Source organism: Pieris napi, chromosome 7 (assembly GCF_905475465.1).
Source record: "Pieris napi chromosome 7, ilPieNapi1.2, whole genome shotgun sequence".
Classification (NCBI taxonomy): domain Eukaryota; kingdom Metazoa; phylum Arthropoda; class Insecta; order Lepidoptera; family Pieridae; genus Pieris; species Pieris napi.
In genome coordinates, this window is record NC_062240.1 from 4,308,068 (window position 1) to 4,380,156 (window position 72,089).

At 31.3% G+C, this 72,089-nt stretch overlaps 5 protein-coding genes and 2 non-coding genes across 7 annotated transcripts; all 7 read right to left on the minus strand.

The window, feature by feature from the left end:
- Positions 1-15,620: 15,620 nt before the first annotated feature.
- LOC125051413 (cytochrome P450 6j1-like) lies at positions 15,621-19,008 on the minus strand. Its single transcript, XM_047651703.1, has 2 exons — positions 17,659-19,008; positions 15,621-16,317 (listed from the first exon to the last, which is right to left on the minus strand). The coding sequence occupies exons 1-2, from the start codon at positions 18,959-18,961 to the stop codon at positions 16,151-16,153; spliced, it is 1,470 nt and encodes a 489-aa protein (XP_047507659.1). The 5' UTR covers positions 18,962-19,008; the 3' UTR covers positions 15,621-16,150.
- A 1,954-nt stretch (positions 19,009-20,962) lies between these two features.
- Positions 20,963-21,119, minus strand: LOC125051439. The gene has a single exon (XR_007117282.1). It is a non-coding gene; the product is annotated as a U4 spliceosomal RNA (small nuclear RNA).
- Positions 21,120-23,889: 2,770 nt separating this feature from the next.
- On the minus strand, positions 23,890-26,250 carry LOC125051412 (cytochrome P450 6j1-like). The gene is made up of 2 exons (XM_047651702.1): positions 24,798-26,250; positions 23,890-24,145 (listed from the first exon to the last, which is right to left on the minus strand). Exons 1-2 carry the CDS (start codon positions 26,098-26,100, stop codon positions 23,979-23,981), a joined length of 1,470 nt encoding a protein of 489 aa, XP_047507658.1. The 5' UTR covers positions 26,101-26,250; the 3' UTR covers positions 23,890-23,978.
- A 1,612-nt stretch (positions 26,251-27,862) lies between these two features.
- On the minus strand, positions 27,863-28,019 carry LOC125051440. The gene has a single exon (XR_007117283.1). It is a non-coding gene; the product is annotated as a U4 spliceosomal RNA (small nuclear RNA).
- A 2,198-nt stretch (positions 28,020-30,217) lies between these two features.
- LOC125051424 (cytochrome P450 6j1-like) lies at positions 30,218-31,751 on the minus strand. Its single transcript, XM_047651723.1, has 2 exons — positions 31,129-31,751; positions 30,218-30,473 (listed from the first exon to the last, which is right to left on the minus strand). Exons 1-2 carry the CDS (start codon positions 31,649-31,651, stop codon positions 30,307-30,309), a joined length of 690 nt encoding a protein of 229 aa, XP_047507679.1. The 5' UTR covers positions 31,652-31,751; the 3' UTR covers positions 30,218-30,306.
- Positions 31,752-36,463: 4,712 nt separating this feature from the next.
- LOC125051418 (cytochrome P450 6j1-like) lies at positions 36,464-38,647 on the minus strand. Its single transcript, XM_047651714.1, has 2 exons — positions 37,372-38,647; positions 36,464-36,719 (listed from the first exon to the last, which is right to left on the minus strand). The coding sequence occupies exons 1-2, from the start codon at positions 38,474-38,476 to the stop codon at positions 36,553-36,555; spliced, it is 1,272 nt and encodes a 423-aa protein (XP_047507670.1). The 5' UTR covers positions 38,477-38,647; the 3' UTR covers positions 36,464-36,552.
- A 3,360-nt stretch (positions 38,648-42,007) lies between these two features.
- On the minus strand, positions 42,008-45,070 carry LOC125051411 (cytochrome P450 6j1-like). Its single transcript, XM_047651701.1, has 2 exons — positions 43,724-45,070; positions 42,008-43,094 (listed from the first exon to the last, which is right to left on the minus strand). Exons 1-2 carry the CDS (start codon positions 45,024-45,026, stop codon positions 42,928-42,930), a joined length of 1,470 nt encoding a protein of 489 aa, XP_047507657.1. The 5' UTR covers positions 45,027-45,070; the 3' UTR covers positions 42,008-42,927.
- Between the last annotated feature and the right edge of the window lie 27,019 nt (positions 45,071-72,089).

Sequence of the window (72,089 nt, forward strand, 5' to 3'; positions counted from 1 at the left end):
AGTGTGAATAAAACGATAGATGTAATTTAAAATTTGAAAAAATTGTTATCTTCATTAATTCCTTACTTCCCAAAAACTTATATCACCAATAAGACGTTATCACGTAAACATCTCGATCGTAAACCTACTTTACAAACAACCAATATTTTGTTTTTTTATTTAAAATTTCTTTCTTGAGAACTTGTACATTATAGATATATGATTGAGGTCTAGAAAAAAGTCGCAGAGCCTGAATGCCTACAAAAATGTCAGCGACAGGATATGTCTTGAACTGTGTATATATCTGTCTTTTCTCGATAAACTCAAAACCTGCATCTAATTTATTGCAAACTGCACCGATATATACAATGATTCATAAGGAAAGTTTAGTTATTTTCAAGGCTACGGGTCACGGTTCCAGTTCGAAGCCGGGATGGGTAAACAGCTAGTTGCATTTTTTTTTTTTAAAGACAATTCACACCAATTGACCTAGTCCCATGCTAAGCTGGTGAAGCTTGTGTTATGGGTACTAGGCAACGGATATACATACATATTATAGATAGATATACATATAAATACATATTTAAACACCCAAGACCTAAGAACAACACCAAATGCTCATCACATCGATGTTCGCCTCAGCCGGGGATCGAACCCAGGACCCATGGATTCGCAGTCAGGGGTACTAACCACTAGACCAATGAGTCGTCATTTATCTTGATCGTAGCTTCCAATAGATTCACGAGATATTCCCTAAACCAGCTAATCCTATCTATATTACAGTGATAACTCATAAAACCAAATTTAATACGTACATTATCGAGACACGCTACAAAATATGCAAATAGTACACGAACGAGATAAATAAGGTATCGTCTTGAGAAAAAGGGCAGAGTTTAAATATTTAACGGCCATTATCTTAAGAGTCCGCCTGCGTCCCCACTTTGTATGATAATTCGCGTTTATAGGAAACATTGTGTTTTGTCAAAAATATAAAGTTGGAATGCCATGGGGATATTTTGACAAGGTAATATTATGTCCGATACACATTTACACCGATATGGACCTCAGTTCTGTGTCTTTTTCGTGATTATTTGTTAATAGGCAAGTAGGTGATCAGCCTTCTGTACATGACACACCGCCTTCCAGCCTTGTCGGCTTTTTACCATGTTTCCCTTCACCTATAGCAGTTTCAGTCTGATAGTACCTACCAACTCAGGGAGGGTCGTACGCTGAATACACTAGACCAAAACTTATCTTAAGAATTCCCTATAACCGTTATTTATATTTAATAGAAGTGTCATAGTGATTACGGGACGTTTCCAGAATTTTAAAAAAATGTATGATTTTTGTTTTTTACCGGAATTTTATTATCTGTTATCAAAACTAAGTGTGCGATTCTCAACCCAGAGACCGTGCGTTCGAATCACAGCTGTGCGAATGTTTTTTTTAATCATATGTGCTTAAATAACACTTGAAGGCCTACATCGTTAGGAAATCGATATATCTGAAACCCAAAAATATTCGTCACGGAGGACACAGAACTTTGATCACTCACTTGTCTTTAAAAATAAAAATGATCAAAGAAACTTATGTAATCTGTGGCAAAGACACATCAAGTGTAGCCCCTATGGATGGACTTTTAAAAAGTGTGTGTGTCTTTAACATTCGCTCGAACGGTGAAGGAAAACATCGGCTTGCCTTAGACCCAAAACGTCGACGGCGTGTGTCAGGCACAGGAGGCTGATCAGCTACCTGCCTATTAGAATGATAAATGATCATGAAACAGATCCAGAAATCTGAGGCCCAGACCTAAAAGAAAAGGTTGTAGTGCCATTATTTATTCATTTATAATATGAGTCTTTATATGAAGACATCTTAAAAGTATTATCAGAATATTTTAAATTATGGGTGTTAATACTCTTAGAAATAGGCTTTATTGTATCAACAGCCTTAAAAAGTTTGTAGACCGCTCTGTAGTAAATCGATTTGGGCCCACTTTGCTTAGTTTTTGGTCTCCGATACATAATCTCTGTTAGCAAACTCGTTTTGTCCAAGACCGGAGAATTTCCTTTATAAAATATTCAATATTAGCTTAGACAAACATTAGCCGAGGGAGATTAAAATTAGTTATGCATTTGCTTTGATGTTTAAGATATTAATTACGAATTGATTAAGTTTTAATAAATGAGGTGATTTGTTAGTCTAAGGGTCGATTCGACCAAACTTCAATTTATACACGAGTAACTATACCAAGAATAATCTATTCCATGATTTTAATCTCGAGTAAATCCATAGTCGTTTGTCCACGTAATCGATAGTATAATTGTGCTAGGAATAACAATACGCGAATAGCAAGAGAATGGTGAACGAAAATAATACTCGGCAAATAAATGTTGTTCTACAACGGGACAGTGTAAGAGCATACATCATGTCAACTCGATTTTGCCGTATTATAGTGTGAAAAAGTAGCTTTTAACAGGTGTCAAACGACAACAAAAAGTTATTATTTCTTGTTTGTTTGAGGCTTTCGTCTAAAAAGGAACTTCTAAAATAAATAATAAATTGTTTAAACGGTTCATTATACAATGCTAGACTATTAATTTAGTGCGTTGCGTTGACTTGAAATTAAAACACAGAATACATATTTGTGAAATGACAGAAATCAGCTGATTGGACTGACTGACGCCATTACATTTTCTAGGAATAGCTGTTATTCCGTGCGAAACGGCGGTATAGTAGCAATTCCCGAGTAAGCCCACTATTCTTAGAATTTGTAGTTGGTAAAACGTAAAATTGATTTACTCTCGATTAACTGACGATTTATTGTAAGATTAAGATTTACTCTTGTTTGGTCGAATCGACCCTAATTAATTTATTAGTCTAATTAATCTATTTTAACTACACACTAAAGTTTTCCTTCATTTCTTGGTATCAAATTGTGCCTCCACTTTTTCCGATTGCGTGTGATTTCCAATCGAGCACTTGGAGTTCAAAGCCTTAATAGTGTATTGAAAAAAATGCGTGTCTCAGTAATTCGACTCGTCTGCAGGCCCAGATTTCGCTGGAATGGCAACAGCAAGGTCTAAATTGTGGTTATGGTGTGTTAAAAAGAGACAGACTGATTAAATGTATGCACCTAGATTTTTTTATAAATAAAGTAAATTATTAGGGTTGCCTGGAAGAAATCGCTTGTTAGCGATAAGACCGCCCGTTGCCTAATAACTTATGTAACCTACTTACTTTTTGTTTTTTTTTCTATATGTATAATTATGTGTATTATAGAAATGAAGTGTAAATAAATATAATAAATATACGTATAGTAAAATTGCTGTTAGAATGAACCGAATAAAATATTATGCGTATTTTATAAATTAATACCAATGTGATCGAAAATCTCTTTAATAAACCTTTTTTCCACATTTACTTGTATTTGTATGGTTTTGAAACCATAATAAATAGATACTTTATCAGATTTTTATATAAATATGCATTTAACGATTTCAATGTCTCTTTATACAATATGAAGATAATATTTTTACTTACTGGGTTAATTGAAGTGTCACTAATTATGTTATTAACATAAAGATTAGGTTTGATTTATAAAGCTTATAGCCCAGTTCGAATTCTAACAATTTTTTTTTATTAAGATGTTACCTCATTAGAACCCTGTACTATAACCACGATATTATTTCGATTAAAACTTATTTTAATCGGATAAAGTTTATTATCGTACAACTAAAGTTCAGTAATTTATTTGGAGTAAGTTACCTAAATGAAGCCTTATTGTATGATAATGTTTTAACATGTATCACAAGAGTATTAGGAAGTTCCTGTGGTCGGTTCGTTAGTGACTTTGGTCAAGTAACACGAATATATATATACGAATTCCAGACTTTCATATAAACTATTTAGACGCTTTTGTTCATATAACAAGAGAAGCCTTGCGATTCTGTAACTCACTTTTCGAACTCACACAGCGGTTTTCGCATCGGCCGTCGCTCTCAAATCAGTCGTAAATCAGTCATTTTATGATTTGTCATTCTGATAAACAATAAACTACAAGCTCCCATCTTATGACTGCTTCACGACTGATTTGAAAGCGACCGCCGATGCGAAAACCGCTGTGTGAGTTCTAAAAGTGAGTTACAGAATCGCAAGGAAGTAATAGTAAGCTATGTTATTAAAAAGACGCAGCAGTTTAAGTTTATAATTCATTTAAGAACACATTCGTACAGTATAATTTGATGTCCATGTAGCGTGTCCGACTCTCATCCCTGAGGACGTAGATCCGAACCCCGGCCGTGCACCAATAGAATTTTCTTCCGATATACATTTAATACTCACCGACGACGGAAAACGTGAGAAATCAGCATGCCTTACACCCAAAAAAATTGACGGCGTACCAAGCACATAAATGTGATAATCTACTTGCCTTTAAAAAATGTTTAGGACGATAGAAATCTGACAAGACCAAGGTTGTCGCTGCCACCCATTGAATTGTCGCCGGAATCACAGCAAAGTGTGAATTTTAGTATTCCCTTATTAGTTGGTTGTTGGCGTCCTCTGTTTAACCACCTACAATACATTTCTGTTTCACAGATCAAGCCCACAAAAATCAACATAGTTAATTTCCCATTAATATGCAAATTCACTCAAGAGTAAATCTGTGTACCTACTTGAATTATTCGCGTCTCAGTCAAAGGTATCAATTTTAAGTAAACCGCAGTGAGTCAAGGGTAGTCCTGAATAAGAAATGAGCGATTGATCCCATACTCCCCGGGGTAATCTAATGTGGTATTTTTGGGTATGTTGGCCTATTTCGCGCCTAGATACCTGGGTGTTTGCATGTTTAAGGCGTCGTATATTTACGAATAAAACTTTATGGAATAAGGACATGACGTCAGGTTCGGTATAAAATTCCACACAGGCTTTTATGGTGTCTTTCCGTATTTTGTTACTAGATTACACTAAACGCAATTTATATACTTTACTAGCAGACCGGCCAAGCGTTGCTGTGGCTAAGGTTTTTGTTATGTTACATAGTAGTAAACTACACAAGGGAAACGATAGGAGAACACCAGTCATGGGGACCACCATGCTTTATTGGTGGTTATGCCATTAAATTGTAGCTTATGTGAAACGTTGGTACTTTCAACACAGCGCCATCTGTTAGAATTGTGACTATCAAATAGTAAACAAATATATTGCAATAAAATAATATTACGGATATAAATTGAGATGTTAGCTATCCTATCTTTTAAGTTAGATCAAACTGCACACGGTGTGCAAATTTGATTGATATCGGTTCGGTAGTTTAGGAGTCCATAGCGGACAAACAACGTGACACGTAATTTATATATATTAAGATTATATAAGCAACTAAAATGTACATGAGGATGATTGCTAAAAGAAACATTAAATTGATTGCATAATCCTCTGTTATTGGCGCCTAACTTTTTCTATTGAATAATTAAGCGAGAACTTCTCAGTGTAATTCGGGTTACCTTTATTACAATTGCATAAAGATCAAATTGCACTGGCGAAGGACACAGAAGTTCCCTTTGTATTTCAATTCAATTTAACTTTTTGCTCTATGGTTGTATAAGCCGGAGACACATCAATAGTAATTTGCGTTAAACTCAATGTTGCAATAACAAGTTTTGTTTTCTGTGAATCGTCGTGTTTTCGGATTTAGGTCAATATTTTTTTTATTGATGCATGATGTCGGAAACCCTTTTGCGTTAAATACTCTGAACCAAAAAGCTATTTCATTTGAGAAAATTTATCATTTACATTTACGATTTTAAACAGAGCATTTATAACTTACTTCGTTTTAGAACATTTATATTTTTAGATTTTATTGAATACCGAAATAGTAGGAGTATTTGAAAGACGGAATAGTTTGTCTAGTAGTACTGACCTCAAATCTTATGGCGGCATGGGTACTATGACAGTCATAGAAATTTCTTTGAATGTGAGTAAATTATAAATTACACCGTTTAAAGTTATAAGACTACTTCATTTTGCCAATACTTTTCTGTTACAGTAAATGCTGTTCATTTATAGAGTGTAAAATATTTATTTTTTATAATACACTAGCTGACCCGGCAAACGTTTGTATTGCCATGTATGTATATTATTTCTTGGAAACATTTTTTAGTTCAATAAAAATAACTACAATAATAAAAAATAGGGGTTAATCGTAGAGGGGTGAAAATAAAAAAAAACAAAAAATTTTGTCGAAAAAATAAAAAAAATTGTTAAGGGTGGACACCTCTTATCACTTAAGGGTTTGAAAGATAGATTAGTAGCCGATTCTCAGACTTTCTGAATATGCATAAAAAATTTGATAAGAATCGGTCGAGCCGTTTCGGAGGAGTATGGGAACGAATATTGTGACACGAGAATTAACCATTATCAATTCATTTTTTTAAGATCAATAATCCTTATTTGAATTGTATTCCCGATAGACAACACAAAAAGGCATACGTTCAATTATTCTTAAAGGACGGCAAAACTCATTAAATAATTCAATGTTACCCTAATCAGATACGGAAGTTAATAATTATTAGGACATTTTAACATTTAAATCCTCATGATTTAATTTATAATTTGCAACATTCCTTTGGCTTCAAAATTACTTCCGGTATCTGCCCAAACACGAAACCAATTCAACTTCTATGCCCGAGAGGCTGTATCGGACAAATTGAAATACTCATAAAGTTTTAACCAAATTCGTAATAGCCAAGTCAATATTTAATGAATGAATGAAGCCTTTATTTTAAACAACCAACTTCTTACACCTAACTAAGCTTATGAATTTTGATATTTAATATTATAATTAATCTACTCAATCTTCCTCGGTGTCTGCCTGTTTTCCGACATAGCTTCCTCCAGATTTTTGAAGTGAAAACTTCTTTAGCGGCGTTGTACACTTTTTTTGGAGTGGGTAAAAATGTTAAACTCGCGTCAGGATAAATTCGTAAGACGGATGTTTTTTTAAAGGATAATGAACCTTCGTGCGATATAGTTACGGTTTTAATTCATTTGTCTCTTTCCTCAGATGCATTGTTGCATGTGAAATTGGACCTTAAGTCAATAAATCAAGGTTTAATTTTGCGAAACGTCTAAAGCTTTATGATTAACGATTTGGTCAGACCGACGCGAATAAAAAATGGCAACTTATAAAAATAGAGAATTTTCCTAATTGAATTATATTTTAATACTAATTTTAATTATTTTGTGTAGGTTTCGTAAGACGGATGGAGAGTAGATAGCTGGCGCGGCGTATTTAATGTAATATAAATTGTCATGTTTGTGTACGATAGCGCAATAAATAAATATTGTATTCTACCACATAAATGATAGTACTTTTATACTGATGATTAAAGCAATTCGTGCAGACTTATTCCCTAACCATTCCAAAATATCAAAAATGCACAACGTTAATATTCAAGTTTCCACTTCTGCCGGCACTCCCGGAGTGCAACCCTTCGTTTATTCCTTCGAGTCTGACTTGGGCTGCCCTTCTCCATATTCTGTGGGCCTACTACATCGGATCAATGGTCTTCCTCGGTTTTGCCTTGTGTTGGATACCATTCTACAATATCTTTAGTCCATTTACCTGTATTATCTCTTATCGTATGGCATGCCATCGCCATTATAATTGTTTAACACTGTATTATATATTTTCTAGTTATGTTCTATTTCTTATTTTTGTTAGTCTTACTCTGTCCCGTCTTTTGGAAAAAGTAATTTAAGATTTTATTTTGTAATATGTAGTTTTACTTGGTAACAATTCGGTCTTAGTTGCTATGTTTGTTAGTCTTAGTAATCTGTTTGATTTGTTTACTACAAATAAAAAAGAAACAAAACACTTCTAAACGACGACTATAAAAGGAGACAAATGAGACTGATTTATTGCCTATGAATGGAAAGAGAGGTGTACTGGAAACTCGAAAACCAACTCTCTGAAATTTTCTTTAGAAACATTACACAAGTAAAACAAAAAGTTTTGTAGAAATATCCGAGAGCTTATTTGTAACTTTAACGTATATGATCAACCCTTGGTTATAACTCAAAGGGGAACCTCAAATTCAGACTGCCATATTTAATGCCGATTTCAGGTGACCTAGAAATAACTTCATATTTCTGTACGTACCTTTATTTCAAAGGTTGGGCCGTAATTAAAACTAAATGGGGGAAGGTGTTTTTATTATAAGCGTTTGCGCCGTCGCGGTTTTTAGGTTAATGTAAATAAACGATCGCTTTAAGTTGTTTTATCTTGCAGAGAAATATTTTTCTTCATTTTAAGTTATAGCAATAAAGAGCTGGTAAGCTTTACGAATTTTTCTGTAGTATGTACATTATTATTAGGCTGGTATCGCCAAATGTTAGATAATATCAACGGCGGTGACTCAAATGCTGTATATGACATCGTCACAGGTGATGAACCCGAAACCAAAAGACAATCAGCTCAGTGGGTGTTTCCTTTCGAGGATCGGCCAACTAAGGCAAAGAAAGAAAGAAGTCAAGGTAAAAAGATCATTGCCCTCATTCTTTGATCGGAAAGGTCATTTCGCGACAGTTGTGCTAGAAGATGGAAGGACAGTTACTGCAGACTGGTATGTCAATCGCTGTTTGCCTGTTGTCTTGGAACAGCAGTGCCCTCGAAGCAGGATCCTCCTTCACCAAGACAATGCTTCAGCGCACTCCGCAAATCGGACTGTTGAATATTTGACTATGGCAGGTGTCGAGATAATAAGTCATCCGCCATGCAGTCTTGACCAGGCGCCTTGCGACTTTTAATTATTCCCATATTCATATTACGAGCCCTGAAGATGCGGTGAAAGCGTACGAAAGTGCCATAGAAGAGACCCCTAAGGAAGAATGAGCCTAAAGCTTATCTCAGTGAATGCGAAGATGTGTAGAGAGGAACGGAGATTACTTAGGAAAACAATAAAATATTGGCTTAATGTAGATAATAAATAATAATGTTCTGCGTTTTTCATTTTCGAAAATATTTTCAGTGCTACCTAGGTATGATAGGAATAATTTATAAATTCCTTAGTGAAACGATGTGGACAAAGTAATGGGTGTGTGATTTAAAGGAATTTAGAGAATAATATTATGTTAAATTAAATTAATTAACTTAGTCTATTTTAATACGAGGTTTCGGGAAAATAGTACATAGATAAGCTAAATTAAATTTTTCGCTTAAAAAGGTTAGTACCTATTTCTATAACTCGCTCGCATTTATACTTAAACATTTAGGCATGGCACTTCCAAGAAAACATTTTCTTAAAGATTAGGCAAATGCTTGAATAAATTATTTAATTTTAACTCCAGTGATATTATTTTTTCAACAGACATTCAGTCACACCACACAGACGTCAATATCTTCTGAATACCGTTTGTTGCGTTAGTGTACTTATACTTGATTTGATAGTTTTGTACTGAAAATTTCAAATACTAAAACTAAAAGCTATTTTATAACCTACTAGCTGGCCTGGCGAACATCGTACCGCCTAACAGTCGATTCTTTATTTTTTTTAAATACTTATTCTGCTATTCGGGACACCGGTCTAGCTAAGATAAAAAAAAAGAAAGTTGATAAGACAAATACATTATGTCAAAAAATAAAAATTTACCTTCCCGGAACCCCTCCACTAACACTTGAACTTTATGATATGGTATTAAAGTTCAAATTGACTTTTAAGTATTATTACGAATATTATGTATGGGAATATAGAAAAGTGTTGTTTTTAGACTTTTTCACTCAATTTTTTTAATTTTTCTCTCCGCAAGAACCATCCTCGTACTTCAAAGAATATTATAAAAAAAGAATTGGCCAAATCGGTCAAGCCGTTTTCATGTTATGTCGTGACAACGGAAAACGGGTTTCATTTTCATATATATAGATAAGGTTTTTAGATAAAATCAACGCTCGATAATAGTCCGCCTTATAGTATACAGTAAATATATGTAAATACAACCCCAATTTGTTCCCGAAGGCCCTTTGTTGTGGCATAATGTCGTGAGGCAAGGGATCAACCCGCCTCACCTGTCCTTTCGCTTAAGATTTTGCAATTATATATGCTTTCTAACTTCCTAGTTAATACAGCAACTTAACTTTACTAAGGAATTACGTTTTGTAAATAAGTAATTATCCAAAAGTACATTTAAAGGTAGGTACTATTAAAGATATTAAAATGAGACTTAATGCTATTTCGAATAAGCATCGCAATACAGCAAGGAAATGCTGCCAGCATTAAAGGTCACACAAAGACCAAATTTTTAAATTTATTTTATTTTGTATTTATACATTATGAATTATTATTTTTACTGTGTTCTTTCACAATATTCGTAATACTGTATATTTGTGTTGGAAATAAAACAAATCCTATCTCACAAAAACAAAAATAAAATTATTTTTCTTAAATTTACTTTACTAGACAAGGGAAAGAATCATGATCACCACAAATTTTCGCTAAGATTTAAAAATACTGTTAAACATACCGCGGTACCAGGATATTTTTGATGTCATATTAGGATACTGTTATTTAAATTTTGATTTAATAACACATCTAGGTAAGTTTATAAGTTAATAAAATATCACCCTTCATCCTAGATTAAATGAGGAAGAATAAAGAGGGTATGAAAATAGACACACACTCGCAAGCTTTCTGGCGGCTATCTCCTAATGTTCCATGTTTTAAATACAAAATATTATATTTAGAGCGACTTACATAAAAATAATTTTCTAATTCAGCTCTCAAAATATCCTGGTTATAAATATAGATAATGAGCCTATCATATCAAAGACATCGTAAAACCATTGGCGGCAAAATGTTCGCGGCCTTGGAGACGCATTTCCATTTCATAAAACCAACGTATCAAAGCAAATCCTTTCTTTTCAAAGAAAAATACGATTTCGATTATGCAAAAAGTTGTATTAGAAGTTTCGTGGAATCATACGAAGAAAACTAATAAAGACTGAATCCCTCTGTATGAGTATTTCATATTGCAAATTCAAATGTTATATAAATGTGAATAAAAAACATATATTCATGTTTAAGTCTGTATGTATTAAGTCCTATTTAGTGCGGTTTTATCCGCGTTGATTCAGATTAAAAATGATGTAGTATATTCCAAAACCATGACCTATTTTGTCAATATATAAAGGTGCTGATTGAGCAGTCACTTGTAAGAGGACTCCGCCGTTTTTGAATCTGTTGAACTGAACAACAAAGCGTAGCGCCAACCATCGCTATGAACATTTTCTTTTTTTTTTATCAGAAAATATTCTTAGTTTTTTTTAATTCCAATTCTGATTTATTTATTTTTAATGACTTTCCCTAGAATGCTCCCCTAGAAAGCTCGATAGAATGCTCGCTGAAACGCGATTTATTTTTAGGTTTAGGTTTAAAGACTTTATTCCTCAAAAAAGACAAAAAATGTCACTTACATGAGAATAATACTCTAGATTTACATAAAATTGTAGTCGTTCTAAAAATAATCACAATAAAATATAGCCGTACATGCAATAAATTTAAAAATAAAAGTAAACAAAGAAATATGAATTAAAAGTAATTATAAGAAATGAATTTAAAAGTAATTTTGTTTAACATATTCACTTAGCTTCGATTTGAATGAATTGATAGAAGTAATATTTTTTATATCTGTGGGTAGTTTATTATATATTATTATATATTTTTCTATAATGTAACATTCGCAGAATGCTCATTATAAGTGAATGTTCACGTTTACCCCGCACCTCTAAAGATCTCTCAGGCTTCTGTCTCATTTACTCACTCAGTGTACATACAATTTAAAATTTCGATCTTATACAAACCTTACCCTGATTATAAAGAACACAAAATATATTATGCAATTTGATGAAGTCGTTTGGAAGTTATGCGCCGAGAATGTTCTTATAATACAAAATTATTTTCTTTAAAATTTGAGTGAGATTATAAAAATACCAGCTTTTTAACTTTTAATAGTGGTTACTCCCTAATATACATAATAATACGTGTCACATTTACAGTAAAAATTTAAACAAGGTAACACGTTTAAGTATCTTTTATAAAATTCTGTTGATACGATACGATTTCATGAAAGAAAATCGTTATTAGACCTTTTATAGTAAGGTACCTTTAAATAAAAGAAGATATAATATGAAAATAATAATAATCTGAATTAAGTAGGTTTATAAAAAAATTGTTTACTACTACTATTTTATAGTTAACATACATTTAAAATATTTAAATGATTTTAAGTAGAAATTACAGACTCCCAATGGGGTATTTACATATCAACGTTTATATTTTGTACCTTAGTAACTGTTACTTACTATTTCAACACCTGAGACCTTCAATACATCGTATTTGTTTATAGAAGAAGGAGCACATGAATAGGAGGCTCATCTGATGGTAAGTAATACCGCCACACATGGACTCTCTCGATAACAGGCAGACGAGTGCGTGGCCGGCCTTTTAAAAATTGGTACGTTCTTTTATTAAAGGACCCTCGATTTTGTATAAGAATAAGAATTTTGTATCCTTTCGTATTCTTGATTCCACCAAACTGAAATAACCGCGGATATATAATAGACACAATACAATAAACTATTGTTATTAAAGATTTGAAAGTAAAATCTATGCTAATCTTAAAGTTTAAAAGGTATGTAAGTGTAGTTAAATTTCCTTACATATGTAAAACATACGTACGACATCGTATGAAAAATCCTCCACAAGTTAATATACAGCGAACTTTAAAGCAAAAGCACGTATGTCCTCTTCACGAAACGAGTCGAGCGCTTATGCAAAACTGGAGCTGAAAAATAAAGGCAGCTTAGAATTAAGCAAGCTATACATGAGAGCAGTGAAAGAGTTGAATTATCCTACTTCCGTTAACGTTGTTTTATACATGTGGGCATTGAGCCGCGACTCTTTTGTTTTTTCTTTACTAACAAATTGTCGTAGTATAAACTTACGAAATATTATATTCTTTATTTAATCTTATGTATCGAATCTTCTTATAGTGCCATCTCCTTTCGAAGTTTGGCGATCATCATAGCTAGTTTAATTTTGGATATGGTGATTTGACAAAACACATATATTGAATATACTTTATCGGTTATTTTCTTTTATTTAATAATTATTGAGGTGTCAAACGATTAGTCCCATCCTTACAAAAGTACCCGTATTTGTCAACTAATCGACAATTAATGTTTGATATAGTAGCGCGAAACAACGTCGGCGATTGATATACAATTTTGTATGTTAATCTTAGCACATTTTAAAGTCAGTCAACTTACATTAAACTGTAATAGTTACTATGCAGTTTGTAAGTATCATGATCACTTGAAAAAATAACACACTGGTTCTACAGTATTATTACAAAGTTTGTAAGGGCTAAATTCTCATCAACACACTACCGTCTATGCTATGGGCTTTTTACACAACAAAGAACAGTTCGGTGGCCGTTGATAAACAATTATTAACAATAAATAGTAAACTATAAGTACATTCAGTGGTACAGTGGTTTATTAAATAACATAGGGACCATGAAAAAATTTACATTGACTATAACAAATACTCTGCCTTAAAGTTGTTCACAAATAGTTTACCATACTAAATAATAAATATGATTGAGGCCGTAATAGCAAGCTTTATTTTAAACCCAGAGTGTTTCGCTCTGGTTTTCATATAAAACTGAAAATAAATGGGGCAATTAGCCATGTCAAATAATTATGGGTGACACAAAATTTTATAAAATAAAGATGTCTATTAGGAATAATTTTATAAAATCAAAATGCCTATTATAAACAATTTTATAAAATAAAAATGCCTATTAGGAACAATTTTATAAAATAAAAATGCCTATTAGGAACAATTTTATAAAATAAAAATGCCTATTGGAACGCAAAAAATCGCTTCCCTAATCCGCGATAGCTCAACCCACGCGCAGCATCTAGTTTCAGTAAATGCAAACGGCGTAATTTGCACTCACGCTAAACACACTAAATACCATTCCTCCTCACAATTGCTGAGCAAACAATCCGAGTGAGCCTTAATTAATTGTTAACCAAACACATATATCAGACTTGTTGTAAATTACGAAGACGAGGCTAGTATGTATGTCAAGATGCGGTTTTACCTGTAGATGCTGATCAGATATTTCGTAATAATTAAATCTGAATTAATTCACGCGCAAAGCACAAATATAGGTTAGCAAGCGAGCATTCTTGCTATGTGCGCAATCATTACTTGCCTATACGATGAACGATATACCGGCATGTCATGACGAAACAGATACCTATTTCTCTATTAAAATATGTGCAAAAGATGCAATCTAAGGCTCCATAATGTAACGAAGTAGCGTACTAGACATTTTAATTAATGTATTAAATGTGCTCTGTCAAACCGACAGCATTGACTAATTTATTTGACCTAGTCCCATGCTAAGCTGGTGCAGCTTGTGTTATGGGTACTAGGCAACGGATATACATACATATTATAGATAGATAGACATATAAATACATTTTTAAACATCCAAGACCTAAGCACAACACCAAATGCTCATCACATCGATGTTCGTCTCAGCCGGAGATCGAACCCGGGACCCATGGATTCGTAGTCAGGGGTACTAACCACTAGACCAATGAGTAGTCAATTATTGATTCGATAGTTGCTAAGTGCCAATTAATTATGACTTCATATAACAATTATATCTAATAATGTAGTAACATCAGTAGGGCTGATATGACAAACTTAAAACGCGTGGTAAACTCAATATTGAAGTCAAAATCGGGATCACAATTGCTCTTGGAGTTACGGGATAAGCTAAGTATTATATACGTAATATGTAAATGTAAAATATAAATGTGATATATATAATATTAAAAGATGTTTCTCAGTTTCCGAATTAAAATAAGTTTATTTCGTAAAATTACATGTCAACGTAACGATCACGCAAAATATATGTTATTATAGTTTTAAATTAAACATACTTAATGTGTATTTTCAATTCTTTATTTCACTGTATACAACAAAATAAAACGAATAAAACCATAAAAAATATGAAATCGAAAACACTTTATTGATATTGGTAATGATATGGATGAATGGATATGATAGCTAAGAGTGTCTAACATAGTTTTTACAATTTTTATGATCAAAACCGTTTTCAATATATTCAGAAATGGTAAAACTAAGATCCTTAAATATCTCATCGTTACTGAAGGTGCAAAATACAAATAAAACCTCTTAAGCCCAAGTTAACTCTTTTACCTTTGAATTAGAAAGTAAATTGAATCAAGAAGATTTAATGACGCCAAGAATTTAATTTCAAAGTTTTGAAGCTCATTTGAGGGAATTCTCTGAAATATAATCTGAGAAGCTTCGTATAACATATTCTGTTACCACTCAATATGACTTATAATAAAAAGATAGCCTTCAACATTTCATTCAGATATCATTTTGTAAACAAATCACACATCTATTTAAAAACCTTAAGTCAAATGACGGTACTTAAAAGTGCGAAACTTGAAACTGAGATTTTTATGTCAAATATGTAATAACTTTTAGTAATGTACCTTTTTCATCTAACATTTCACAATATGTATCTTTTTCATCTAACATTTCAAATAACCAATTCACATTTTCTTATATTCCTTGAATTGCCGCCTTAAAAAAGCTCTTTTATTACAATATCAATAAAAACATGGTTATACAGCGATACCCTGTCCAGGCCCCAGACAGGGCATGATCCCCAGGATCCGCCCTTGACCAGACATCGCCATTTATTATTACAAAGTCAAACTTATCTGAGAATATATATATGAAATTTATTTAGACTCAATACGACGGTAAGAATATTAAAAACACTAACTTTACATCGAAAATTGGTCGCACACAAATTAAATTTCACTTAAATTTTGTAATTTCATAACGATTTGTGTCTTGTTAATTTTTCAATATGAGTAAAGTTATACTTAGCCCCAATATTATATAAGCCGTGACTGATTTATATAGAAAAGTTTAATGTCTAGTTATTCTATTAAAATATAAAGAACCATCCACTATTGACGTTTATAGCTGAACATAATTAATTAATTTAGTTTTTTTATATACCATAAATCTATTTTCCTCTAGTATAATTTTTATACACTTTGGTGTCTGGGAATCAACTCATATTGTACGTTAGAATTGCTTAGCGTAAATAAATTAGGCTCAAATGTTGTAACCCTATACATACAACTTTTTAAAGTGAATTCTCGCAACAAAACAGCGAGCATAATTTTTACATGAAGCCGCGCGTACTTTGCACCTGAAACAAAAGTTTCGTGTTATGCCTTTTTATTCATGTGTTAATAGTTTGACAATTAACATCAAAATGTCAATTATTTAGTATTGTCTGTTATTGACATAACTTTTACACATAGAGAAACACTTTTTTTACCGTATTGATGTTATGTTTTACTATAAATTTAAAACTATGTAAAATAATTAATTCGGTTTAATTTAAAATTATTCTACATAATTTTAAATTTAACCGACGTTTCGCGTGCTTTACAGCGTGCGTGGTCACGGTGACTGAAGACAAAAGGTGTTAAATGTCAAAAAGTATCACAGCTGTAGAAAAAGTTGTATTATCTGTATTTATTTCCCCGGAGTTGGTATCGACTAAAAGGGTTTTGGCAGAAATAGTTCACGGTGTCCTCTATTTTCGCGGATTGTTTATCTTGAGATTTTAATTTGGATATTATTGTATCCCAGGTGTTTGACAATTTTAGGCCGTCTTCTCTATTGAAATTGGGGTGTTTACTGATTTAAATGGCTTCGCGTACGAATCTTGGGAAGAATCTTATTTCTTTCGCAAGTACTTTCGGTTGGACAAAGCGTATGTAGTGATTGGGCCTATCTAGTGTGTGTTCACAGACTGCTGTTTTGTGTATCGTCTATGTCTTATGTCCGCAATGTGTTCTTTGAGTCTGCTGAACATATTGCGTTTAGTTATATTTGTAATAGAACTGCAGACAAACACACGTTGATATTTGGACATGATACATGCGTTTCCCTTACGCTGTTTTCCTTTGCCGTAGGAACAAATGTTCCTTGCGCACATAGAAAAATCTATGGTGTAAAGTTTTACACACAACCACAAGAATCGCGCGCTTTATCTCTAGGCACAACACACATCCTGGATTATATTGTCACATTCTATATTATAAATGTAATCACTTTTTTTGAATTGTTCTTTTTCACTGCTAATTAAATCTGTTCATGACAATAATAACAAAATTATATTTCATTACAAAGATATTTTATAATAAATTTATAAAAATAGTTAGATAAATTCTTAGTGAATTGTTCAATGTGGTTAGCAAGGGAGGGAATTCCATGCGGTCAATTTCGCCGACATCAGCTAATAACTTAAATTTTAGAAGATACTATTACGACGCTTTCTTGGTGAAAACTGTTTAAATTAAATGAGACGTACATATTAGTAACCTGTTCCATAAACGCAGATTAGCCAGTGTAACTTTTGTCTTTATCACCTTGTAATGTTGTCGTGTCACCTTTTATTTACTAAAGAAGGCTAAAAGCACATTTATCATTGAGACCGTTAGTATTTTATATCGATAAATAAGTTCATTGAAATACTTACCGATACAAATACGGTTTCCTCCACTGAATGGCAAATAAGTATACTTTTTAATTTCATTAATGTTGTCCGAAGAAAACCTTTCTGGGTCGAATATGTCTGGCTCCTCGAAATACTTGGCATCCATATGCAACGCGTATATCGGGATAATGACATAAATACCTCTGTTAACTTTTAAATTTGAAGGCAAAATTGCATCTTCAGTTGCCATTCGTTGCATAGACCCAATCGGAGGATATTTCCTCAAAGCTTCACTGAGAACCATGTCTAGGTATTCCATAGATTCAACATTGTTGTAGTTAAGTTCCTTATATTTATGAAATATTCCGTCAATTTCCTTATGAACCTTATGCAAAATGTGTTTGTTGTTTGCTAATTCCAATAATGTATAATCGACAGCACTTGCTGTCGTTTCGACGCCGGCCACAAAAAACGAAAATGCTTGGGAAGCCACAAACTGATCGATATTTACTTTATAACCTGATGCATCTTGAATCGATTCATCATTTTGTATTTCCATATACATATCTATATAGTCGTCCCTTTTTCCAGGCGTCTCTTGACGACATTTACTGACTTTTTGTATAACTTCCAATATAAGATTTTTGTAATCATCAAATATTTTTGTATTTAGAACCTTAAGCAGTATTGGAAATTGGATGCTAATAATCATTTTTAATGAAAATAAACATCGCTGAAAAAATGGGAGCGGTTTACAAAGCTCATTTACTATTGGCGATTGTAATGCATTTTTTGTTACAAAGTCTAATCCAAATATTGCTGATCCGATAGCAACAAAATTAAATTTTTCATATACACTCTTATTTTTCTCGCAATGATAATTCTTTATATAATCAATTAAATTGTCTGAACATTGGTATATTGAATGTGACATACTTTTCAACTTTTTATTAGTGAAAACTGGTGTAATTTTCTGTCTGACCAGCTTCCAGCGTTGATAATCATTCATGAAAAGTAAGTTATCTATCAAGTCTTCTTTATCATTAACATAATACCCACGGGAGTGAAAGCAGTGTGAATCTTTCAAAACAGCTCGAATATCTTCCAAATTTTTCAAAACAAGTACAGGTTTTGAATTGAAGAACATCCCAACATAGTCTTCATTTGGATACGCGTTATAAATATTTCTATAAACTTCTGGCAACGAACACTTTCCAAGTAAAAAGTCCCATGCAGCGTAGTTCACTTGCACCACATTTCTTATTTTCCAATAATTTTTATTAACATTAAAATAGTATATAACAGTAACAAGAATACAAACGAAGATGGATATAATTAATATCATTTTGTAAGTTATATTCCCAATTAGTTCAAATTAGTACTGGATAGTTAACGTATACCACAACACCCGCTTTTTTAATTGTCAATCAAAACGTTTTATTGGGTTAATACTGTTCAGTATTTATAAACGTTTTGGAATAAGCTAATAATTTGTTTTCTAAGATACTGAAACAATATTAATTGAAAATAGAATCAACTCAAATACAGCATGTTTGGCTAAAAAATGTCATTAAACAATTCTTTTGATGGAATAAATAACGTTCAATTAGTATTGTCTTTGATTGACATAACCTTTACACATTTAAAGAAAAAACTTTTTTTTATAATAATACATAACTTCAATCCGGTCAAAAAGTTTTTTCTTTAACGTTCAATTTATAACATCATTTAAAACTAATGGTTTCTTTATGCATTTAGGAAATATTTTGTCTATTTAAGTTACTTTTACATACATACTATACTCAATTGAATTTTTTTAACATATATAAAATGTTTGAGATTTTCTTAACTTTAAAATCTAATGTTTGCACATTAATTATCTAACATAAATATAATAAATGTCTTTACGGTTAGACTTTTAAAAACATCTTTACGTTTTGTGCTTTAGATTTCTTTCGTTATCATTTGTTGTTTGTTCTAAATGAAAGTTGACAGCTGTCGACTTTTAGGTCTAAGGCAAGCTGGTTCCCTCACAATGTTTTCCTTCACATTACAAGTGTTAAATACGCACATAGATAGAAAGCCCATTGGTACACATACACATGATGGAACCTACGATCTCAGTGATGAGAGTCGCATACTCAAGCCACTAGGCCAAATCTGCTCCATCCATTCCCATTTTAGGTTTACATTTAAAAATAATCAAAGGGTTGTTTATTTAGATTAACAAGACATACAGACTATGTAGTAATCTTATCTTACAAATACTACACAGTAGATCTGAATATCCATCCTTTTGCAATCCAAAAAGTAAATTTTGAGATTGGTTTAAACCCCTCTCAAGGTTCCCGTAACCATCATTGAAGTGGCTAGTAATGTTTGTTGCAGGTTCATCAAACCTGGGGGATTAGAAGCGTGCCTAGGTTAACAATCCTCTGTGTCCATTAAATATCATTTTTATTTTCTAGAGCTGACTGTAAGACATCACTTGTTAGCGATAAGACCGTTGTTACCAGTTAGCAACAAGAATTTTTATTCACCAAATAATGAAAGTTTAGTTTTCCATGTATAAATGTAATTAATATTTACACTAACGGAAATAGTTTCTACAATGTTAGTAATGACTAATTACACACACGAATAATAATTAATTTCTACTCCAAACTTTTAAATTTGTTTTAATTTTCTTTTTATTATTACTATGTAGGTTGAGTCGAGCAGTGTTGGCTTAGTGGCTTCAGCGTGCGATTGTCATCCCTGAGATCGTTGTTTCGAATACATAAATACAAAATATACATATAATAATACGAATATTTTTACGCGTGCAGCCTTGCGATTCTGTAACTCACTTTTCGAACTCTCACAGCGGTTTTCGCATCGGCAGTCGCGCTCAAATCAGTCGTAAAGCAGTCATTTTACGATTTGGCATTCTGATAAGGAGGGAGCTTGCAGTTTATTGTTTATCAGAATGCCAAATCGTAAAATGACTGCTTAGTGTATTTAGACGTATTTTTGAAGTGAAACTATTTTAGGCGCATGAGGGTAACATTTTACGGATGAAACGCAATAATAATAATATTACATATAATATGTTCAGCGTTTTTGTCGAAAAAAAGGGAGAGAGCGATTGAGACCGATTGAGAGAAAGTGAGAGAAGGGCGAATTACCTTATGACTTATACAAATTCTATTTTTAAAATTGAAATTTCGTAAAGAGAATTTATGAAATATTAGTATTTTATATTTTATGCAAAATAATTTATTGAAATCTCATTCATTAATGTCAATCATAAATTAATTAATTTCGATTAAATCGTTTGTGACTTTAAAACCTAGCGTGAATGCATGTTTAAGAAAACGCGCAAGGTTTTGAAACAAATATATTTTGTGAGTCTCTTCAAAATGATTGTGTGATCTTTTCAGACTTATTAGATTTTTTTCAAATACCAATAATCGTACCTCAAATAAATCTCATGGGTAACGATAATACCTCTGCGCTAAGTCATTAGATTTGCATCTTTATTTCATCATTGTCTAGGATTCTAAGAAGCACACCAAGAAACTGCTGGATTTTATCCATATCCAAATGATATCTGACTGAGCTCTTTTCAAAGTACTTATATGATACAAGTTAAAAAAAAAATAGTACGCTGCGTTTCCATGAAAAGATAAATTAATATACATTCAAACAAAATTATAGATTTCCGAAGACATTTTCATGATAATATGCACTTTTGATCAATAAAAATTAAAGTAGGTTAGAAATGAATTCTCCTTCGACTTAAAAACGTAATATCACATCAGCCTTGAGTATGAGTTAATATCGATTTGATTCTCGATAATCTAAAACCGTTTTGTCGAAATATTTATTGTGAAATATTCTTTAAAAATATAGTGTAGATGTATGCAAATATAATGGGGGCTAACGAATAAATTCTAGTGGTCTATTGATACAGGCAGATATTGGTAGAATTTATAAAGAAAAACAGTTTTTGTGTTTCGATAAAACAGTTGAGACTTTTTAAAGTATATAAAAATGGTTGTAAATTAGTTCGACACATCATTTCAAATTTTAAATGATTTTAAGTATAAATCACAAAATCTCCTAATGGGTTACGTTATATTTTGTACCTAGTTATATAACCCCGTGTGTCACCACCATAGGATAATTATATTTTATATAAAGAAACACCATTGCAACATAGTAGTACAAAGATCCTTTATATTTCAATAGCCGAAATGCTGTTACATGATTCTACGAACCACTCTTAGTTCTTACTAAGTAACGTTTCCTTGTAGAGTGTGAGAACAATGTATCAGCAGAACGATCACGTAGGCCTTTAAGAATAGGATATAAATATAATATTACACTTGTAATATTTAGTATTAAACGGACCTCAAATCGGACCGGTTGTACTCATTTTAACTTTAAGTTTTTAAAAACCCTTTTTCGCGGACCCACTACTTGACTACCTTCTACGTTTATATTTTGTACCTTCAGTAACTTTTACTTACTATTTCACCATTTATAACACCTGAGACCTTCAATTCATCGCATTTGTTTATAGAACATGGAACACATGAAAAGGAATCTCATCTGATGTTAAGTGGTACCACCACCAGAGTTTACATCATTAAAAATCGTTTTAAGGTTTTAATCTAAACAACAAAAAAATAAAACACACGGTTATATAAATTATTTAATTAATTAAAATTACATATAATGATTTTTTTAATTATGATTAAACAAACACTTCAATTCATCGCATTTGTTTATAGAACATGGAACACATGAAAAGGAATCTCATCTGATGTTAAGTGGTACCACCACCAGAGTTTACATCATTAAAAATCGTTTTAAGGTTTTAATCTAAACAACAAAAAAATAAAACACACGGTTATATAAATTATTTAATTAATTAAAATTACATATAATGATTTTTTTAATTATGATTAAACAAACACAAACCAACACTATTTAATGTAATAATTGAAATAAATTTTTTTTTTTATTTTTTATGTTTTAAATACTGGAGGCTGCAAGGAATATTGATAAATAATTACAAAGTTTTTATTGTATTTTTCACATATTAGATAAATAAGGGTCTGGTTTATTTTTGTGTTATATCAAGTGTTGACTCCTATTGTTATTATTTACAGCTACGCTTGCAATTCCTTATTAATTCCTGGAACATGCATTGGAAGAAATATTTAAACAATTCTGTTATAATATCGACTTTTTATGTAAGAACAGTAATTTAATTCGACGTTTTTGACGTGATAACGTCTTTAAAATCGTTTAAGTCGGGTGACATGTTCAGAAACTTGTGTCACACCAAAACCTCACGAGCGCCATCGCAGGTATAACGAGAGAGAGACGGACCGATCTCCCGTCTCATCTCGAGCGCTGCCAGTCATTCCGTGAATGTATGAAGAAAAATGTATATCATAGTCGAATAAGTAAACTTGTCATTTTACACCCGAAATTTATCATCAAAAGTGTGAATAAAACGATAGATGTAATTTAAAATTTGAAAAAATTGTTATCTTCATTAATTCCTTACTTCCCAAAAACTTATATCACCAATAAGACGTTATCACGTAAACATCTCGATCGTAAACCTACTTTACAAACAACCAATATTTTTTTCAAGGAAAGATAATTTTTAATGAACTATTATAAAAAGATAGTTTCCAACATTTGATTCAGATATCATTTTAAAAACAAATCACACATATATTTAAAAACCTAAAGTCAAATGAAGGTACTTAAAAGTGCGAAACTTGAAACTGAGATTTTTATGTCAAAATTGTAATAACTTTTGGTAATGTACATGTCTTTTTCATCTAACATTTCAAACAACCAATTCACATTTTCTTATATTCCTTGAATTGCCGCCTTAAAAAAGCTATTTTATTACAATATCAATAAAAACATGGTTATACAGCGATACCCTGTCCAGGCCCCACAAGGGGTCATGATCCCCAGGATCCACCCTTGACCAGACATCGCCATTTATAATAACAAAGTCAAACTTATCTGAGAATATATGAAACTTATTTAGGCTCAGTGGGACGGTAACAATTAATAACTTTACATAGAAAATCGATGGCACACAAACTGAATTATACGTCAATTTTCTTATTTCATAACTTTTTATCTCTTATTAATTTGAGTAAAGGCATGCCATTTTTTTTTTACATAGAAAAGTTGGATTTCTAGTTATTTTATTAAAATATAATGAAAATAAAATAAAATATAAAGAACCATCCACTATTGACGTTTATTAAGAGTACACTGTACATAGTTAATGAATTTGGTTTTTTTATACACCATAATTCTATTTTTCTCTTATATCATTTTTATACTCTTTTGTGCCTGGGAATCAACTCATATTGTACACTTGAATTGCTTAGCGTAAATAAATTAGGCTCGAATGTTGTAACCCTATACATACAACTTTTTAAAGTGAATTCTCGCAACAGAACAGCGAGCATAATTTTCATATGAAGCCGCGCGTACTTTGCACCTGAAACAAAAGTTTCGTTTGCGTTTTTATTGATGTATCAATTTTTTGACAATTCATGTCAATTATTTACTAATTTATATCAGTCAAACAAACAAACAAAAACCATTTATTAATGTAGGTAACACAATGTACACTTATGAACGTCAAAAAAAAAGAAATATACATTAAATGCTTCTAATTTTACATTTACTGCCAGTTCTCAAATCAAGGGCGTAGAACGGAAGAGAATAACTGGCAATTAACTCTCCGCCACTCTTTTTAATCGCCAAGTTTTTGTTTTACAATAATTTTTTTTGAAAATATAAATTATTATTGTAACAATAAACAACTAAATGATATTGAAAATGATATTGTCATTGTTAATGGTATTTTTCAGTCACTTATGTTTTCACTTGTGATATTCAATGTTATATATTACACGTTCAAACCATATTTAAAAACTTATTTTTCAAATAAGGTTGTTAGGAAATTTGTTTAAATAAAATGAGAAGTACATATTATTAACCTGTTCAGAATAGCCAGTGTAACTTTTGTCTTGTCACCTTGTAATGATGTCTTTTCACCTTTCATTAACTAAACAATGCTAAAAGGACATTTATCATTGATACCGTAATTATGTTATATCGATAAATAAGTTCATTGAAATACTTACCAATACAGACACGATTTCCTTCACTAAATGGCAAATAAGTGTACTTTTTAATTTCATTAATGTTGTCCGAAGAAAACCTTTCTGGGTCGAATATGTCTGGCTCCTCGAAATACTTGGCATCCATATGCAATGCGTATATCGGGATAATGACATAAATACCTTTGTTAACTTTTAAATTCGACGGCAAGATTGCATCTTCAGTTGCCATTCGTTGCATAGACCCAATCGGAGGATATTTCCTCAAAGCTTCACTGAGAACCATGTTTAGGTATTTCATAGATTTGACATTGTTGTAGTTAAGTTCCTTATATTCATGAAATATTCCGTCAATTTCCTTATGAACCTTCTGCAAAATGTGTTTGTTGTTTGCTAATTCTAATAATGTATAATCTACAGCGCTTGCTGTCGTTTCGACGCCGGCCACAAAAAACGAAAATGCTTGGGAAGCCACAAACTGATCGATATTTACTTTATAACCTGATGCATCTTGAATCGATTCATCATTTTGTATTTCCATATACATATCTATATAGTCGTCCCTTTTTCCAGGCGTCTGTTGACGACATTTACTGACTTTTTGTATAACTTCCAATATAAGATTTTTGTAATCATCAAATATTCTTATATTGAGAACCTTAAGCAGTATTGGAAATTGGATGCTAATAATCAGTTTTAAAGAAAATAAACATCGATGAAAAAATGGGAGTGGTTTACAAAGCGCATTTACGATTGGCGATTGTAATGCATTTTTTGTTACAAAGTCTAATCCAAATATTGCTGATCCGATAGCAACAAAATTAAATTTTTCATATACACTCTTATTTTTCTCGCATTGATAATTCTTTATATAATCAATTAAATTGTATGAACATTGGTATATTGAATGTGACATACTTTTTAACTTTTTATTAGTGAAAACTGGTGTAATTTTCTGTCTGACCAGCTTCCAGCGTTGATAATCATTCATGAAAAGTAAGTTATCTATCAAGTCTTCTTTATCATTAAGATAATACCCACGGGAGTGAAAGCAGTGTGAATCTTTCAAAACAGCTCGAATATCTTCCAAATTTTTCAAAACAAGTACAGGTTTTGAATTTAAGTACATCCCGACATAGTTTTCACTTGGATACGCGTTATAAATATTTCTATAAACTTCTGGCAAAGAACACTTTCCAAGTAAAAAGTCCCATGCAGCGTAGTTCACTTGCACCACATTTCTTATTTTCCAATAATTTTTATTAACATTATAATAGTATATAACAGTAACAAGACTACAAACGAAGATGGATATAATTAATATCATTTTGTAAGTTATATTCCCAATTAGTTCAAATTAGTACTGGCTAGTTAAAGTATACCTCAACACCCGCTTTTTTAATTGTCAATCATAACGTTTTATTCGGTTAATACTGTTCAATATTAATTAACGTTTTGGAATTAGCTAATAATTTGTTTTCTAAGACACGGAAAAAATATTAATTGAAAATAGAATTAACTGAAGTACAGCATGTTTCGCTAAAAAATATTATATAAAATGTTTGAAATTTTCTTAACTTTAAAATCTAATGTTTGCACATTATCTAACATAAATATAATAAATGTCTTTACGGTTAGACTTTAAAAAAAATCTTTACGGTTTGGGCTTTAGATTTCTTTCGTTATCATTTGTTGTTTGTTCTAAATGAAAGTTGACAGCTGTCGACTTTTAGGTCTAAGGCAAGCCGGTTTCCTCACAATGTTTTCCTCCACATTACAAGTGTGAAATACGCACATAGATAAAAAGCCATACACATACACATGATGGAACCTACGATCTCAGTGATGAGAGCCGCATACTCAAGCCACTAGGCCAAATCTGCTCCATCCATTCCCATTTTAGGTTAACATTTAAAAATAATCAAAGGGTTGTTTATTTAGATTAACAAGACATACAGACTATGTAGTAAAGATTACTACATAGTCTGTATGTCTTGTTAATCTTACAAAATACTACACAGTAGATCTGAATATCCATCCTTTTGCAATCCAATAAGTTCCGGATAAATTTTGAGATTGGTTTAAACCCTTCTCAAGGTTCCCGTAACCATCATTGAAGTGGCTAGTAATGTTTGTTGCAGGTTCATCAAACCTGGGGGATTAGAAACGTGCCTAGGTTAACAATCCTCTGTGTCCATTAAATATCATTTTTATTTTCTAGAGCTGACTGTAAGACATCACTTGTTAGCGATAAGACCGTTGTTACCAGTTAGCAACAAGAATTTTTATTCACCAAATAATGAAAGTTTAGTTTTCCATGTATAAATGTAATTAATATTTACACTAACGGAAATAGTTTCTACAATGTTAGTAATGACTAATTACACACACGAATAATAATTAATTTCTACTCCAAACTTTTAAATTTGTTTTAATTTTCTTTTTATTATTACTATGTAGGTTGAGTCGAGCAGTGTTGGCTTAGTGGCTTCAGCGTGCGATTGTCATCCCTGAGATCGTTGTTTCGAATACATAAATACAAAATATACATATAATAATACGAATATTTTTACGCGTGCAGCCTTGCGATTCTGTAACTCACTTTTGGAACTCTCACAGCGGTTTTCGCATCGGCAGTCGCGCTCAAATCAGTCGTAAAGCAGTCATTTTACGATTTGGCATTCTGATAAGGAGGGAGCTTGCAGTTTATTGTTTATCAGAATGCCAAATCGTAAAATGACTGCTTAGTGTATTTAGACGTATTTTTGAAGTGAAACTATTTTAGGCGCATGAGGGTAACATTTTACGGATGAAACGCAATAATAATAATATTACATATAATATGTTCAGCGTTTTTGTCGAAAAAAAGGGAGAGAGCGATTGAGAGAAAGTGAGAGAAGGGCGAATTACCTTATGACTTATACAAATTCTATTTTTAAAATTGAAATTTCGTAAAGAGAATTTATGAAATATTAGTATTTTATATTTTATGCAAAATAATTTATTGAAATCTCATTCATTAATTTCAATCATAAATTAATTAATTTCGATTAAATCGTTTGTGACTTTAAAACCTAGCGTATATGCATGTTTAAGAAAACGCGCAAGGTTTTGAAACAAATGTATTTTGTGAGTCTCTTCAAAATGATTGTGTGATCTTTTCAGACTTATTAGATTTTTTTCAAATACCAATAATCGTACCTCAAATAAATCTCATGGGTAACGATAATACCTCTGCGCTAAGTCATTAGATTTGCATCTTTATTTCATCATTGTCTAGGATTCTAAGAAGCACACCAAGAAACTGCTGGATTTTATCCATATCCAAATGATATCTGACTGAGCTCTTTTCAAAGTACTTATATGATACAAGTTAAAAAAAATAGTACGCCGCGTTTCCATGAAAAGATAAATTAATATACATTCAAACAAAATTATAGATTTCCGAAGACATTTTCATGATAATATGCACTTTTGATCAATAAAAATTAAAGTAGGTTAGAAATGAATTCTCCTTCGACTTAAAAACGTAATATCACATCAGCCTTGAGTATGAGTTAATATCGATTTGATTCTCGATAATCTAAAACCGTTTTGTCGAAATATTTATTGTGAAATATTCTTTAAAAATATAGTGTAGATGTATGCAAATATAATGGGGGCTAACGAATAAATTCTAGTGGTCTATTACAGATATATTATATCAGATACAGGCAGATATTGGTAGAATTTATAAAGAAAAACAGTTTTTGTGTTTCGATAAAACAGTTGAGACTTTTTAAAGTATATAAAAATGGTTGTAAATTAGTTCGACACATCATTTCAAATTTTAAATGATTTTAAGTATAAATCACAAAATCTCCTAATGGGTTACGTTATATTTTGTACCTAGTTATATAACCCCGTGTGTCACCACCATAGGATAATTATATTTTATATAAAGAAACACCATTGCAACATAGTAGTACAAAGATCCTTTATATTTCAATAGCCGAAATGCTGTTACATGATTCTACGAACCACTCTTAGTTCTTACTAAGTAACGTTTCCTTGTAGAGTGTGAGAACAATGTATCAGCAGAACGATCACGTAGGCCTTTAAGAATAGGATATAAATATAATAGAACACTTGTAATATTTAGTATTAAACGGACCTCAAATCGGACCGGTTGTACTCATTTTAACTTTAAGTTTTTAAAAACCCTTTTTCGCGGACCCACTACTTGACTACCTTCTACGTTTATATTTTGTACCTTCAGTAACTTTTACTTACTATTTCACCATTTTTAACACCTGAGACCTTCAATTCATCGCATTTGTTTATAGAACATGGAACACATGAAAAGGAATCTCATCTGATGTTAAGTGGTACCACCACCAGAGTTTACATCATTAAAAATCGTTTTAAGGTTTTAATCTAAACAACAAAAAAATAAAACACACGGTTATATAAATTATTTAATTAATTAAAATTACATATAATGATTTTTTTAATTATGATTAAACAAACACAAAACACTATTTAATGTAATAATTGAAATAAATTAATTGTTTTATTTTTTATGTTTTAAATACTGGAGGCTGCAAGGAATATTGATAAATAATTACAAAGTTTTTATTGTATTTTTCACATATTAGATAAATAAGGGTCTGGTTTATTTTTGTGTTATATCAAGTGTTGACTCCTATTGTTATTATTTACAGCAACGCTTGCAATTCCTTATTAATTCCTGGAACATGCAATGGAAGAAATATTTAAACAATTCTGTTATAATATCGACTTTTTATGTAAGAACAGTAATTTAATTCGACGTTTTTTTTCAAGGAAAGATAATTTTTAATAAACTATTATAAAAAGATAGTTTCCAACATTTGATTCAGATATCATTTTAAAAACAAATCACACATATATTTAAAAACCTAAAGTCAAATGAAGGTACTTAAAAGTGCGAAACTTGAAACTGAGATTTTTATGTCAAATATGTAATAACTTTTAGTATTGTACATGTCTTTTTCATCTAACATTTCAAACAACCAATTCACATTTTCTTATATTCCTTGAATTGCCGCCTTAAAAAAGCTATTTTATTACAATATCAATAAAAACATGGTTATACAGCGATACCCTGTCCAGGCCCCACAAGGGGTCATGATCCCCAGGATCCACCCTTGACCAGACATCGCCATTTATAATAACAAAGTCAAACTGATCTGAATATATATGAAACTTATTTAGGATCAGTGGGACGGTAACAATTAATAACTTTACATAGAAAATCGGTGGCACACAAACTGAATTATACGTCAATTTTCTTATTTCATAACTTTTTATCTCTTATTAATTTGAGTAAAGGCATGCCATTTTTTTTTTACATAGAAAAGTTGGATTTCTAGTTATTTTATTAAAATATAATGAAAATAAAATAAAATATAAAGAACCATCCACTATTGACGTTTATTAAGAGTACACTGTACATAGTTAATGAATTTGGTTTTTTTATACACCATAATTCTATTTTTCTCTTATATCATTTTTATACTCTTTTGTGCCTGGGAATCAACTCATATTGTACACTTGAATTGCTTAGCGTAAATAAATTAGGCTCGAATGTTGTAACCCTATACATACAACTTTTTAAAGTGAATTCTCGCAACAGAACAGCGAGCATAATTTTCATATGAAGCCGCGCGTACTTTGCACCTGAAACAAAAGTTTCGTTTGCGTTTTTATTGATGTATCAATTTTTTGACAATTCATGTCAATTATTTACTAATTTATAACAGTCAAACAAACAAACAAAAACCATTTATTAATGTAGGTAACACAATGTACACTTATGAACGTCAAAAAAAAGAGATATACATTAAATGCATATCTCTTTTTTTAATTTCATTAATTTTCATTAATTTTACATTTACTGCCAGTTCTCAAATCAAGGGCGTAGAACGGAAGAGAATAACTGGCAATTAACTCTCCGCCACTCTTTTTAATCGCCAAGTTTTTGTTTTACAATAATTTTTTTTTTATTGTAACAATAAACTACTAAATGATATTGAAAATGATATTGTCATCGTTAATGGTATTTTTCAGTCACTTATGTTTTTCACTTGTGATATTCAATGTTATATATTACACGTTCAAACCATATTTAAAAACTTATTTTTCAAAAGAGGTTGTTAGGAAATTTGTTTAAGTAAAATGAGAAGTACATATTATTAACCTGTTCCATAAACGCAGAATAGCCAGTGTAACTTTTGTCTTGTCACCTTTCATTAACTAAACAAGGCTAAAAGGACATTTATCATTGATAGCGTAATTATTTTATATCGATGAATAAGTTCATTGAAATACTTACCAATACAGATACGATTTCCTTCACTAAATGGCAAATAAGTGTACTTTTTAATTTTATTAATGTTGTCCGAAGAAAACCTTTCTGGGTCGAATTTGTCTGGCTCCTCGAAATACTTGGCATCCATATGCAACGCGTATATCGGGATAATGACATAAATACCTTTGTTAACTTTTAAATTCGACGGCAAGATTGCATCTTCAGTTGCCATTCGTTGCATAGACCCAATCGGAGGATATTTCCTCAAAGCTTCACTGAGAACCATGTCTAGGTATTTCATAGATTTGACATTGTTGTAGTTAAGTTCCTTATTTTCATGAAATATTCCGTCAATTTCCTTATGAACCTTCTGCAAAATGTGTTTGTTGTTTGCTAATTCTAATAATGTATAATCTACAGCACTTGCTGTCGTTTCGACGCCGGCCACAAAAAACGAAAATGCTTGGGAAGCCACAAACTGATCGATATTTACTTTATAACCTGATGCATCTTGAATCGATTCATCATTTTGTATTTCCATATACATATCTATATAGTCGTCCCTTTTTCCAGGCGTCTGTTGACGACATTTACTGACTTTTTGTATAACTTCCAATATAAGATTTTTGTAATCATCAAATATTCTTATATTGAGAATCTTAAGCAGTATTGGAAATTGGATGCTAATAATCAGTTTTAAAGAAAATAAACATCGATGAAAAAATGGGAGTGGTTTACAAAGCGCATTTACGATTGGCGATTGTAATGCATTTTTTGTTACAAAGTCTAATCCAAATATTGCTGATCCGATAGCAACAAAATTAAATTTTTCATAAACACTCTTATTTTTCTCGCATTGATAATTCTTTATATAATCAATTAAATTGTATGAACATTGGTATATTGAATGTGACATACTTTTTAACTTTTTATTAGTGAAAACTGGTGTAATTTTCTGTCTGACCAGCTTCCAGCGTTGATAATCATTCATGAAAAGTAAGTTATCTATCAAGTCTTCTTTATCATTAAGATAATACCCACGGGAGTGAAAGCAGTGTGAATCTTTCAAAACAGCTCGAATATCTTCCAAATTTTTCAAAACAAGTACAGGTTTTGAATTTAAGTACATCCCAACATAGTCTTCATTTGGATACGCGTTATAAATATTTCTATAAACTTCTGGCAAAGAACACTTTCCAAGTAAAAAGTCCCATGCAGCGTAGTTCACTTGCACCACATTTCTTATTTTCCAATAATTTTTATTAACATTATAATAGTATATAACAGTAACAAGACTACAAACGAAGATGGATATAATTAATATCATTTTGTAAGTTATATTCCCAAGTTCAAATTAGTACTGGCTAGTTAAAGTATACCTCAACACCCGCTTTTTTAATTGTCATTCAAAACGTTTTATTCGGTTAATACTGTTCAATATTAATAAACGTTTTGGAATTAGCTAATAATTTGTTTTCTAAGACACGGAAAAAATATTAATTGAAAATAGAATTAACTGAAATACAGCATGTTTCGCTAAAAAATATTATATAAAATGTTTGAAATTTTCTTAACTTTAAAATCTTATGTTTGCACATTATATAACATAAATATAATAAATGTCTTGACATAAAAAAAATCTTTACGGTTTGGGCTTCATTTCTTTCGTAATCATTTGTTGTTTCTTCTTAATGAAAGTTGACAGCCGTCGACTTTTGGGTCTAAGGCAAGCCGATTTCCTCACAATGTTTCCATCACATTACAAGTGTTAAATACGCACATAGACAGAAAGCCCATTGGTCGCACACTCAAGCCACTAGGCCATCCATTCCCATTTTAGGTTAACATTTAAAAATAATCAAAGGGTTGATTATTTAGATTAACAAGACATACAGACTATGTAGTAATCTTATCTTACAAAATACTACACAGTAGATCTGAATATCCATCCTTTTGCAATCCAATAAGTTCCGGATAAATTTTGAGATTGGTTTAAACCCTTCTCAAGGTTCCCGTAACCATCATTGAAGTGGCTAGTAATGTTTGTTGCAGGTTCATCAAACCTGGGGGATTAGAAGCGTGCCTACTGCCTAGGTTAACAATCCTCTGTGTCCATTAAATATCATTTTTATTTTCTAGAGCTGACTGTAAGACATCACTTGTTAGCAATAAGACCGTTGTTACCAGTTAGCAACAAGAATTTTTATGCACCAAATAATTAAAGTTTAGTTTTCCATGTATAAATGTAATTAATATTTACACTAACGGAAATAGTTTCTACAATGTTAGTAATGACTAATTACACACACGAATAATAATTAATTTCTACTCCAAACTTTTAAATTTGTTTTAATTTTCTTTTTATTATTACTATGTAGGTTGAGTCGAGCAGTGTTGGCTTAGTGGCTCAGCGTGCGATTGTCATCCCTGAGATCGTTGTTTCGAATACATAAATACAAAATATACATATAATAATACGAATATTTTTACGCGTGCAGCCTTGCGATTCTGTAACTCACTTTTCGAACTCTTACTGCGGTTTTCGCATCGGCAGTCGCGCTCAAATCAGTCGTAAAGCAGTCATTTTACGATTTGGCATTCTGATAAGGAGGGAGCTTGCAGTTTATTGTTTATCAGAATGCCAAATCGTAAAATGACTGCTTAGTGTATTTAGACGTATTTTTGAAGTGAAACTATTTTAGGCGCATGAGGGTAACATTTTACGGATGAAACGCAATAATAATAATATTACATATAATATGTTCAGCGTTTTTGTCGATAAAAAGGGAAGAGAGCGATTGAGACCGATTGAGAGAAAGTGAGAGAAGGGCGAATTACCTTATGACTTATACAAATTCTATTTTTAAAATTGAAATTTCGTAAAGAGAATTTATGAAATATTAGTATTTTATATTTTATGCAAAATAATTTATTGAAATCTCATTCATTAATTTCAATCATAAATTAATTAATTTCGATTAAATCGTTTGTGACTTTAAAACCTAGCGTATATGCATGTTTAAGAAAACGCGCAAGGTTTTGAAACAAATGTATTTTGTGAGTCTCTTCAAAATGATTGTGTGATCTTTTCAGACTTATTAGATTTTTTTCAAATACCAATAATCGTACATCAAATAAATCTCATGGGTAACGATAATACCTCTGCGCTAAGTCATTAGATTTGCATCTTTATTTCATCATTGTCTAAGATTCTAAGAAGCACACCAAGAAACTGCTGGATTTTATCCATATCCAAATGATATCTGACTGAGCTCTTTTCAAAGTACTTATATGATACAAGTTAAAAAAAAAATAGTACGCTGCGTTTCCATGAAAAGATAAATTAATATACATTCAAACAAAATTATAGATTTCCGAAGACATTTTCATGATAATATGCACTTTTGATCAATAAAAATTAAAGTAGGTTAGAAATGAATTCTCCTTCGACTTAAAAACGTAATATCACATCAGCCTTGAGTATGAGTTAATATCGATTTGATTCTCGATAATCTAAAACCGTTTTGTCGAAATATTTATTGTGAAATATTCTTTAAAAATATAGTGTAGATGTATGCAAATATAATGGGGGCTAACGAATAAATTCTAGTGGTCTATTGATACAGGCAGATATTGGTAGAATTTATAAAGAAAAACAGTTTTTGTGTTTCGATAAAACAGTTGAGACTTTTTAAAGTATATAAAAATGGTTGTAAATTAGTTCGACACATCATTTCAAATTTTAAATGATTTTAAGTATAAATCACAAAATCTCCTAATGGGTTACGTTATATTTTGTACCTAGTTATATAACCCCGTGTGTCACCACCATAGGATAATTATATTTTATATAAAGAAACACCATTGCAACATAGTAGTACAAAGATCCTTTATATTTCAATAGCCGAAATGCTGTTACATGATTCTACGAACCACTCTTAGTTCTTACTAAGTAACGTTTCCTTGTAGAGTGTGAGAACAATGTATCAGCAGAACGATCACGTAGGCCTTTAAGAATAGGATATAAATATAATAGAACACTTGTAATATTTAGTATCAAACGGACCTCAAATCGGACCGGTTGTACTCATTTTAACTTTAAGTTTTTAAAAACCCTTTTTCGCGGACCCACTACTTGACTACCTTCTACGTTTATATTTTGTACCTTCAGTAACTTTTACTTACTATTTCACCATTTATAACACCTGAGACCTTCAATTCATCGCATTTGTTTATAGAACATGGAACACATGAAAAGGAATCTCATCTGATGTTAAGTGGTACCACCACCAGAGTTTACATCATTAAAAATCGTTTTAAGGTTTTAATCTAAACAACAAAAAAATAAAACACACGGTTATATAAATTATTTAATTAATTAAAATTACATATAATGATTTTTTAATTATGATTAAACAAACACAAACCAACACTATTTAATGTAATAATTGAAATAAATTAATTGTTTTATTTTTTATGTTTTAAATACTGGAGGCTGCAAGGAATATTGATAAATAATTACAAAGTTTTTATTGAATTTTTCACATATTAGATAAATAAGGGTCTGGTTTATTTTTGTGTTATATCAAGTGTTGACTCCTATTGTTATTATTTACAGCTACGCTTGCAATTCCTTATTAATTCCTGGAATATGCATTGGAAGAAATATTTAAACAATTCTGTTATAATATCGACTTTTTATGTCAGAACAGTAATTTAATTCGACGTTTTTTTTCAAGGAAAGATAATTTTTAATAAACTATTATAAAAAGATAGTTTCCAACATTTGATTCAGATATCATTTTAAAAACAAATCACACATATATTTAAAAACCTAAAGTCAAATGAAGGTACTTAAAAGTGCGAAACTTGAAACTGAGATTTTTATGTCAAATATGTAATAACTTTTAGTATTGTACATGTCTTTTTCATCTAACATTTCAAACAACCAATTCACATTTTCTTATATTCCTTGAATTGCCGCCTTAAAAAAGCTATTTTATTACAATATCAATAAAAACATGGTTATACAGCGATACCCTGTCCAGGCCCCACAAGGGGTCATGATCCCCAGGATCCACCCTTGACCAGACATCGCCATTTATAATAACAAAGTCAAACTTATCTGAGAATATATGAAACTTATTTAGGCTCAGTGGGACGGTAACAATTAATAACTTTACATAGAAAATCGGTGGCACACAAACTGAATTATACGTCAATTTTCTTATTTCATAACTTTTTATCTCTTATTAATTTGAGTAAAGGCATGCCATTTTTTTTTTACATAGAAAAGTTGGATTTCTAGTTATTTTATTAAAATATAATGAAAATAAAATAAAATATAAAGAACCATCCACTATTGACGTTTATTAAGAGTACACTGTACATAGTTAATGAATTTGGTTTTTTTATACACCATAATTCTATTTTTCTCTTATATCATTTTTATACTCTTTTGTGCCTGGGAATCAACTCATATTGTACACTTGAATTGCTTAGCGTAAATAAATTAGGCTCGAATGTTGTAACCCTATACATACAACTTTTTAAAGTGAATTCTCGCAACAGAACAGCGAGCATAATTTTCATATGAAGCCGCGCGTACTTTGCACCTGAAACAAAAGTTTCGTTTGCGTTTTTATTGATGTATCAATTTTTTGACAATTCATGTCAATTATTTACTAATTTATATCAGTCAAACAAACAAACAAAAACCATTTATTAATGTAGGTAACACAATGTACACTTATGAACGTCAAAAAAAAAGAAATATACATTAAATGCTTCTAATTTTACATTTACTGCCAGTTCTCAAATCAAGGGCGTAGAACGGAAGAGAATAACTGGCAATTAACTCTCCGCCACTCTTTTTAATCGCCAAGTTTTTGTTTTACAATAATTTTTTTTGAAAATATAAATTATTATTGTAACAATAAACAACTAAATGATATTGAAAATGATATTATCATTGTTAATGGTATTTTTCAGTCACTTATGTTTTCACTTGTGATATTCAATGTTATATATTACACGTTCAAACCATATTTAAAAACTTATTTTTCAAATAAGGTTGTTAGGAAATTTGTTTAAATAAAATGAGAAGTACATATTATTAACCTGTTCAGAATAGCCAGTGTAACTTTTGTCTTGTCACCTTGTAATGATGTCTTTTCACCTTTCATTAACTAAACAATGCTAAAAGGACATTTATCATTGATACCGTAATTATGTTATATCGATAAATAAGTTCATTGAAATACTTACCAATACAGACACGATTTCCTTCACTAAATGGCAAATAAGTGTACTTTTTAATTTCATTAATGTTGTCCGAAGAAAACCTTTCTGGGTCGAATATGTCTGGCTCCTCGAAATACTTGGCATCCATATGCAATGCGTATATCGGGATAATGACATAAATACCTTTGTTAACTTTTAAATTCGACGGCAAGATTGCATCTTCAGTTGCCATTCGTTGCATAGACCCAATCGGAGGATATTTCCTCAAAGCTTCACTGAGAACCATGTTTAGGTATTTCATAGATTTGACATTGTTGTAGTTAAGTTCCTTATATTCATGAAATATTCCGTCAATTTCCTTATGAACCTTCTGCAAAATGTGTTTGTTGTTTGCTAATTCTAATAATGTATAATCTACAGCACTTGCTGTCGTTTCGACGCCGGCCACAAAAAACGAAAATGCTTGGGAAGCCACAAACTGATCGATATTTACTTTATAACCTGATGCATCTTGAATCGATTCATCATTTTGTATTTCCATATACATATCTATATAGTCGTCCCTTTTTCCAGGCGTCTGTTGACGACATTTACTGACTTTTTGTATAACTTCCAATATAAGATTTTTGTAATCATCAAATATTCTTATATTGAGAACCTTAAGCAGTATTGGAAATTGGATGCTAATAATCAGTTTTAAAGAAAATAAACATCGATGAAAAAATGGGAGTGGTTTACAAAGCGCATTTACGATTGGCGATTGTAATGCATTTTTTGTTACAAAGTCTAATCCAAATATTGCTGATCCGATAGCAACAAAATTAAATTTTTCATATACACTCTTATTTTTCTCGCAATGATAATTCTTTATATAATCAATTAAATTGTCTGAACATTGGTATATTGAATGTGACATACTTTTCAACTTTTTATTAGTGAAAACTGGTGTAATTTTCTGTCTGACCAGCTTCCAGCGTTGATAATCATTCATGAAAAGTAAGTTATCTATCAAGTCTTCTTTATCATTAAGATAATACCCACGGGAGTGAAAGCAGTGTGAATCTTTCAAAACAGCTCGAATATCTTCCAAATTTTTCAAAACAAGTACAGGTTTTGAATTTAAGTACATCCCGACATAGTTTTCACTTGGATACGCGTTATAAATATTTCTATAAACTTCTGGCAAAGAACACTTTCCAAGTAAAAAGTCCCATGCAGCGTAGTTCACTTGCACCACATTTCTTATTTTCCAATAATTTTTATTAACATTATAATAGTATATAACAGTAACAAGACTACAAACGAAGATGGTTATAATTAATATCATTTTGTAAGTTATATTCCCAATTAGTTCAAATTAGTACTGGCTAGTTAAAGTATACCTCAACACCCGCTTTTTTAATTGTCAATCATAACGTTTTATTCGGTTAATACTGTTCAATATTAATTAACGTTTTGGAATTAGCTAATAATTTGTTTTCTAAGACACGGAAAAAATATTAACTGAAATACAGCATGTTTGGCTAAAAAATGTTATTAAACAATTCTTTTGATGGTATAGATAACGTTCAATTTATAACTAATAGTTTCTTTAGGCATTTAGGAAATATTTTATCTATTTAAGTTACTTTTATATTACTTATGTTATTTTCTTAACTTTAAAATCTAATGTTTGCACATTATCTAACATAAATATAATAAATGTTTTTACGGTTAGACATCTAAAAATCTTTACGGTTTGTGCTTCAGATTTCTTACGTAACCATTTGTTGTTTCTTCTTAATGAAAGTTGACAGCCATCGACTTATAGGTCTAAGCCAAGGCGGTTTCCTCACAATGTTTTCCTTCACATTACAAGTGTTAAATACGCACATAGATAGAAAGCCCATTGGTACACATACACATGATGGAACCTACGATCTCAGTGATGAGAGTCGCATACTCAAGCCACTAGGCCAAATCTGCTCCATCCATTCCCATTTTAGGTTTACATTTAAAAATAATCAAAGGGTTGTTTATTTAGATTAACAAGACATACAGACTATGTAGTAATCTTATCTTACAAATACTACACAGTAGATCTGAATATCCATCCTTTTGCAATCCAAAAGGTAATTTTGAGATTGGTTTAAACCCCTCTCAAGGTTCCCGTAACCATCATTGAAGTGGCTAGTAATGTTTGTTGCAGGTTCTTCAAACCTGGGGGATAAGAAGCGTGCCTAGGTTAACAATCCTCTGTGTCCATTAAATATCATTTTTATTTTCTAGAGCTGACTGTAAGACATCACTTGTTAGCGATAAGACCGTTGTTACCAGTTAGCAACAAGAATTTTTATTCACCAAATAATGAAAGTTTAGTTTTCCATGTATAAATGTAATTAATATTTACACTAACGGAAATAGTTTCTACAATGTTAGTAATGACTAATTACACACACGAATAATAATTAATTTCTACTCCAAACTTTTAAATTTGTTTTAATTTTCTTTTTAATATTACTATGTAGGTTGAGTCGAGCAGTGTTGGCTTAGTGGCTTCAGCGTGCGATTGTCATCCCTGAGATCGTTGTTTCGAATACATAAATACAAAATATACATATAATAATACGAATATTTTTACGCGTGCAGCCACTGCACTTGCGATTCTGTAACTCACTTTTCGAACTCTCACAGCGGTTTTCGCATCGGCAGTCGCGCTCAAATCAGTCGTAAAGCAGTCATTTTACGATTTGGCATTCTGATAAGGAGGGAGCTTGCAGTTTATTGTTTATTAGAATGCCAAATTGTAAAATGACTGCTTAGTGTATTTAGACGTATTTTTGAAGTGAAACTATTTTAGGCGCATGAGGGTAACATTTTACGGATGAAACGCAATATTAATAATATTACATATAATATGTTCAGCGTTTTTGTCGAAAAAAAGGGAGAGAGCGATTGAGACCGATTGAGAGAAAGTGAGAGAAGGGCGAATTACCTTATGACTTATACAAATTCTATTTTTAAAATTGAAATTTCGTAAAGAGAATTTATGAAATATTAGTATTTTATATTTTATGCAAAATAATTTATTGAAATCTCATTCATTAATTTCAATCATAAATTAATTAATTTCGATTAAATCGTTTGTGACTTTAAAACCTAGCGTGAATGCATGTTTAAGAAAACGCGCAAGGTTTTGAAACAAATGTATTTTGTGAGTCTCTTCAAAATGATTGTGTGATCTTTTCAGACTTATTAGATTTTTTTCAAATACCAATAATCTTACCTCAAATAAATCTCATGGGTAACGATAATACCTCTGCGCTAAGTCATTAGATTTGCATCTTTATTTCATCATTGTCTAGGATTCTAAGAAGCACACCAAGAAACTGCTGGATTTTATCCATATCCAAATGATATCTGACTGAGCTCTTTTCAAAGTACTTATATGATACAAGTTAAAAAAAAAATAGTACGCTGCGTTTCCATGAAAAGATAAATTAATATACATTCAAACAAAATTATAGATTTCCGAAGACATTTTCATGATAATATGCACTTTTGATCAATAAAAATTAAAGTAGGTTAGAAATGAATTCTCCTTCGACTTAAAAACGTAATATCACATCAGCCTTGAGTATGAGTTAATATCGATTTGATTCTCGATAATCTAAAACCGTTTTGTAGAAATATTTACTGTGAAATATTCTTTAAAAATATAGTGTAGATGTATGCAAATATAATGGGAGCTAACGAATAAATTCTAGTGGTCTATTGATACAGGCAGATATTGGTAGAATTTATAAAGAAAAAAAGTTTTTGTGTTTCGATAAAACAGTTGAGACTTTTTAAAGTATATAAAAATGGTTGTAAATTAGTTCGACACATCATTTCAAATTTTAAATGATTTTAAGTATAAATCACAAAATCTCCTAATGGGTTACGTTATATTTTGTACCTAGTTATATAACCCCGTGTGTCACCACCATAGGATAATTATATTTTATATAAACAAAAACCATTGCAACATAGTAGTACAAAGATCCTTTATATTTCATTAGCCGAAATGCTGTTACATGATTCTACGAACCACTCTTAGTTCTTACTAAGTAACGTTTCCTTGTAGAGTGTGAGAACAATGTATCAGCAGAACGATCACGTAGGCCTTTAAGAATAGGATATAAATATAATAGAACACTTGTAATATTTAGTATTAAACGGACCTCAAATCGGACCGGTTGTACTCATTTTAACTTTAAGTTTTTAAAAACCCTTTTTTCGCGGACCCACTACTTGACTACCTTCTACGTTTATATTTTGTACCTTCAGTAACTTTTACTTACTATTTCACCATTTATAACACCTGAGACCTTCAATTCATCGCATTTGTTTATAGAACATGGAACACATGAAAAGGAATCTCATCTGATGTTAAGTGGTACCACCACCAGAGTTTACATCATTAAAAATCGTTTTAAGGTTTTAATCTAAACAACAAAAAAATAAAACACACGTTTATATAAATTATTTAATTAATTAAAATTACATATAATGATTTTTTAATTATGATTAAACAAACACAAAACACTATTTAATGTAATAATTGAAATAAATTAATTGTTTTATTTTTTATGTTTTAAATACTGGAGGCTGCAAGGAATATTGATAAATAATTACAAAGTTTTTATTGAATTTTTCACATATTAGATAAATAAGGGTCTGGTTTATTTTTGTGTTATATCAAGTGTTGACTCCTATTGTTATTATTTACAGCTACGCTTGCAATTCCTTATTAATTCCTGGAATATGCATTGGAAGAAATATTTAAACAATTCTGTTATAATATCGACTTTTTATGTAAGAACAATAATTTAATTCGACGTTTTTTTTCAAGGAATGATAATTTTTAATAAACTATTATAAAAAGATAGTTTCCAACATTTGATTCAGATATCATTTTAAAAACAAATCACACATATATTTAAAAACCTAAAGTCAAATGAAGGTACTTAAAAGTGCGAAACTTGAAACTGAGATTTTTATGTCAAATATGTAATAACTTTTAGTATTGTACATGTCTTTTTCATCTAACATTTCAAACAACCAATTCACATTTTCTTATTTTATACCTTTGCCGCCTTAAAAAAGCTCGTTTATTATAATATCAATAAAAAAATGGTTATAAAGCGATACCATGTCCAGGCCCCAGAAGGGGTCATGATCTCCAGGATCCACCCCTCACCAGACATCGCCATTTATAATTACAAAGTCAAACTTAACTGAGAATATATGAAACTTATTTAGGCTCAGTGGGACGGTAACAATTAATAACTTTACATAGAAAATCGGTGGCACACAAACTGAATTATACGTCAATTTTCTTATTTGATAACTTTTGTCTCTTATTAATTTGAGTAAAGGCATCCCATGACCAATTGACCAAGCCTTGGGACTGGTTTACATAGAAAAGTTGGATTTCTAGTTATTTTATTAAAATATAAAGAACCATCCACTATTGACGTTTATTAAGTGTATACTGTACATAGTTAATGAATTTGGTTTTTTTATACACCATAATTCTATTTTTCTCTTATATCATTTTTATACTCTTTTGTGCCTGGGAATCAACTCATATTGTACACTTGAATTGCTTAGCGTAAATAAATTAGGCTCGAATGTTGTAACCCTATACATACAACTTTTTAAAGTGAATTCTCGCAACAGAACAGCGAGCATAATTTTCATATGAAGCCGCGCGTACTTTGCACCTGAAACAAAAGTTTCGTTTGCGTTTTTATTAATGTATCAATTGTTTGACAATTCATGTCAATTATTTACTAATTTATATCAGTCAAACAAACAAACAAAAACCATTTATTAATGTAGGTAACACAATGTACACTTATGAACGTCAAAAAAAAAAGAAATATACATTAAATGCTTCTAATTTTACATTTCCTGCCAGTTCTCAAATCAAGGGCGTAGAACGGAAAAGAATAACTGGCAATTAACTCTCCGCCACTCTTTTTAATCGCCAAGTTTTTGTTTTACAATATTTTTTTTTTGAAAATATAAATTATTATTGTAACAATAAACTACTAAATGATATTGTCATCGTTAATGGTATTTTTCAGTCACTTATGTTTTTCACTTGTGATATTCAATGTTATATATTACACGTTCAAACCATATTTAAAAACTTATTTTTCAAATAAGGTTGTTAGGAAATTTGTTTAAGTAAAATGAAGTACATATTATTAACCTGTACCATAAACGCAGAATAGCCAGTGTAACTTTTGTCTTGTCACCTTTTATTAACTAAACAAGGCTAAAAGGACATTTATCATTGATACCGTAATTATGTTATATCGAAAAATAAGTTCATTGAAATACTTACCAATACAGATACGATTTCCTTCACTAAATGGCAAATAAGTGTACTTTTTAATTTTATTAATGTTGTCCGAAGAAAATCTTTCTGGGTCGAATTTGTCTGGCTCCTCGAAATATTTGGAATCCATATGCAACGCGTATATCGGAATAATGACATAAATACCTTTGTTAACTTTTAAATTTGATGGCAAAATTGCATCTTCAGTTGCCATTCGTTGCATAGATCCAATCGGAGGATATTTCCTCAAAGCTTCACTGAGAACCATGTCTAGGTATTCCATAGATTCGACATTGTTGTAGTTAAGTTCCTTATATTTATGAAATATTTCGTCAATTTCCTTATGAACCTTCTGCAAAATGTGTTTGTTGTTTGCTAATTCCAATAATGTATAATCGACAGCGCTTGCTGTCGTTTCGACGCCGGCCACAAAAAACGAAAATGCTTGGGAAGCCACAAACTGATCAATATTTACTTTATAACCTGATGCATCTTGAATCGATTCATCACTTTGTATTTCCATATACATATCTATATAGTCGTCCCTTTTTCCAGGCGTCTGTTGACGACATTTACTGACTTTTTGTATAACTTCCAATATAAGATTTTTGTAATCATCAAATATTTTTATATTTAGAACCTTAAGCAGTATTGGAAATTGGATGCTAATAATCAGTTTTAATGAAAATAAACATCGATGAAAAAATGGGAGTGGTTTACAAAGCGCATTTACGATTGGCGATTGTAATGCATTTTTTGTTATAAAGTCTAATCCAAATATTGATGATCCAATAGCAACAAAATTAAATTTTTCATATACACTCTTATTTTTCTCGCTTTGATAATTCTTTATATAATCAATCAAACTGTCCGAACATTGGTATATTGAATGCGACATACTTTTCAACTTTTTAATAGTGAAAACTGGTGTAATATTCTGTCTGACCAGCTTCCAGCGTTGATAATCATTCATTAAAAGTAAGTTATCTATCAAGTCTTCTTTATCATTTACATAATAACCACGGGAGTGAAAGCAGTGTGAATCTTTCAAAACAGCTCGAATATCTTCCAAATTTTTCAAAACAAGTACAGGTTTTGAATTGAAGAACATCCCAACATAGTTTTCATTTGGATACGCGTTATAAATATTTCTATAAACTTCTGGCAACGAACACTTTCCAAGTAAAAAGTCCCATGCAGCGTAGTTCACTTGCACCACATTTCTAATTTTCCAATAATTTTTGTTCACATTAAAATAGTATATAACAGTCACAAATACACAAACGAAAATGGTTATAATTAATATCATTTTGTAAGTCTTATTCCTAACTAGTTCAAATTAGTACTGGCTAACTAAAGTCTAACTAAAATAATACCTTAATACCCGCATTTTTAAATGTCAATCGAAACTTGTTTTATTGGGTTAATACTGTTCGATATTAATAAACGTTTTGGAATAAGATAATAATTGTTTTTTTAAGATACGCAATGAATATTAATTGAAAATGCAATTAACTCAAATGCATTCTTGGGTAACAAACATTATTAAACAATACTTTTGATGAGATAAATAATGTACAATTTATAACATCAGTTAAAACTAATGGTTTCATTACACATTAAGGAATATTTTATTTTACATACATACGACTTGCCCATTTTTTCCTTTTGAATTTGTTAACCTATATAAAATGTTTGAAATTTTCTTTAAATAAACTTTATTACAAAACTAAGTGTGGACTTTAATTAAATAAGATAGTATGTTTTCACATTGTCTAACTAAAATATAATGAAAGTCTCAGACATCAGAAAAAATCTAAACGGTTTGGGATTCAAATATCTTTCGTGATCATTTGTTGTTATTCTAAATAGAAAGTTCACAGCGATCGATTTTTCCGTCTAAGGCAAGCCGGTTTTCTCACAATGTTTTCCTTCACAGTACAAGTGTTTAAATACGCACATAGACAGAAAGCCCATTGGTATACATATACATACACACGATGGAACCTACGACCTCAGGGATGAGAGTCGCACACTGAACCTACTAGGCCAACACTGCTCCATCCTTTCCCATTTTAGGTTTACATTTAAAAAGTAAGTAGTCTGAGTATTGTACAAATACAAACTATATAGTAATCTTATCCTGCCAAATACTACACAGTAGATCCTAAACCTCCATCCTCTTGAATTAATTATTAAACAATTTGAAAAATTTATAATATTAAAAATAATTTTTTAAAATTTAAAATAATTAAATTGAAATTAAATTATTTTTTAAAATAATTTAATTTCAATTAGATACACCAGAAAATTGTTTCACCAGGAAATTTAAGTTCTTCTGGTCTACCTATATACCAGGACTGCGGAATGCCTGATATCCGATAACAAAAAATGAAATTGCATAGAACCAATAAAATAAGTAGGTGATAATGCGTTAAATCGGTCCATGTTAACATATTATCGGATAGACACATGCTATAACTTACCCTAAATTAGTAATAACAAGATTACAAATAAAAACCTCTATACCTTCAAAGTGCGTCGTCACTCTTTTTAACTGATCTTTGAATGAAACAGATTCAATTTGGAATTGAAAAATCATATGAGAGATTGTCGCAAATATTCTTAAGCGGCGGTCCATACGCCATAGTTTGTTTGAAATTAATTATGATAAAACTAATTAAGTATGTACAGCCTATGAAACACCAGGCTATCTTTACAAAATTATTAATTGAATTATGTGTTTAAACCTACCTATATAAGTCTATTCAAATATTAATTACGAAAACACTAACCGCTTTTATTAAAGTACCTACTCATCTGTCTCTTTTGATTACAGCGTAAACACAATTTGATAGAAATACACGAAATAGTATATAGTGCAATTAGACTATCTATTTGAAGTGAAACTTCTTTAGGCGCATGAGGGTTAAATTTTTAAGGATAAAACGAAATAATAATAATTTTAGCGTCACGTAGATTGAGAGGAGAGAGAAAAGGGAGAGAGCGATTGAGACCGATTGTGAGAGAGTGAGAAAGGGCGAACGTAGCATGAAGCAAATAGCCATGGAGCGAGAGGTAGGAGAGAGCTATAGTGAGAAAGATTGAAGGAGATCGAGAAAAAATACACGCTATTGGTTGATGTATTCGTTTAGTAGTTACATATTAGAACTTTAGATGGCAATTTTGTCTCATAAAGTCTTGTGCAGTAAACGCAGATTTTTTATTTATTTATATTATCATTAGCGCGTATACAGTGTGTAGACAGTGTGAATATAGATATACAAATACAATACTGGTACATAATCATCTATTGGGGCTTTTACCTTAGTAATAACTAATTTAGTTTCACTTCTCACATGTGTACTTTGTAAGCACGCACTTTTTTTATGAAGAAGTGGTTAAAGGTTTAACAATAAATTTAAATTAAAAAAAATTAAATTAACCGAAATAAAATTAATTATGAATAAATTGTTTGTGACTCTAGGCAAATGCATGTTTAAAAAACGCCCTAGGTTTTGAGGCAAAAATACTTTATGACAGTCGTGATCCGCTGTCGTTAATTAAAATTGAGAATTGTATTAACTTGCTTATGGTCACGTGATCATTACTTATTTTATTCTCATATTTATTTATGTTCTTAATAAGTAACGAAGTTCAAGACCTTTATACACTCCAATCTTCAATTAAAAAAAATTCTAATGCATTTTAACGAATATTATTACGTCAACGTTTTTATGTCAACTCGTAATAGAGCTACAGTGATACTAATGAAATCTCACGACAATAGAAGAGACCCTTTTCAAAAGCGACACATATTAGTTTCAGTTCCTTTTGATACCCATTCAATTGTATTGATGTGTTTTAAGGATTCCTGAGTATTGGCAGGTACCTCATAGGTATTGGAAACGTTAAGCTGAAGTGACTATATGTATGTTTGTGTTTATGTGTGTGTATATGTGTTGTGTACGGTGGTAAACTCTAATTATTCTTAAGCCTATTTTTGTAAAAATAAAGAAGCGGTTAGCCATTGAGAAATATGTCATTAGAATGAGAGTTTGGTTTTGTTAGCGATGACACGATTCATTGTGAATAATGGAAGGAAGGAAAATAAAATGTATTTTAGTGTTTTTTCAGAGAAACACAATTTATATTATTATTACGTATTTTCTAATTTGAAGCTTATAAGTAGCATGTTCTCGTACTTGATGATTACATGAGGTGCGTAAATAAATTATTTATTATTAATTAATTTAAGTAGTAGAAGTAAGCGAACACTTCGACCTTTAATTGATAAAACAAATGATAATCAAACAAATGCCGGTGTTATCTGTGTGGATAAATCGGTGCGTTCCATACTAGTACACAAATCGGTAATGAATCGCACTTACCCTTATTACAATAAATAAATGTTTATATGCACAGATGCCAAAGCCACAAAAAGTCGATGTGGTAAAATAAATTTAAATTTAATGAAAAGTGATATAAAAATTAATACAATCAAATATTACTTAAAAAGATTTATGTGGTGATTAATAATTGCTTATACAACGTTTAAATTCTTTGTCAAAATACGAAGAATTTTTTTTTTACCTTCGAATCGTCAATTAAATTTTTTTAACCAGACTTAATAAATTCGAATACAAATATTTATTTAGGAGCTATCAATATGTAATAAACTCGCAAACTGTACTTGCTGAACAGTTTAAGGAGCCTGTACAATCCAGTGCGTTCTATTGAATTGGTATAAGAGGATATCTGACTTGACTCCACGATTTCTATTAAACCTACAAACTCTTGGACTGCCTAGATTCCAAAGCATTAGAATTCTATATACAAATCCTCTTCAGCTGAATCTTTGCGATTCTTGAAAATAAGATGTTATCGTACTATCATAAAGACTCGATTTTTTTGAGAACATTTAGACGGCTCATTGGTCTTGTGGTTAGTACCCCTGACTGCAAATCCATGGGTCCCGGGTTCGATCCCCGGCTGAGACCAACATCGATGTGATGAGCATTTGGTGCTGTGCTTGGGTCTTCGGTATTTAAATATGTATTTATATGTCTATCTATCTATAATATGTATGTATATTGGTTGCCTAGTACCCATAACACAAGCTTCACCAGCTTAGCATGGGACTAGGTCAATTGGTTAGGTAGTTTGAGCCAGATTTATTTTACAAATAAGGGCAGACGAGCCGGCTCATCTGATGCTAAGTAATACCGCCATTCATCATACACACTGACAGAAGAGTCGCAAATACGTGGTCGGCTTTTTTAGAATCAGTACGTTCATGATAAAGCCTTTACATTACAGTTGACTGACGTACATTTATGAGTAGGGACGTCTAACTCTAGCTTACTAGTTTTACATGTAACAATTTACATACACTCAAAGTTTTCCTTAACTGTAATATACACATATTTAGTTGGCGTTTTCCCAACATGTTCTGTTTAACCTAAGTGGGTGTCTTAACTATAAAATTTATGACCTTCTTGTAACATTAACCTATACCTTAAGCGTTTTGAATTGTATTAAAATATAAGGGATATTTTAATCTTAATATCTTAATACATATATATAAATTACGTGTCACGTTGTTTGTCCGCTATGGACTCCTAAACTACCGAACCGATATCAATCAAATTTGCACACTGTGTGTAGTTTGATCCAACTTAAAATATAGGATAGCTTACATCTCAATTTATACCCGCAATGTAATTTTATTGCAAATTATTTGTTTATTATTTGACACAATTCTAACAGATGGCGCTGTGTTGAAAGTACCATCGTTTCACATAAGCTACAATTTAATGGCATAACAACCAAAAAAGCATGGTGATCCCCATGACTGTTGTTCTCCTGCCGTTTCCTTTGAATAGTTTACTACTATGTAATATAACAAAAACCTTAGTCACAGCAACGCTTGGCCGGTCTGCTAGTAATCTTAATATATATAAATTACGTCTCACGTTGTTTGTCCGCTATGAACTCCTCAACAACCTCAACCGATATCTATCAAATTTGGACACTGTGTGCAGTATGATCTAACTTAAAAGATAGGATAGCTTACATCTCAATTTATACCCGCAATATTATTTTATTGCAAAATATTTGTTTAATATTTGATAGTAATTCTAACAGATGGCACTGTGTTGAAAGTACCATCGTTTCACATAAGCTACAATTTAATGGCATAACCACCAATAAAGCATGGTGGTCCCCATGACTGGTGTTTTCCTACCGTTTCCCTTTAATAGTTTGCTACTATGTAATATAACAAAAACCTTAGCCACAGCAACGCTTGGCCAGTCTGCTAGTTCTAATATAAATATGAAAGAAAGTTTCTCTTTTTGGGTTTCGATTGTCTTAGGTCAAATGGAAGGATGGATCGTGTCGCGTGTGAATCTCAATAAAATTAAACCCGCTATCCTTTCGGTTTTACATTTGTAGTCTCATCTTATATCTATAGAAAGAGATGGAACAGTTTTGGCCTAGTCGCTTATTATTATTTATGTCTTGCATTTGAATAACAAGTCATTTTCGTTCGTGCACCGATGATTTTTTCCATGAACACAATCAACACTTATCTTAAGCACAAAAAACCCACAACGCGTTGCTTTAAAAACAGAAGGTTATATACCTACAGAATAATACAATTTTAATATTTAATGAAAAATAAAATTGGATAGTTATTTAAAAATTCCTTGAATTTTTCATGTACATTTATAATCATGTGAATTGTAAGTTTTTAACATAAAAACTATTTAAATTGAAAAAAAAATCCATTACTTGAAAAGCCATTATTTGAATATTCATTATCTAAAATTTCCAATTAACTTTACCAAAATAATAAGTATTTAAATAGACTATTTTCTCATTATTACGTCTACGTAATTCGAATTACGTATAAGAAGATAAAACTGTTGTTTTATTACTCAAATTACGAGGAAATTCAGCAAGAACAATGCATTTCTCATAAGGGTTCATATAGCAAGATAAGACATGACTTCAAAGGTAACAAAGGCCTCAGTTGGAAAATCCTTTGAATCCTATACGGATGCTGTGGGGTCGTATTCATTGAAGTGAAGCGTTTTGGCGCGCACCCTACTGATGTACTTTTTAACACATTAGAACTAAATTCTTTTTTTGAGAATTCCTATCGTTTTGCGTCCGCTTGTATCCTAAGTTTCAAGTTGCAAGTTGTTTAAAGTCAAAACTTTCAAGTTGCAATTAGTACAATCCACTTTTACTTAATTTTATAGATACCCATTTATCTTTATAGCCTATGCCACTCGCTTAAAAATGATTAAAATCGGTCCAGTAGTTTTGATTTATTCATTACTGCCCGTGGCCCGTACGCGTTAAATTTGGTTATTTTGATAAATCTCGTAGGGTTCAGCCTGCGTTTGCAATGTACCCGGAAAAAATGTAATTATTTACGGTATCACATTAGAAACCTCAAAACAATATAATAAACACTAATACCTCTGCTTTCATTTTTTTTTAGGTTTAAATGTGTTTTGTCTGACTAATCCATAAAGCGCCATCTCGGTTTGCAATACTCCAATTGTTTTTATTAGATGCTACTAGATGGCATTACAAAATAAAAATTATTCAAATTAATAAGAATTTATACACTCCACACTCTTATAATTTTGAAATTATTTTTTAAAATACTGGTTAAATGATTAAAATAATAATTCTACATTGCAAGTTCTATTAAAGGTATAAGAAAAAGGTGGAAGAAATCGCTTGTTAGCGATAAGGCCACCCGTTGCCTAATAACTTATGTAACCTGCTTTTTTTGTTTTTATATTTATAATTTTGTATATTATGGTATCAAAGTGTAAATAAATAAAAGCCACTTTTCAGCTATCCAAACAACAAAATATCCATAGTGGCATCACAAAATGATTTATTTGAAGCCTTTGAGTACGATTCAGATGCAAATTATCCGGTATACTATTCAGTTCTGAACACAATAGGTGGATGGAATCTTGGAAATGAAAACTTCGACACAGACCCGGATTTTAATTTTTCAGGCCCCAATACTAAGAATCATACAGCTAATTTTGAACTATAAAAGTTATTTCTTTATCTTTATATATATAATTCTTATGTGAGTGTGTATGTTACTGAACTTCTCTCAAACGACTGGACTGATTTTCATGAAATTTTTTGTGTGTGTTCAAGGGGATCTGGGAATGGTTTAGATTCACAAATCAGCCCGGCAGGTGGCGCTGCAGTCGGTACTTTAATATCCTAATAGCTTGAAATACCATGCAGGACAACGTCTGTGGGGTCCACTAGTATGTATATATAACATTTTATTAATTACCATCAACAAATAAAAATTGATGCTTTTAAATAAGGATTTCACTTAAATATGAGTTATCATGGTAATACAATATTCACTGTTCAGTAGGTATTATTAAAATATAAAGGCCATAGATCGATTACATCTATGTCATATTATATGAAATAATAAAATGAAAGAATCATGTTATAAGTTCTTTTGTTACTATATAGCGGATTTTGTTATAACAAAGCGGAATGGCCCAAAGGAGGACGTTGAAAGTAATAAAAAAATAAAGTTTCAATGCTAGAACTCAAAACTATTCTAAGACCTCGAAATAAAAGGCCCCTAAAAGTAATCTCTTTTTATGAATAATTTCAGACTTTAATTTAAGACGCAAGGGCTCATGGCGTCATGTTTATGTTGTAAAAAATTTATATTAGTTCATATTTAAGTAACTATAACTAGGTGTTGATTATAATCAAGCGACACGAATGTTTGGTTTATCAAACGTTAGTAGTGAGAAGTTACGGCTAACAAAAGGATTTAATTGATATTGGACAAACAAATGTAACTTAACGTATGATATCGCGTGTCTGCCCAGGATTCATCCCTGTCTGGAGACAATGTTTACTTATGACAATTAATAAAACGGTTACATCTTTCGGTTTAAATATTCAGCCTTGGTTATGGTTTATCGCAACGCTATCATAGCATAATGATGTAATATATTAGATATTTAAATGATGCTTGGAATTAAATATTACACGTGTGTAATTAAATTTTGTCGTTAAATAAATTGTTCTAGAAAATTTAAAAAAATATACCTATGTTGTTTAAGAAATTCATATCACTAATGCATGCATATCGGAATGGCGGTTAATACTTTAGGATTCCTTAAATCAGTTTTTAGCTAATCAGATGGTAGGTGCTCAGAAAATCGTGAGCCAGTATGTTTGTACGCTGTCCCAAATCATTTATAATCACTTGTTATTTAAATAAAGTATTGATATTATATTTTGTGTCGAATTGGCGCCATTGCATATAAATGAACATTGTTAGGAAACACAACACCTAAATAACGATAAAACCTCCTGATTTTGTTCTTAACACGCATGCAATTATTTAGTCTACTGTGCCACTTTACTATAATGTATAAAAAAATCCATTGTGCAACTAGTGCCTTAATGCTAATAAGCAATGCTCTTTCAGGCATCCCGACAGCATTGCTAACTCGAGCGAGAAATAACGACAAAAAATTATAGTATTAACTTGTTAACCCGTAATATTCCTTAAGCGTACTACGTCACTATAATTATAATAGTGCATAAATATCCTAAGTAATTAATGATAATAACTATGCTACTTAACTGGTGTTACGATTATTATAAATTTTCCACCTGTATTATTGTCTATAATTTTGGTCTATGTATGAAAGTACATAAGTGTGAGTGTGTACTTGAGAGTTAAATTAAACACGGTTAACATGCATTACTTTAATTTAAAATAACAAAGAATAAAATTAGTCTCTTGAGTTAGGTGGTGTTATCTATGAATAAATTACAGATAAATATATTTTATAAAACCATGTTTTGTGTATTTCCTTTTAAAATAAATAATATTATTGCTACTTAAAATTGACACTTAAAGAAAGTTTCTTGAATGTGTTGATAATATTCATGCGTTGCTGACTTTAATATACGAAAAAATATGCCAAGGTTATGACAAAATAATAATTATTTGTTATCAATTTACATCTGAATTACTTTACAATCATCGAGATGTGGGTACCAAAAGACCATAATACGTCTTACCCTTAATCTAGGCATTATATTTCTAAATTGGATCTAAATTTCTAAACGATTATAATATCTGCTCTATAGATTTAACAGAAAAGTGAAGAGAGAAAATAATAAACTGGTGCCCAAGGTACACTAAACGCAAAAGACGATGACAATTTAAAAGGTGTTTTTTTTTTGACAATTCACACCAATTGACCTAGTCCCATGCTAAGCTGGTAAAGCTTGTGCTATGGGTACTAGGCAACGGATTTACATACATATTAAAGATAGGCATATAAATACATATTTAAACACCCAAGACCTAAGCACAACACCAAATGCTCATCACATCGATGTTTGTCTCAGCCGGAGATCGAAACCGGGACCCGTGGATTCGCAGTCAGGGGTACTAACCACTAGACCAATGAGCCGTCATAATAAAAACATTATGACAAAAGGGATGAGAAATTCATATATCGCTAGTATATATAACTAGATAACGATTATTCTGTGGTACATGTTAAAAAGTAATTTTAGTGTTACAACTATGTCTTAAAAGACATTAAGTATGAGCGAATGTGTGAATGGGTGTGTATGTGTATTTGAGAGTGTAGCTGAGACTTGTTATGATCGTATAATTTGTTATACGTGTTACGATTGTAATCGTTATCATCTTAATATCTATTTATTACGCGTCACGTTGTTTGTCCGCTATGGACTCCTAAACTACTTAACCGATTTCAATCAAATTAGCACACCGTGTGCAGTTTCATCTAATTTAAAAGATAGGATAGTTCACATCTCAATTTAAACCCGCAATATTATGTTATTGCAAATTATTTGTTTATTATTTAAGAGTCACAATTCTAACAGATGCCGCTGTGTTGAAAGTACTAACGTTTCACATAAGCTTTTAGTGGCATAACCAACAAAAACGCATGGTGGTCCCCATGACTGGTGTTCTCCTACCGTTTCCCTTGAATAGTGTACAACTATGTAATATAACAAAAACTTTAGCCACAGCAACGCTTGGACAAGTCTGCTAGTAACTATATAAGTTATGATTGTATATTAGTCGAAAAGACCAGATTAAAGAAACAGCCGGTGGTATATAACACAGAGTGGCTCAGTGCAGACAGAGATGACAGGATTGGAAGAGGCCTTTGCCAAAAAGGGCACACAGATATCTAGAAAGAATGAGATGATAGAAATATAAATGTGTGTGTTAATTATTATTATATAGACTTACCCAGTCGAAGTACAATACCACTGGGTGTATTTGACGCCTTTACAACATTTTTGGACCGGTTATATTACCAAAAACAGTGATTTCTTTATCACCTTGCTTTTTATAGAATCAGATAAAAAGCAACTTTAATTTGGATATATTAAATTTAAAACAAAACCCTTATATTTGATTTAGTAAGTTGAAGATAAAGTCCCGCATTAAGTCCGTAGAAACCGCTCATTTCAACTTTGAATTGTAAAAACAAGGCATTGAATTACGTCTTTATATAGATGTCTATTATGCTCCAGTAAACGTGGTGAATATTAAAACTACATTAAGAATTTCTGTTGCTTTTTCAAATTAGATGAAACTATGTAATTTCAATGCCTTTCTAGAAAACCTTACAAACGGAATAGAACGAATGTAGAATAAGTAATTATCTTTCCGTTGAGAGATAAAAAATAGTTAATAACTATTAGATTGAATTTCATTTTTAAGACTTAAAATACTTTAATGTAGTGGGTTAGATTTCCCCCTTCGATATCTTGTTTTGTGAATGATGTATATTGTAATATAGTGTAAGTAACCCGTAAACAAATATATTAAATATATATATAGTATTTATTAGTTAGTATTAGTTGTTGATTCCAAAATGTCATCCGTATCACCTTTATGGCTGGAAGTCTTCCACGGTCCCCATTTTCTTTTGCAAACTAGCAAACTGTGGAATCGACTCACGGTGGGGGTCTTTCCTTGAATATACAACCTCCAACTGTTTAAAAAAAAGGAGCATACTCCTCCCTCAAAGGCCAGCAACGCACCCACTTAAACGGGTGTCCATGAGCTGGGGATTTTTGGCGTCCCGTAGTGTCACTCCTTATGATATATACATATTTATATAAAGTATATATCATTTAAGTAGATCATAAAATGTACAGTAATAATATATTGTTAGATAATGTTTAAGCGGGTTACATATTATTTCAGTGAATATTCATTTATTTAGTAATACAAAAGAAACGCGTGCTATTTATGTTTCCTTAAAAACGCGGCAGTACCGTACGCAATATTAGCGATTGTGTACACAAAACAAAAACCTCTTAACGCGTGCAATGTCCGCGATGATTTATGTTTAAAACGCGATGTGTTTACAAACTCCGAACCAACTCGAATAACTAAAGTACGATTCATCGCTTTTCGAAAACTTTCGTTTTAGGCCCGACTTTGATTGCCACGCAAAAAAAATTTTATTCACCCAAATTCCTTCGTCAAAAAGTTGTAGCACTGAAATTGAGTACTTACTAAAGAAGCGGCTAATTATATGCGTAGAATTAAAACTTCCTAAAAACATCTGCTAACACAAGGTCAACGCACGCACAAGGTTATTTTTCTTTTCTCTAATTCTTTTAATGATGACACGTTATGCAAATTTTCAGTATCCTTCATATATTTTAACTATCAAAATTGGTTTAACTAACCGAGTACTACATATAAACTATTTATTTCTGCACTTACAAAAACTGACTGACTGATAGACTGACACTTGAATAAAAAATGTATATATTGTATAAAGTTATAATATATTAGTAATGATATAAAGTGCAGGATATAAAATTTTTGTAAAGTTATTAATAATAATAAGGATTTTCGTTTATGTACAAACACGAGTGGTTCTACGATTTCGTAGAAAAAATATTTAGGCTAGATTCACTTTTCGTGCTTTTCGAAGAATCTAGCTGACAATGTATCACTGTTTGAAAATGGAATAGTTTTCGAACTTCTTTGATAGAAAATACCTGCAGTTTTTGAAAAATACGTTGCAGCGTGATATGAAACTAAAAGATATTCTCTAACACTGTGTTATATAGGGTTTGTTTCTATAACAGCATGTGACTATGGGAACTTTGCTAATTATAAGAAGTTCGCTTATGTGAACAGTCATGCAGTATTTTGTTTTGTACGAGTATGCTTCATATTAAATCCATTATATTTATAGTCTATGTCCAATAGTGTTTAAAGCTAAGGATACGACGTTTAAGATAACATGATAATAACGATATCTTTAAATTAAATGGTTTAACAAAATGATGTTCTTAACGTAAAAATTGCCAATCATTGCCCGATTTTAAGATAATTTTTTAACATTATTAACATTTTTTAGCTCAATAATGAAAGTATTACAATATATTCTATATGAAATGTTTTCATTTTAACTTCAAAAAACCTGAAGGAGGTTTAAATAAGGGGAGCGTTCAAGCATTATGTATTGAATTTTGGAGTCCATTTTGTAAATCGTTACGATGCGGGGCGGGTATTGTATTACTCGTTATTGTTAATATTATTTTCGACTTTGTACATTACATTACATTACTTTACATTACATAATAGTAACTGGGGTACTATTATGTAATGTAAAGTACATTACATAATGGGTGGTCGGGAAACGTTTTACTATTGGGTAAGAAAAACGTTACGGTGCGTTACGTGAGGGAGGTGGGGTCAAGAATCTCCATAAATTGCATGACGTAATACTTGAACGCTCCCAAGCCCGTGTAGAGATAAAATCGTGATCTAGTGTTTATTGTAATGTGTTATATAATACATAAAAGAAAACTAACGCCAATAAATTGTTTAATATTTCTCATTCAATTTTTGAAACAATGTTTCTTTAGCTAATCAGAATCAAAGGGCACACCAAAATCTCACCTATTTGGCTAGTTTGCCGGGAATCATTTGTGCAAAATAAATAGAGGTCATTTCGTGAGGTAATTAGGTTAGACGGATAAATTGGTGCCCCGGGCGCTGTGCGGCTAACGAACGTATGTTTCTATACATATGAATTATACTGAGCTACTACTGGACTTAGTTTGAACGAAATAAATACTGGTTTAAGTAATACCTTTTACTAGCCTCTTTAACTAACGCACCTTCATCTCAATATCATGTGTCGCACAATAAATGACCAACGGGATGTTCTATTAACCTTATTACAGAATCTTATATAATATTAATCTATAAAAATACCTTAACAGGTATTATTTTATATATAACTAACTAGCTGGCCTGGCGAACATCGTACCGCCTAACAGTCGATTCTTTATTTTATTTAAAATACTTATTCTGCTATTCGGGACACCGGTCTAGTTAGTAAGATAAAAAGAAGAAAAGTTGATAATACAACAAATACATTATGTCAAAAAATAAAAATTTACCTTCCCGGAACCCCTCCACTAACACTTAAACTTTATGATATGGTATTAAAGTTCAAATTGCCTTTAAATATTATTACGAATATTTTGTATGGGAATATAGAAAAGTGTTGTTTTTAGACTTTTTCTCACAATTTTTTTTAAATTTTTCTCTCCGTAAGAACCATCTTCGTACTTCAAGGAATATTATAAAAAAAGAATCAGACAAATCGGTCAAGCCGTTTTCATGTTATGTCGTGACAACGGAAAACGGGTTTCATTTTTATATATAGATATAGATTATACAGTATCTTACGTTAAGTTTACCTATGTACAGACTAATAAACGACATAACTTTTGAATCGTGTGACAATTAGATACCACGATCGAATTTTGCGCCTCTTTCGCTGTTTTTTCGCACATTGGCTTTTTGTTCTATTTCCTTTTATAGATATTTTACAGATTCAACCCGTTTTACAATTGAATTATATACTTTTTGAAGTAAAACTTCTTTAGGCGCGACTAGGGAGTAACTCAGATTTTTTTTCTGACGGAAGTAACGCTTAAACGTAGTTTCCGCTATTTAAAATAATACGATAGCGCGTTTTATAAGTCCGTCAGCGCCATCTAGTGGTGAATTATTTGAACTCATTTAAGTCAGTTTCTTGGTTTAGAATAGCCTTCATTCGTTTTATTTGATACTGATTCTTGTAATTATGTTATTCTTAGTATATTTATATTTAAAATGAAAATCCACACTAGTAACATGGAACCAAATTAAAATTCCACTAAATACGGAAGGTTCCCATCCTAGCTTTTCTTTTGTAATACATAGTAGTAGGCCAGTTTTTTCGCTTAATTTCGTATGTTACCATTTTGGTAGAAGTTAATTAATACCAAATGATTATCTTAAAAATCGGGTTTATTTTATATAAACATAACCAAGTTGTATAAGAGAATAGAAAAGTGAATAAAAAAATTCAACAGTTTAAAAAAATGTTTTAAATTGCAAAGTTTTTTGAAAATCTCTAAATATACTTATTGATTTATTACTTTTAAAATAAGTTAATTAATAATACATTTTCTGACGATTGCGACATTCTATAATATTCAATAACAAGGTTATTGACATGTGCTGATCTAACCTTCGTATTTGAATAATCTTTGTAAAGCACATGAATAATAAATATAATTAAATTATAATATGATTATTAATTTAATATTTAATCATTTCAGTGATATATGCCGTCAACGCCAAAGAAGTTTTACTTCAATCGCGCGAAAAGGTTACACGCACACACTTTTTTACCAGAAAAAAAACACAACATTAAAACAAACAGCGTTTTATTTCGCTAGTACTAGATTTATATATACGAATAAATAAAACATTTGAAGAATTATGTTCTTCTAAGGGGACAAAATAAGCGTAAACATTTTACGAACGTAATTAGTAGGCGTATTCAGGTGACGTTGTCGTAAGCATTTTCTTTGTTAAGCCTGTGATCGATCACTAATGATGCCTTTTTGAAGGTTCTATATAGTGACGTCAGCATTCACCTTGATTAGTAACTTTTACAAAGATTTACGTCACGTAACTAGTAAAATCGGGGTAACTTCGGGGTTTACATGGTTTATCCAAAGCGACATAATTAATATATTTACTTTTGTATTTATTAGAAGTAAATATGTTTAGGTATCCAAGTATAATATTTTGTATCCCTACGTGTTAGTTCAAATATTACTTACATTTTACCGATTATAAAACGCTTGAAATGCGAAGCTTAAGTTAAAAAGTTTCTACTTCCTAGCTTACATAACATAATTATGTTTTTTTTTTTATAGAACAGGGGGCAAACGGGCAGGAGGCTCACCTGATGTTAAGTGACATGGACACTCTCAATGCCAGAGGGCTCGCGAGTGCGTTGCCGGCCTTTTAAGAATTGGTACGCTCTTTTCTTGAAGGACCCTAAGTCGAATTGGTTCGGAAATACGTCAGTGGGCAGCTGGTTCCACAAAGTGGTGGTGCGCGGCAAAAACTGCCTTGAAAAACGCTCAGTTGTGGAACGGCGGACGTCGAGGTGCTGGAATTTCGTATTCTGCTTCTACGTCCGATGATGAAACTCAATGATTTTATTTGTTCTCGAGCTGTCAAACATCGCGCGCCATCTTTTGGTAAGTCATATAAACGAGGAATGTAAACCAAAAATCTAAATTAAATTATCCAAAAGCAGATGACATTTTATGTTTTTGAGTCAAAAACATAAAATGTCATTGTTCACAACAAACGGAATCCCGATAAAATTTTGTTGCCATTCATTCATTCATTATCAAACAACGGTATACGGAAAACTACATTGCACTTGTTAAAAGTTGGAAACACTAAATAGATTTGTTTTAGGAGCGTTGCGTTGTTTAATTCAGTGAAAAAGTTTTAATGAGAGCGGACCAGGAGTTTCTAAGCGCCACTTTTCTTGCTTTCCGGTCAAAGTGAAAACCGTAATTATTTAGATTCACTTGCATTTTCATCATGCCAGTTTCGTTTAGATTTAATGAAAACACGTTTTTACCGTATTGAAGTTATGTATTATTATAAATTTACAATTATTTGACTGAAGACAAAAGGTATTGAATTTCAAAAAGTATCACAGCTGTAGAAAAAAGTTGTATTATCTGTATTTAGTTCCCCGGAGTTGATATCGACTAAAAGATGGGTTTTGGCAGAAATGGCTCACGGTGTCCGGTAAAAAAGTGTTTTCTTAAATGTGTAAAAGTTATGTCAATAAAAGACAATACTATCTCTTTTAGATGTTAAGTTTTATAATGTATTCCAAAAAAACAAGTAAATAGTTAAGTAGTAAGTTTTTAGACATATAACTTTGAATCTTAGTTTTCAATCGTTTTTTTTTATGTAATAGGAGGCAAACGGGCAGGAGGCTCACCTGATGTTAAGTGATACCCATGGACACTCACATTTCCAGAAGGCTCGCAAGTGCGTTGCCGGCCTTACAAGAATTGGTACGCTCTTTTCTTGAAGGACCATGAGTCGAATTGGTTCGGAAATCGTATTTTGTACCTTCAAGGTGAGTTGGGCCCGTTTTTTGATAAAGGTGTGAAATACAAAAAAAATATTTTTGAAGTGAAACTTCTTTAGGCGCAAATAAAAATGCCACATTTATTTACAAAGAAGTTTCACTTCTGACATGTGTACTTTGGTAAGCACGCACTTTTTTTTGTGGGAGAAACATTAATCAAATTTCCTTCTAAAACTTACAACATTCTTTGTCTCTGGTTTAGATTAAATACTTCAGTTCAGCAGCTAAAGATGCCCCAGTACAATAATTATGAAATAGTATTCGTGGTTATGGAGATTGAAAATACCAGTACAAGTACTAGTTACTCACTACAAGTTTGGAAGAGTCGAAGTGATAAACCCTAAGCCGTTCCTTATCAATACATTGCGTAAGTTTTCTACAACTGAACAGTATTGGTTTACTAGCAAGAGCATACACTCTCGTATTCCCGTAGAGAAAATAAATTGAAATTTAGTCACGGCAGCCAGATGGCGCATTGACACGTTTTCGCGAAATACAAAACTTTTCAGTCCCATTTTCCGCTGTCACGGTTTTTATGTCAACCAACTTGTATAACTATTACTAACCATGGTTTGCTTTTATATATTTCGTACGATGCAAGGCTATTATATTAAATTTAAACCGTTTTCAGTTCAACAACCATTGATTTGGAATTGGATATCTTTGGTGTTTTTATCAGTAACACAAATATCTGAAAACTAATATTATTATCACGATAAATACTTATTCTTATTATTTTTATCTGTAAACAATTTTTTATTATACAATGTTACTGAATTAATAATAAAATATATTACTGAAACCTATATTTAATTTTAAGGCAAACCATTTTTCGTTCATAATAAAGAAGTTAAATTAAAAAAATGTTCAACTAAGTCTACTTTTATATGTTTCAACTTTAAAATTTGCGTCAAATATGTTACCATACCATACCAACTTAGCAAAAAAGCTAACTTATTTTGTCATAATTAAAAAAACAGTCCTTAAGCCTAATATAATAAGCCTATATAATAATAGTAATAATAATTCATTAACAAATAGCATTAAAATTACAGTAAGTGATAATAAACCATAATTGGACACATTCTCTTACCCAAGTAATTATGACCCGGACAAATTGCCATTTGTATCACATAACACACTAAATAATAATTAGGTAAGATAAAGCTGGCGGAAACAGGATTCCTTATTAAACTAAACAAGATATATCGCTTCTCTTGGGATATCTTGTGTTCCTTTAACACTCAACATATTTTCATTAGCGAACAGGAATATATTATTTTTTAAAATATAGTATTTTAGTGATCAATTCTTTAATTTTTGGTCAAGTAAAGAGTCGTGTAATGGTCTTTATAATTTCCTTATAAACCAAATGTTTCGTATTGGTAAAAGTTAGGCGGAGGTCTCATGCCAGTTCTCACACCCACTCTACGCCCTTGGAAACTGGCAGTAAATGTATCATTGGAACCTTCCAATTTTCAATATCGGCAAGCACAAAATAAGACTGGAGTTTGCTCGACCATGCCAATGCTTGATGGCCTATATCGCCTCGATTCACATACTTTTGTCTAAAGTATATATGTCTACATTACATCAATGCATTACAAAAATTACGAGTTAAGGTGACTAGAATAATATTATATAAGTATAACACTATTAAACTTAAACTACAGCAAATTTATTTTTGAATAATTTCAAAAGTGTTGACAAATAAAAGTTTTCAACTCCAAGAAAATCAACAAAACTGGAAAATGGCTTAATTTTTAAAAGCTGCAAGTGCCATTTCAGTTAAACGAAACAAATAGAAAGTATCATTCACATTTCAGCTAAAATGTCACGTATATTTTCAGGCAGCTTCAAAGAAATTTGTATTGCATTTTTAAGCCAGAAATTGTAGCCATCGTTTAACAGTTCGATAATGAAAAATCGCTTTTTTGAGTAAATCAGATCTTTGTTTACATGGTACCTTTTTGCCACAAATCAACTACATACAAAGACTTCTGTGAATTGACGTATCAAAAAGTTTCCAGAACAAGAAGTTAAGTCTGAGTTCATGACGAAGTGCAAGACGGAAAAACAAATTATTTTCATACTAAAACCAATGGCGCCACGATTTCATGACGCACATGCAAAAGACGTTAAATGTTTTGAAACGAATTGTATTAAAAATGACTCATTGTCACTTTCCGCCTGAGTCGAGCGTAAATTGCCTATTTACGTATTGCCACGTTATTAACGTTATTTGAATTAACGAGTATATTTTAATTTATCGAAAAAGAGTAATTATCAATTAACTCCTTTGTACAAAATAATGGTAATTAAGTGATAATAATTCAAATCAATTGTATTGTTGGTAATTTTTGATCGATGTTTTCTTATGACGCTATCATTATAATTATTAAAATTATCGCCCGTGAACCGACTTGAATTCGTGTATGCGGTGATGTTAGTTATTTTTACTATGTATTTGCGTATTGTTCCCACTAGAATGTAAGTGCATGCTCCTATTTCACCATGCCTCCTGCTAATAGAGAACAAATCTTTGTTTTTAATTTATTCTATTATTTGTTAAGATGTCACGTGGAACATGGTGTAGTGGTTGCAGCTCCTTATAAACGTTGTGTATAACAAAAAACTTGGCGATTAAAAAGAGTGGCGGAGAGTTTATTGCCAGTTCTTCTCTTCCGTTCTACGCCCTTGATTTGAGAACTGGCAGTTAATGTAAAATTAGATGAATTTAATGTATATTTCTTTTTTTGACGTTCATAAGTGTACATTGTGTTACCTATAATAAATGATTTTTTACCTTTACCTTGACTTTTTACAGATAACCATTTTTTTTTTAAACTGTAAATACATGTTTAAAACTTCCCTGAATATTCCACAAATATTTTAAAAGCAAAATTAGCAAAACCAGTCCAGCCATTCTCGAGTTTCAGCGAGACGAACAGCAATCCTAGTATATATTTACCCTTTACCTTGTATACAGTTGAATTACCTTCCCATGCTAATTCAACTTTCACTTTAACAAACATTATAACATGTTATATTCTATAAGGTATGTCTCCTGTAAAACCGCTGCCGCTTCATACCCATAACGCTTGTTTGCTCGTGAGTGAATTGCGGTCTTCCAATGGTTTGGCAAGCTTTAGGCACCAAAAACTACTTTTTTTATGTAATAGGAGGCAAACGGGCAGGAGGCTCACCTGATGTTAAGTGATACCGCCGCTCATGGACACTCACAATGCCAGAAGGCTCGTTGTGCGTTGCCGGCCTTTCAAGAATTGGTACTTGCAATCGTTCTTCTAATTAAGCAAGTTAAGACATCGTCTTCGTCTGTAAAATAGGATAAAAAAACAGTACTTCAGTGCAGATGGTCATGATATAGCAAGATCATGACATAGCTCTTCGAAAAATTTACGAACAAATTAATTTAAAAAAAATTACAAAAAAGAAACGACAACGCATATCCGATCCATTTTGTTTCACTGATTGCGGATCAGGTTGCTCGTTTGAAACTTGATTTATCCCCAATTGCTATGTAATCACCGTAGCAAAACAAATAAATTGAACTGAATTGTTTCATCTTTTAAAGGTAAATTAGAGCGGTTTATGCATCTTTCAACCCTGAGGTCATGAGTTCAAATCCCGTGTAGCAATAAATATTTCTGTGCGCATTAAACACTTGCTTGTGTGGTAAAGCATGGTATGAGCTGACTCGGGCACAGAAGGCGGAGGTTCGCCTACTTATCTGTAGAGAATTATCAAAGAAACAGTTTAAATCTGGTATAAAGGTAACTTAAATGTTGTGTGAATATACATCAATAAAATATAGGCACCTATTCGCAACGATGTCAAACGTAATGTGACGTTAAATTGAATTTTATCACATGACAAAGTTGTTCTAATACTAAGTATAAGTTTTCTTTATAACCATGAAAAAGTTTTTAATAAAGTGCAACCTATACCTTCCGCGAAATTAATTAAATCCCTTTATTGTTTTTGCGAACTTTAACGTTGAAAAAAACTGAAACAAAATTCCTCGGATAACATTTTAATAAATGCTCCTTGGGATTGTTAACCACTAAACATAATTAATTTTGCCGCAATTGTACCTACTGTTGCCTAATATATATGGATTCACAATTTGACGTAATGAAGTACAGTCTTTAACTCGACACATGCCAATTTAAATGACATAATACAAGTTTAGAGCAGTTGCCTTTTATATTGATGAAATGCGTATAGACAAACATTCGTACGCTTATAACTGTGTAAAACTAAATATACTTTCGTTTATTTAAAAAAAAAACAAATACGGAAGTGTCAAAAAATATACTTAAACATATTTACGGCCGCAACAAAACCGTATTAAATTATGGATTTTACAGTTTGATATTATGTAATTTTAGAACCATTTAGTCAGCAATGTGCCGTTAAACATATCTATTCTTGGAATTTAAGATTTTCTTTAAGATGAATGTAGCTGAACGTTTCAAAGTTTGTTAACCTTTATAGTAATCACTGGATCGCCATCTTTATGTCCAGTAGAAACAACTTCACGTTATCCGCGCTTAATTGTGAAACTTTCTCGTCTGTTCGTTTATCAATTTTATACACAAAATTACCAAAACAAAACTTCGTCAAATGAAAAAGTTTAGTTATGGTTCAACATCAAGTTTTGAACTCATATTCACGAGTTTATCTTATACATGTGGCAAATAAGTTCACTAAACCGGGCCATCGCAACAAGTATCGAGTAGAAATACCTTTATTCATTAAATTAAATCTAATTGCACCGATCTAATATAATTCTAGTGCCTTTTGATGTGAAACATCTGCTGGCGCGGGTAAAACCGATTGTTGCCTAATAATCTGATATACCCGAGTGCATGCGTGAGAGATCAAAATCATTTTAAATATTAGTTTAGAACTTATTGGCTAAGCCCATTAAAAATATTAAGCTCATAACTGACTTGCAGGATAAAATCTTGTAAGATAAAGTTGAATTTTTCTAAGCTGTCACACCGGATAAAAAGACTTCGTTATTTTCATCACAGCTTAGTTATAAATCGCCACAAAGAGCGTGCAGTGACTCTGTAAATATGAAGACAGAGTGAGAGAGAGACAGCTATGTATACAGAGTATTAATTGACTACTTTATTTAGTTTACATTTTTTCTCACACGCAAATATCAATATTATTAAATAAACAACGACATTAATGATTTTAAAATTAATAAGTTCAATTTAAACCAACACATCGACTAGAAAACTTCAATATCAACATTTTCATATTACATTATCTGGGTGGCGTTTTGTTTTACGATTTATAGCTATAGTGATTGGTGGCGAGCTGATAGCTGATCTCTAAATATGACGTCATATTGTATTGTTTTATTTGTTAAAATTTGATCGTCATTGGTTTTTTTTAGGTCAAGAGGACCAGGAACTTCTCAATAATGCTTTATTTAGCGGTGTCATACACTTATAATGATAACTTGAATTTTACTTAGTGCAAGTCATTTAATCATTATCTTCCAAAAAAGGATCTCAATGTAGTTTAAGCCATACCTGTGCCGAATCGGTGAGTCTTTGTCTTTGACCTTGTAGCCATATATCTCCGTCGAAAAGCCTCGTATCCCTTCACAGCAAATGGATACTGATTGTTAGGTTTATTGTCAACGTCACTAGGAATATGTGACAGATACAACCGACAGATCCAAGTTGTTTTGGTAGTATTTAATGTATGCATATACGTATAATTATGTAAAGAAGATAGAACTTATTTAGATAAATTCCATTTATTATTAATCGATTCTCTCAGTATAGTAAAGTATTTGAGGCTAGTATTTAATGTATTATTTGATTTGTGCCTTAATTCGTCGTTTGATGCACTTTTAGAATGAATTCGAAAGGTATTTATAGGAACGCAGCCAATCGTTATATCAAAACATTGCACACCAGCCACATTCACAAAAAGATGTTGAGCACACCGTATATGTTTTATACATGGCGATCACGTTACATAACGATATATCCAGTGCAGAATAATACCCAGTTTTAAGACAATGTTCAGACATGCAAATCTTTATTCTGTGTGCATCAGTTATTCAAATATCTCATTTTATTGTATGCAAATACAGTTCTTTACAAACTTTTGAAATATTCTGTTTTTCACTTCATTTCGTAAGGATATTCTGTTTTTAAATAAAGAACCGAACCGAGACAAGAACTTTAAAGACTTTTACCGCGTGAAATATTGGACATATTGTTTATATATGTTTGCTTATTTACGTGGTAGTTATATAGTTTTATCGAATTCTTCATCCAATTATTTACTTGAAGGTTTAATAAAAATAAAAAGTTAAAAATTGTAACTGAATATTTTTCTTATTAGCATTAATGATTTTTCGTCACTTCACTCGTAAATAGTAGTAGTCTAATCTTTACATTGCGTGTTGGTTCCACGAGAATGTAAGTGCGTGATCCTATTTCACCATGCCTACTGCTGATAGAGGACAAATCTTTGTTTTTTTTTTTTTATTATTGATTAACTATTAATTACTTAGATGTCATTTGGAACATGATGTAATGGTTTCAGCTCCTTACAAAGATTTTGTAAAACAAAAAACTTGGCGATTAAAAAGAGTGGCGGAAAGTTTATTGCCACTTCTTTTCGTCCGTTCTACGCCCTTGATTTGAGAACTGGCAGTAAATGTAAAATTAGAAGTATATGTAGTTCATTATTGACGTTCATAAGTGTTCATTGTGTTACCTAAATGAATAAATGACTTTGAATTTGAATTTGAAATCTATTATTAGTGTTTTATTTAAATTGTTATGTAAAAAAATTTTAATTAAAAAATAATTAGTTTCAAAATGACAAACATCAAAGTGAAAACGCAAAAAGTACAAATAGTATTTTAATCATTATTTTTCTGATAATTTAAATGCGGCGATAGATAGATGTAAATTACTATTATGAATATAGAATTCGATTATTTCTAAAAGCAATATGCGTTTAAAACATACGTAAATGTTTTTTCAAGCTAGACTTATTGCTTTGGTAATCAATATTGATTAACCAGTTGCCCTCCTTTTTATTTAATAATTTTAATTGTACTATATTTCTGTATCAAGTATACCCGAAGTGTTAATAAATAAACAAATATGTATAAAATTTAATGATTTTCTTTTGTTTTAAATATAAAATTTGTTTTTTTTAATATTTTAAAGCTTTGGAACTTCTTACTTCTTGATATCAGACGAGCTCTGTCTTTAAATTTGTTTAAGAATCTTCATTTTGATTCTCTTTTGCCTCGTTATTAACTACTTATATATTCATTAAAACTAAGATTAGCTCTTAAATTTTAATGAATATTATTTTAGATTTAGCTTAGCTTATTTTTAGTTAGTATATTTCTAGTGCAACAAGTAATTTTATCTTTTTTGATTATTTATGCACTTCTTGTACTTTTGTTGGTGTTTCTTTTTTTCCATACTAGGGTTGCTTGGAAGAAATATACCTGCCAGCGATAGCCACCCGTTGCCTAATAACTTATGTAACCTGTTTTTATGTTTGTTTAAGATGTGTGAGGAATAATTAAATAAGAAATTTGGTAAATTTATAATTCTTGTAAATGTAATTTATATTATCAATCATACTTCTTCTATCTTGAAGAATGCCTTTTTTACTATTATTATATTTAATTATATAACAAGGATTTTATTATTCATTTGTGAAATAACAGCAATGCTCAGTAAATTTCCGCTTAAAACATAATGATACGACGAACAAAAAAAATCCACTCAATATTATTCGCTGTAATTCAAACATCTAAGAAATTCTCTTTGATATATGGAATTCTTCAATTCCATTCCAATTATAATAGGAATAAATTAGAAGCAAGTGAGAATAGAAAATGTGGATTAATCGTTATACAAATAAAGGAATTCATTTTCTATTTGATTAATAAAGAGAGAAGCGGAAGGTAGGTTTAAGGGCCTTTTGCGATTACGCGTTTTCGCTGTAAATGGCGGTATTTCTTTTCACAGGGAAAGTTACGAAACAATTAATATTTCTTCCCTGTCACTTCTAATACTAAGCTAAAGTATTTTTGAATACTAGTACGATATAGTTCTCTCAATATCAGTAGCACTGATGTTGTGTTATACTTATTGTTTAGTTTAGAATGCAATACACATTTAACAGCTAACGGCCCAGTGGCCTGTGAGATGTGTATTTAAATTAATATGTAATACGTGTCAGGAGCATAAGAACCAAGAACCTAACAACCCTACGGTTCCCTAAGCAATACACTTGTATCCTTAAACATATGTAGTGAATATATAAATAAGCATGGGATTTCGGGAGGTGGTGGGTTTTTTGTCAAAGCCATCGGGCAGGTTCACCACGACAATTAAGATCGGGCTATGACCAAAATCACTCATTATAGACTGGATATGATCAAGGTATGTGATGTTTGAATTAAAAACAACAAATATGTATTGATCTTTCACTATAATTTAAATGGTTAACTCTAATTAAAAACACAATACAATATAAATTCCTGGATACAAAAACAACACAAAGCCTACGTTTTTATTCAATCATGGCAAGAATTATGAAAATAAAAACACTTTAGTGTGGCCGAAAGCAGTTACTAGCGATATTAATAAATATTATATATTTGGCGTTTACTTCTTTTTTGTTCTGCGAAGTTAGTAGTTAGTTATAGAGATTACTCTTACAAACAAACTAAAAATAAATATTAATTTTAAGCTTTTATAATATTTATTAGTATAGATTATGTTTGACTATGACAATTACAAATAAATACACTCAGGCCCAGGTGAGTAGGTCTTCATACGAGGTGCTCCCTTTTGTATTGTGTGTCTTTCCACGTGGTTAATCTGGCACTCATTAAGTAAACCACATATTATTTTATCTAATTTTAATGCATCGTTCAAAATGCCCTCGAGTTTGAAATGGGCACCCGCGGAGTCGCTTGCCACTAAACCGGGCGGAGGGAGGGCGGGTGAAATCAAAAATTTTGCTAGCCTACTACGAGCTCTTAAGGGGTTGAAGGAAGCTTCGCCAATCGCCACTTTGAGAGGAAGCGAGAAAAGAATAAGACAGATGAATATTCAAATCTATTTCAATGTATATAAAACAACATCTTAACCTATTCACACAAACATAAGATTATTTTTGGAAGCTGTTAGTGTGTCACGCACCTTTAGCTAGAAAATTTTTCGGAAACCACGTGAGGTGACCAATGTTTAAATAAAATCTGAAAAGTAACAGAGTACTTTTAAAATCTTACCAACACAGTGAAAATTAGTAACCAAATATTGTAAAACGTTTCTTATTAATACATGACAATGTACACATTTTCCACCTCACCAAGCCCTTCACACTCTGAGCAAATATTTTAGGTAGTGGGAAGACTTTGACTTTATTTAATAGTAGAAACACAATGTTATCTGTTTTGTATATTGTCTAAGTAAAATATGTATACCTCATATAAAAAAAAAATAATTTAATTGAATAAACTTAAAAAAACGCTCGTACACTGCCTAGTTGATATTTACCCTTACACTGTAATAATTATCGAGTTTTGCAGGCGTTACAATAAGTGTTTTCATAAAAGGCTAGCTCTTCTGAGTGCATTCTTGATGGAGTAAACATTTATAATGGCTTTTCTTTTAATTCCTACAAATTGATCATTAAAGATTTTTTGGTTCAACCAACAACGAAACTGTCTTCAAAAATTAAACAGATTCAGAATTGATGGCCCTTTGGATTCTAACAAGATTTCAAATGGTACAATTAGAATTCCTATGGATACTACAATAAAAATATAATATTATGTATGGTGGTAGTAACATAATTTTTTGCCAAAAATTTGTTGGTGCTTGTACCACGGTTCCAATGAGCTTCCGACAGGTGGCGCGGACTTATATTTATAATATTTTTAGTTAGAGTATTGATAATAATCTTAATTAGTTGGAGACCTTTACTTTTTTTATTTCGATTGGGTATACAGTGTCTTTTTGCCTTTCATGATAACATAACTTTTTGATTTCCTGCCTCATATAAAGTCTAAAGTATAATAAATCTGTCTTTCATACAAACTCATATGAATTTAACTCAAAAGACATAATTTCACTCAAAAGAAATAATGCAGTAACTTTGATGCTCATATCCCGTAACGTCATTTGTCATTTCAGCTCATTACCATCTTGCGGGCTCGGGACAAACTTTTGAATGGACTGTTAAGCAGCGTACACGCATAGCGACATTGTAATGACACAATTTTTGACGCTAATTCCCAATACCAGCTTCTAGTTTAAAAGAAAGACGCAAATGTATAAGTTAAACTGACCACATCTGTGATTCGTGTGTGGATTGTGTGTACACGGTTTTTTTACCGTGTGTATATTTAATTAAAAAGAATACATTTTGACCGTGTTGATTATGTATCTCATTTAATAGTTGCCAAACTTGAACATCCTCGTAGCTGATAAGAAAATAAAGTTTGTCGGTACTGCTCCCAGATTATTTTTAGTGATAACCGCCCATAATTTCACATTGTCTGAGGGCTCGAAAGTACGTTGCTGGTCTTTAAATTCCTATTCACAATCGGATCGTCGTATAAAAGTTAAAAACTATAATAGTGGTAAAAACTACAATGGTAGTAACTATAATAAAATAAACTTTTTTTGACGTAAATTATGCGACAATTTGCATTGTTCTCTAAACGTCGCGCGTTGCCT

Excerpts from the sequence above, each read along its gene's own strand:
- LOC125051412 (XM_047651702.1), bottom strand. The coding sequence starts at position 26,100 with ATGATATTAATTATATCCATCTTCGTTTGTAGTCTTGTTACTGTTATA. Across the intron at positions 24,146-24,797 it reads AGGAAATCGTGTCTGTATTG|GTGCAAAGTACGCGCGGCTT; the intron begins GTAAGTATTTCA and ends CTTTTGTTTCAG.
- LOC125051418 (XM_047651714.1), bottom strand. The coding sequence starts at position 38,476 with ATGTACTTAAATTCAAAACCTGTACTTGTTTTGAAAAATTTGGAAGAT. Across the intron at positions 36,720-37,371 it reads AGGAAATCGTGTCTGTATTG|GTGCAAAGTACGCGCGGCTT; the intron begins GTAAGTATTTCA and ends CTTTTGTTTCAG.
- LOC125051411 (XM_047651701.1), bottom strand. The coding sequence starts at position 45,026 with ATGATATTAATTATAACCATTTTCGTTTGTGTATTTGTGACTGTTATA. Across the intron at positions 43,095-43,723 it reads AGGAAATCGTATCTGTATTG|GTGCAAAGTACGCGCGGCTT; the intron begins GTAAGTATTTCA and ends CTTTTGTTTCAG.
- LOC125051413 (XM_047651703.1), bottom strand. The coding sequence starts at position 18,961 with ATGATATTAATTATATCCATCTTCGTTTGTATTCTTGTTACTGTTATA. Across the intron at positions 16,318-17,658 it reads AGGAAACCGTATTTGTATCG|GTGCAAAGTACGCGCGGCTT; the intron begins GTAAGTATTTCA and ends CTTTTGTTTCAG.
- LOC125051424 (XM_047651723.1), bottom strand. The coding sequence starts at position 31,651 with ATGTATATGGAAATACAAAATGATGAATCGATTCAAGATGCATCAGGT. Across the intron at positions 30,474-31,128 it reads AGGAAATCGTATCTGTATTG|GTGCAAAGTACGCGCGGCTT; the intron begins GTAAGTATTTCA and ends CTTTTGTTTCAG.